Source organism: Callionymus lyra, chromosome 3, assembly GCF_982586985.1.
Source record: "Callionymus lyra chromosome 3, fCalLyr1.hap1.1, whole genome shotgun sequence".
Lineage (NCBI taxonomy): Eukaryota > Metazoa > Chordata > Actinopteri > Syngnathiformes > Callionymidae > Callionymus > Callionymus lyra.
The window spans coordinates 18,061,250-18,133,338 of NC_141820.1; the positions used below are offsets into that span (position 1 = coordinate 18,061,250).

The 72,089-nt window shown below is 41.7% G+C and overlaps 2 protein-coding genes and 3 long non-coding RNA genes across 6 annotated transcripts; 3 read left to right on the forward strand and 2 right to left on the reverse strand.

Annotated features, from left to right (window-relative positions):
- The first annotated feature begins 17,472 nt into the window (after positions 1-17,472).
- On the forward strand, positions 17,473-20,256 carry dnajc19 (DnaJ (Hsp40) homolog, subfamily C, member 19). Its single transcript, XM_087786768.1, has 6 exons — positions 17,473-17,558; positions 17,712-17,763; positions 17,833-17,906; positions 19,821-19,903; positions 19,963-20,033; positions 20,100-20,256. The coding sequence occupies exons 1-6, from the start codon at positions 17,556-17,558 to the stop codon at positions 20,168-20,170; spliced, it is 354 nt and encodes a 117-aa protein (XP_087642894.1). The 5' UTR covers positions 17,473-17,555; the 3' UTR covers positions 20,171-20,256.
- A 3,357-nt stretch (positions 20,257-23,613) lies between these two features.
- Positions 23,614-30,636, reverse strand: ttc14 (tetratricopeptide repeat domain 14). Of its 2 annotated transcripts, none has more exons than XM_087786770.1 (12): positions 29,502-30,636; positions 29,273-29,397; positions 29,001-29,197; positions 28,702-28,786; positions 28,489-28,618; positions 27,039-27,188; positions 25,696-25,767; positions 25,514-25,633; positions 25,308-25,430; positions 25,103-25,220; positions 24,363-24,472; positions 23,614-24,302 (listed from the first exon to the last, which is right to left on the reverse strand). In XM_087786770.1, exons 1-12 carry the CDS (start codon positions 29,627-29,629, stop codon positions 23,708-23,710), a joined length of 1,953 nt encoding a protein of 650 aa, XP_087642896.1. In that variant the 5' UTR covers positions 29,630-30,636; the 3' UTR covers positions 23,614-23,707. The 2 variants fall into 2 exon arrangements, with proteins under 2 accessions (XP_087642896.1, XP_087642895.1); XM_087786769.1 differs by having other exon boundaries at positions 29,001-29,200; positions 29,502-30,634.
- Positions 30,637-30,748: 112 nt separating this feature from the next.
- On the reverse strand, positions 30,749-41,956 carry LOC148083659 (uncharacterized). Its single transcript, XR_015710745.1, has 3 exons — positions 41,845-41,956; positions 40,185-40,426; positions 30,749-31,293 (listed from the first exon to the last, which is right to left on the reverse strand). It is a non-coding gene; the product is annotated as an uncharacterized LOC148083659 (long non-coding RNA).
- Positions 41,957-49,392: 7,436 nt separating this feature from the next.
- LOC148083660 (uncharacterized) lies at positions 49,393-52,266 on the forward strand. Its single transcript, XR_015710746.1, has 4 exons — positions 49,393-49,550; positions 50,583-51,848; positions 51,909-51,997; positions 52,078-52,266. It is a non-coding gene; the product is annotated as an uncharacterized LOC148083660 (long non-coding RNA).
- A 12,424-nt stretch (positions 52,267-64,690) lies between these two features.
- On the forward strand, positions 64,691-65,754 carry LOC148083661 (uncharacterized). Its single transcript, XR_015710689.1, has 2 exons — positions 64,691-65,063; positions 65,323-65,754. It is a non-coding gene; the product is annotated as an uncharacterized LOC148083661 (long non-coding RNA).
- The last annotated feature ends 6,335 nt before the right edge of the window (positions 65,755-72,089 follow it).

Below are 72,089 nucleotides of genomic sequence, written 5' to 3' on the forward strand. Positions count from 1 at the left end.
AGAACCTGGGAGCACGAGAGGGAGGAAGTCAGGGAGGAGAACCAGGTGGAGCAGGATGAGCAGGAGCAGCAGAAGGAGAAGCAACGGCTGGGACGGGAGAGAACATGCTGGAGGAGAACCTCACAGATGAGAACAGAAGGGGGTGAAGGAAGAACGGTCGTGGTCTGGCGACGCCATCACAGCAGACGTTGCAGATCAGAGCCGATAAGAGAGAGTGGGCGGGTCAAAGGTCAAGTTCGCACTGACACTAATGCTTATTTATGCTTTTATAATTGAGAGCCACACACTCACGGGTGAGCGTCGACACACACACACACACACATGCGCTTCAAGTGTGTGTGATAAATCGGTGCAGCTGCCGGTGAAGTTGCAGATTCTTGGACAATCGTCTTCAGGCCAATCAGTCGTCTTTTAAGCAGAGAATCTTCCAATCAGCAGACTCATTGTCCCCCACCCCCACACACACTCGTTAAGACCCCCGTCATTAAGCTTTTCACACACATCCCCGTGTCATCGATGCTGCTGCGCTGAAAAGCTCTCCACTTTATTGGACGCAGCTGTTGATGTGGATCCAAGTTCCGTGTGTCAGGTGGCGACCATGAATGGGCCTGATGGAGCCGCCATGTTGGGAACTTCATCATCGCGGAGGGAACGCAGTCGCCGCCTTGTGTTCGGCGCGAGGCGCTAAGAGCCATTAATTGTCTGTGAAAAAAAAAAGATGAAAAGACTTGCAGGTGTGCGACACACTTTGTCATGAAACTGTGGATCTTCTGCTGCCAACGCCAAGAGTCCTACAAGAGTCTGAACGACCCTGAAACGGTTTACAACCACTGCTGGATCATCAGTGTGAGGACATCCACTACTACGACAACAGCCTCTCCTGCTTCGTCACCTGGATGCTCATCCTGGTCACTAATCTGTGGAAACAATTCCACAACATCTTGGCGGCACCAGAACCGTTGGTGTCTTTGTGGCAGCATCAGAAACATAAGCGTCCTTTTGGTAGCACCAGAACCACAGCGTTATTGTGGCAGCACCCAGACTACTATTTATGGTTGTACCAGAAATACGGTTGTGTCCATTGCAGCAACAGAACCACCATGAGGTCTTTGTAGAAACATCAGAACCATTGGTGTCTTTGTGGCAGCACCAACTTCTTCCCGGAAGCACAAGACCCATCAACGTATTTGAGGAGGCACCAGAACCAACCATGAGTATTTCCATGGTAGTACCAGAACAACCAGCATCTTTGTAAAAGCATCAGTGTCTTTAAGCAGTATCAGAACCACCGTTTAAAAGAGGTAGACCACAGACATGATCTCAGTGAAGGTCTCCAAAGTTGGTTCAACCAAGTTGCTGGATAAAGACACACACACACAGACGCACACAAGTCCACAAGTCAATAGTCATAGCACAGCGAAACAGAAGCGTTGAAGGTGAGCAGCTTAATAAAAGCTTCTTAGTGATTCTGGCTCAGTGGGGGAATCAATGCCGTGGTAATTACCGAGCGACGGGCCGAGTCCGGACGCAGAAGATCTATAATACGTTTGATAAAGAGACTGTTGATGATGATGATGATGACGCAGGTGATGGAGATGATCACAGTGGGTTAGTCCTGGTGATGAAGATGAAGAAGACGACGAGGGGAAAGACGATGAAACAGACTGACAGTCAGACGTCGTTCCCGGGAGAAAAGATGAAACTGAATTTAAAAGATTTGGAGGTCAGAGGTCACACGCAGGTGCGCGGCTACAACTAAAAGCAGAAAAATTAATTTCACTTCTTAATTTTCAGAGTAAACCTACAAGTCATTCCAGGTCAATTAATTGTTTGAGGCGACGATTTTATCATTAATCCGACAGCAGCTGGGGAGCGAGGGTCAGCCAGGGGTTGATGAGGTACGCGGCGACACAAAGAGCTCGCCAGTCGACGGCAGCGAAGAGCAGCGAGTCATTTAGATTGTGAGTCGCCGCCGCTCACTCCATTACAGAGCATTTTCAATTTCAGCCTGACAATAAACATCCTTGGACGTCTCAGGTGAGACCCAACACGACAGGTGACGGACACATGACATGTGGCAGGAGGAAGGTCTGGAGTGGGAGGACGGCACTGCTTTTATCTTTAACGGCAGAAGAGAAAAAACACAATAGTGTGTGGTTAACTGATGGTTAACTGATGGTTTACTGATGGTTAACTGCCAGTTTATAAGTTAATATGAGTGTACAACTAAACCTGTGTCTCGTACCCACAAGAGTGAGACACACATCAGAAAAAATTAATGTGAGACAAGTATAAGGGTGGAGAGTCAAATGAGTAACAAAAAACTGTGAGACACATGGACACGACCAGGAACCTGAGACACGTTAGATAAAGAGTGTGAGACCCGGCAGACAACAAAAGTGTGAGACAGGTGAGTAACAATGAGTGTGAGACATGTGAGATTCTAAGAGTGTAGAAAAAAAGCTATACCATGAGTCTGATACATGTGAGATACTAAAAGTGTGAAACATCTGAGGAGCAAGAGTGTGAGACATGTGAGATACTAAGAGTGTGAGACTCGGCAGATACCAAAAGTGTGAGACAGGCGAGGTACCATGAGTGTGAGAAATGTGAGATACTTAGAGTGTGATACATGTGAAATACCAAGAGTGTAGGATACAAGTTATACCATGAGTCTGATACATGTGAGATATCTAAAGTGTGAGACATTTGAGTAGCAAGAGTGTAAAATAGGTGAGTAACCAAGAGAGTGAGACATGTGAAATACCAAGAGGGTGAGACAAGATAATAAAAGAGTGAGACGTGTGAGATACCAAGAGTATGAGACATATGAGCTATCTAGAGTGTGAGACAAGCTAACAAGAAAGTGAAACATGTGAGATACCAAGAGTATGAGACATGTGAGATATCAAGAGTGTGAGACAAGCTAACAAGAAAGTGAAACATGTGAGATACCAAGAGTAAGAGACATGCGAGATATCTAGAGTGTGAGACAAGCTAACAAGAAAGTGAAACATGTGAGATACCAAGAGTAAGAGACATGCGAGATATCTAGAGTGTGAGACAAGCTAACAAGAAAGTGAGACATGTGAGATACCAAGAGTGTGAGACAAGATAATAAGAGAGTGAGACATGCGAGATATCTAGAGTGTGAGACAAGCTAACAAGAAAGTGAGACATGTGAGATACCAAAAGTAAGAGACATGAGATATAAAGAGTGTGAGACAAGATAACAAGAGAGTGAGACATGTGAGATACCAAGAGTGTGAGACAAGATAATAAGAGAGTGAAACATTTGAGATACCAAGAGTATGAGACATGAGATATCAAGAGTGTGAGACAAGATAAAAAGACAGTGAGACATGTGAGATACCAAGAGTGTGAGACAAGATAATAAGAGAGTGAGACATGTGAGATACCAAGAGTATGAGGCATGAGATATCAAGAGTGTGAGACAAGATAACAAATATGTGAGACATGTGAGATACCAAGAATGTGAGCTAAGACAATAAGAAAGTGAGACATGTGAGATACCAAGAGTATGAGACATATGAGATATCAAGAGTGTGAGACAAGCTAACAAGAGAGTGAGACATGTGAGATACTAAGATGGTAAAATAGGTGAGCTACCAAGAGTGTGAGACAAGATAATAAGAGTGTGAGACAAGATAATAAGAGTGTGAGACATGTGAGATACCACGAGTGTGAGACAAGATAATAAGAGTGTGAGACATGTGAGATACCACGAGTGTGAGACAAGATAATAAGAGTGTGAGACAAGATAATAAGAGTGTGAGACATGTGAGATACTAAGAGTGTGAGACAAGCTGACAAGAGAGTGAGACACGTGAGATACCAAGAGTGTGAGACAAGATAAGAGAGTGGGACAGGCGAGATACTAAGATGGTAAAATAGGTGAGATACCAAGAGAGTGAGACACACATGATAGTTGCCTCACTATGGCTGTTAATAGTTTGATTTGTTCATGTTGATGTTAACATGTTTATCAACTTAGTTCATTTTGTGAACTCAGATGTTGCGATGACTGCACTGATGTGTTTGTCGTCAGAAGCACCTGCAGAGTGTGTGTCTGATGCGCCGACATGTTCAGAACAAAACCATCCTTCTGCTGCCACTTCTAGAGCGAGACGTCACACAAACCACAACATCTCTCCTTCATTAGAACAAATTCCTCAAACTCAATTCTGCCGTCCGCCACTAGGTGTCCAAATATAGCATGTTTATATAACACCCGTTGATATAATGTGCTGCTGTTGAAAAACTTCCTCACACAAACTACATCAAACATCGTAGTTTTTTGGCTTTGGTTGTTTCTATGAAATAGTATTTCATGAAAAACAACTTTTCAATTAGATCTTGTTGTCACTCGCACCCGGTGTTTGTCACAGTCTTGTATCATCATGTCCTGCTGCCACATCCATGTGAGCCACAGACACAAGTCCAGAGGTCTAAAGACAGGCTGCTGGCGGGTGACCGGGGTCACATGACAGTGGCGGAGGTATAAACAAACATGGTTCTGGAGACAGACGGAAGCCACAGGGTCGAATGTGCGCCGCTTCGGATGGAGAAGAGTCGCCTCCTCTTGATCACAGCGTCGTCTTCATCTGCTGCAGAAAATCGATGGTCGCGGCGGCGAGGACACCCTCGCTCTCATTTCCCCCAAATTTTCACTGCAGGCTAATCCTAGCGGGCCTGAAGCTCGCAAAGCGCCAGAAGAAGAAAAGCGGTAAGATTTACCTCCGGAGGAGAGTTTGATCTGCATGAAAACAAAGTGACACCTGAACCAAGTGATTTGAGCCGCGGAAGCTTCTGTCTCTGTGACGCCCCGACAGTCGGGCCTCCTCTCAGCCACTGTTGAACTCAACCTTCTCTCCATCTGGTCGTTTCATCTGACGCTGCTGATTCTCAGACAAAGTTGTCACGTGTGGTTCGTGACGTTCCAGCTGAGGAATCCTAAAGGTACTCGGCTCTGCTCTGCCCCCCCCCCCCCAGCCCCAGACGGTCCGAAAACAACGTGACGAGTCAGCAGATGCTCCTTCGGAATGAGCTCCGGGATCGATCTTGTTCTCGGCTCCTGAAACACGGATGCTTCTGCTCGCCTCGCTGCCCGACACGTCAGTTCATTAGAGAAACATCCAGGTGTGTGACCCGGCCCGGGCCAGTGTGTGTGCGTGCGGTGGCGGCGGTAGGGCTGGGGGTCTTTCTTTTCTCTATTTTTTAACAAGCAGCAGATCGTTCGGTGCTTTTTCACGGCTGACGGGTTTTATGGTAATCCAGCAGGAGCAGCGGCCCGGAAACTAATGAACTGGGAGTGGAGGTGGCGCCGGATCAGAACCCGTCGTTGTCACTGAAGATCCATTCTGGTCACAGATGGAACCAATCTGAGTTTAATTAACGCGACTTCAGTGACTGACACGTCGCGTCAATACGCTGAAATTAGATTCTTTATCGCGGGCAGATATCAAAGTTCTGAATATTCCATCACAACATGGCTGCTGCGCTCGCGCCGACGTCTGCAACAAGTTAACTCGGAACAGGAGGACGATTAAAAACAGAAGTTGGTCAGAAGGTGCTTTGTTTGTCCCGGACCAGTGCGACGTTGTTCCTGTTGTTATGGTGTTTATGACCTTTGACCCGGAGGTTACAGCGAAGAGCAGATCACAGAAATGTCGAGACGAGAATCAACCTTCAACACTCACTACATGCACCTTTTCTCTCAAATATACGGTAAAAAAAAAAACACACACAGTCTCACACACATCAACCCTAACTCAAACATTATCACTCTCTCACACAAACAAACGCACAAAGACTCACTCATGTGTGGATACACACAAAAACTATCACACAAGCACACACACACACTCCAAGTCTGACACAAACCCACAAATGTAACACACAAACACCAACTCAAAATTACTCATTCATACACACACACACAAACAATCAAAGTAAGTACAACTCACACACACATCTCGCTCAAGCGCGTTGTCGCACACACATAATAAACACTAACAAGAATGCTCATAAAAAAACACACACACACACAAAAGACTCACACATGCCCCAACATACACGTATTCTCACAAGAGCACCGGTTGCACACACTCACAAAAATGCACGGACTCACACACAATTGACTCAAACGCACATAAATGCAAGGACAAACAAACACACACACACACGCAGACGCACACACACACACACACACACACACACACACACACACACACACACACACACACACACACACACACACACACACACACACACACACACACACACACACACACACACACACACACACACACACACACACACACACACACACACACACACACACACACACACACACACACACACACACACGCCTCTTTGGGCCCAGAGAAGCTGTCTGGTCACAATATTGAAATTGGGGTTTTGGCAAGACCACATTCACACTCACAATTACACACACACACTTACACCTACATTCTCACTGTCACCCACACACACACACACACGCACACAAACACACACTCAGAGAGAGAGAGGCCCTGAAGCAGATGGTCGGGGATGTTCGTTTACGGAGGACGATTGATTTTATGAAACAGATATTCAGCCTCGTTAAGCAAAAAGCACCGCTGGGACTCGGGGGCCACTGTGTGTGTGTCCGCGCGCGTGTGTGTGAGCGACAGTGTGCGGAGGGGTTAAAGCCGGGGTTAATAAACACCGTGACGCTTCAGCTACTTTACCAGATTTGTTAAATAAAAAAACGCCCTGAGACGCTCACAGAAGAGCATCACCTGCTGGAGTAAACCAGCGACGTTCAACAGGTGCGACTGAAAGAGTGTGGACGCGCTTTGTTGTCGTCACAAACCGACACTTCTTAACTGTGTCATTTGTTTGATTGACAGCATTCGGTGAGTCGTTGTTTTAGTTCGGTCTGAAACAAGTGCACAACTTCCAGCTCGTGCGCTCGTAACACGGTTCTTATGGTGAAACGTGAATCTGCAGCGCCCCCTGCTGGTGTCTCGCTGGCTGGCTGATTGAATGACGGGTCGCAGGAGGAACATGAGGTACATTCTGGAGCTTTTCCTGCGTTCTGTCGTTACAGACCTGCGAAGATGTCGCCGTGACGTCAGAAGGGGCGCACGTAGAATCAGGAAGCACTTTAATGGGTGAAGATACACAACACCATGAAACATCGCTGCAACACAATTGTCTAACCCTCGCACATGTGTGTTGTTTGTTTTTGGTTACCTCCAACTGTCACTCAGATCTTTTAAGGTTAGACTATCATTGAGGAGTCCATAGAGGGTCCACAGGTCTGGTCATCCGGGATCTACAGGTCTGGTGTGTACATCCAGGGTCTATAGGTCTGGTCTGGACATACAGAGACCACAGGGTTGTTATGAACATACAGGGTTCATAGTTCTGGTCTGAAACCAACACTGTCCACAGGTCTGGTCTAGGAATTGAGGGTCTACAGGTCTTGTATGGAATATCCAGGGTCTACAGTTCCCCTCTGAAAATCCAGGGTCCATGGTTCTTGTCCACAGATTTATTCCAGATCTTCATGGTCCACACATCTAGATCTTCATGGTCCAAAGGTTACATCTAGATCTTTAAGGTCCACAGGTTACATCTAGATCTTCATGGTCCACCGATTTTGTTTAGATCTTCATGGTCCAAAGGTTACTTCTAGATCACTAAGGTCCATAGGTTATGTCTAGATCTTCAGGGTCTACAGGTAACACCTATATATTCAAGGTCCACAGATGTAGTCTAGATCTTCAGGGTCCATAGGTTACGTTTTGATCTTCAGGTTCCATAGGTTAAGTCTAGATCTTCAGGTTCCACAGGTTTAGTCTAGTTCCCCAAGGTCCATATGTCTGGTCTATACCTACTGGGTCCAAATGTTTAGTCTAGAACTAAAGGGTCCACAGGCCAAAAAAATGTCTGGGATGGTCCAGGTCTTGTTAAACAACCGGTTCAATTATATGTGCCTGACTGGTTGGATCCAAAACCTGCACTACCTTGGTGAGGTTTGAGACCTCCTGGTCTAGATCTTCAGGCTCCACATATTTAGTCTAGATTTTCAGGGTCCACAGGTTTAGTCTAGATTTTCAGGGTCCTGAGGTTAAGTCTAGTTCTACAGGGTTCACAGGTTTAGTCAAGATCTACAGAGTCCATGGGTTTAGTCTATATCTTCAGGGTCCACAGGTTTGGTCTTGATCAGGGGTGGGCAAATAGTTCCACAAAGGGCCACAGTGGGTGCAGATTGTTCAGATCAGTTGACTGTCAGTCTAGTGCTGATTGTTTCAGCTCAAACCTCCCTGGGTAAATATTGCCTGCTTGATCTATTGAAACAAAAACCTGCATCCACTGCAGCCCTTGAGGCCCAAATTGCCCACCCCTGGTCTACATCTTCAAGGTCCACCGGTTTAGTCTGGTTCCCCAAAGTCCATAGGTCTGATCTATACATACAGGGTCCAAAGGTTTAGTCTAGGTCTACAAGGTTCAAAGGTCTAGTCTAGATCTACAGGGTCCACAGGTTTGGTCTACATCTCCAGGGTCCACAGGTTTAGTCTACATCTTCAGGGTCCACAGGTTTAGTCTACATCTTCAGGTTCCACGGGTTAAGTCTACATCTTCAGGGTCCACAGGTTTAGTCTACATCTTCAGGGTCCACAGGTTTAGTCTACATCTTCAGGTTCCACAGGTTTAGTCTACATCTTCAGGGTCCACAGGTTTAGTCTAGATCTTTAGGGTCCACACTTTAGTCTACATCTTCAGGGTCCACAGGTTTAGTCTAGATCTTCAGGGTCCAGACTTTAGTCTACATCTTCAGGGTCCACAGGTTTAGTCTAGATTTTCAGGGTCCACAGGTGTAGTCTAGATCTTCAGGGTCCAGACTTTAGTCTACATCTTCAGGGTCCACAGGTTTAGTCTAGATTTTCAGGGTCCGGACTTTAGTCTACATCTTTAGGGTCCACACTTTAGTCCACAACTTCAGGGCCCACAGGTTTAGTCTACATCTCCAGGGTCCACATGTTTAGTCTACATCTCCAGGTTCCACGGGTTGAGTCTACATCTTTAGGGTCCACAGGTTTAGTCTACATCTTCAGGTTCCACAGGTTTAGTCTACATCTTCAGGGTCCACAGGTTTAGTCTAGATCTTTAGGGTCCACACTTTAGTCTACATCTTCAGGGTCCACAGGTTTAGTCTAGATCTCCAGGGTCCAGACTTTAGTCTACATATTCAGGGTCCACAGGTTTAGTCTACATCTCCAGGGTCCCCAGGTTTGGTCTACATCTTCAGGGTCCACAGGTTTAGTCTACATCTTCAGGGTCCGCACGTTTAGTCTACATCTTCAGGGTCCACAGGTTTAGTCTACAACTTCAGGGTCCCCAGGTTTAGTCTAGATCTTTAGGGTCCACATGTTCGGTCTACATCTCCAGGGTCCCCAGGTTTAGTCTAGATCTTCAGGGTCCACACTTTAGTTTACATCTTCAGAGTCCACAGGTTTAGTCTACATCTCCAGGGTCCCCAGGTTTATTTTAGATCTTCAGGGTCCACAGGTTTAGTCTACATCTTCAGGTTCCACAGGTTTAGTCTACATCTTCAGGGTCCACAGGTGTAGTCTACATATTCAGGGTCCACAGGTTTAGTCTACATCTTCAGAGTCCACAGGTTTCGTCTACATCTTCAGAGTCCACAGGTTTAGTCTACATCTCCAGGGTCCCCAGGTTTATTTTAGATCTTCAGGGTCCACAGGTTTAGTCTACATCTTCAGTGTCCACAGGTGTAGTCTACATATTCAGAGTCCACAGGTTTAGTCTACATCTCCAGGGTCCCCAGGTTTATTTTAGATCTTCAGGGTCCACAGGTTTAGTCTACATCTTCAGGTTCCACAGGTTTAGTCTACATCTTCAGGGTCCACAGGTGTAGTCTACATCTTCAGGGTCCACAGGTGTAGTCTACATCTTCAGGGTCCACAGGTTTAGTCTAGATCTTTAGGGTCCACACTTTAGTCTACATCTTCAGAGTCCACAGGTTTAGTCTAGATCTTCAGGGTCCAGAATTTAGTCTACATCTTCAGGATCCAGACGTTAGAATACATCTTCAGGGTCCACGGGTTTAGTCTAGATCTTTAGGGTCCACACTTTAGTCTACATCTTAAGGGTCCACAGGTTTAGTCTAGCTCTTCAGAGTCCACAGGTTTAGTTTACATCTCCAGGGTCCGCAGGTTCAGTCTACATCTTCAGGGTCCACAGGTTTAATCTACATATCCAGGGTCCACAGGTTTAGTCTAGATCTTTAGGATCCATAGGTTTAGTTTAGAGCCCGAGGGTCCACAGGTCCGGTGTGGACCTTGGGGATCCTTCAGAGAGGACTGGTCTACTAATCACCTGAGTCTCAAAGCTCATTAGCTTATCAGAACAAGACAAAGGTTCTGAGAGTCTGGTGTCAGTAAGCTGCTCAGGCTCTTATCTGCAGAGACAATACAACCTTGATTCTCCCTGCAGCAGATTTAGAGACAGCGGTCATCGTCGCCCCCTGCAGGATCCTCATTAGCTTATCTGGAGAAGACGACGGCAGCTTTAGCCGGCTGCAGGTTCCCTGATCAACCTGTTGGGATTAACCTCTCACGTGAGCGCACCATCACCGCTGCCTCACACCTGCCAGCAGGCGGCCTCCTCAGAAACCCACCAGTTTTCAGGACCTCCACAGTGCTGCCGCTCGCCGCTGGAGGCCCCGGATCAGTTCACACAGGTGAGAAACGGACCATCAGAACTCACCCATGATGCAGGAGGCCAGACTCCTGTCCCAAAACCGGTTGATCCACATTAATCCTCCTCAGAGTATCCACAGGTGAACACAGGCTGGCGTTGAGGTCCCAGGTCATGGCAGCAGAGACCGGACTCCTCACAACGCTAGAACCGAGGAGGAACACGTCTGTTCAGAAACACATCTGACTGATCCTCACAGCATCTCTGCTGAGAGTGGACTCAAGAGTTCTCTTCTGCTTCAGTGTGTGGAAACACACACACACACACACACACACACACACACACACACTTGTAACCCTGATCTCTTTTATCCCACAAACACACACGACTTTCATTATCTTGGAGAGCTGAGATTCTAAAAACGACTTTATTCTTCACAAAGAAAGAACGGTTTGTAAATCATTTCTCTTTTCAAGGGAACAAAAGACACAAATGCACACAGGCAGACACACGCAGGCACGCACACACATTCGCACACACTATCTGATTTAGCTCAGATTTGATTATCAGTCTTAAAGGGGACGTTGTGGTTATTAATAAATATCATATAGTTATTTTCAAACAAGAACATTTTTTTTGCTTTAATTTAGTACACACATGCAAGCACACGCGAACACACACCTATGCAAAAGGCACATACACACACCTACACACTAACACCCACAAAAACATCTGCACGTACACACACGCAAAGGAACATACACACACATATACAGCATGCACACACACAAACAGGAACACACAACACCACACACACAGAAACACATCACCACAAGCATCCACACACACGCACACACACGCACACACACACACACAGTTTTGATCAGCAGAAATGATGAAGATTAAAATGCCGAGTGATGCAGAATTGAGCAAATAAATGAGGAGAAGCTGAATATTATTTCCGTGGGTTCTGGTTCAGTCCAACATTGGCAGGATTGATAAAAGGATTAAATGAGGGACTTTATGCAGCTGGAGTCAAATCTGGACGCTGAAGGAGACTTTGTAACGGACTAATTCTTGTTTTCGTTCTGCAAGGCAGCAGGAAAAGGTGGGAACTGCTTGGGAAGCTGGAAAAGTAGGAAAAGTAGGAAATCAGCGTTAAAGCAGATTTAAACATTCGCTGCTCAGGCGCTCTATCGCTCGTCCGTCTCCACGTGTCCAGGTGAGAGAACGCCTGAGCACAGATGACATCTGAGAGCTTCTTGACGGAGCTCCTCCTGGAGCTCTGCAGTCAGGAGTGTGACGTCACTGGAGTCTGGACTCAGTCGACATCAAGATTCGCAGCAAACACACAACACACATCAACACACAGACGCACTGTCGGATGTTTCATCATGTCTGAATGAGCAGTGACATCACTGTTCCCTTCTGCGCAACTATTGGTTACATTCCTCCACGGAACATCCTGTTGACGAGGCTCATTACAACAAAGATTCCCTGTATAGTAGAGCGGCAGCTTGATTCATGACTTACTCCACCTCATGACCACAATATTACTCCACCTCATGACCACAATATTACTCCACCTCATGACCACAATATTACTCCACCTCATGACCACAATATTACTCCATCTCATGACCACAATATTACTCCACCTCATGACCACAATATTACTCCACCTCATGACCACAATATTACTCCATCTCATGACCACAATATTACTCCACCTCATGACCACAATATTACTCCACCTCATGACCACAATATTACTCCACCTCATGACCACAATATTACTCCACCTCATGACCACAATATTACTCCACCTCATGACCACAATATTACTCTACCTCATGACCACAATATTACTCCACCTCATGACCACAATATTACTCCATCTCATGACCACAATATTACTCCATCTCATGACCACAATATTACTCCACCTCATGACCACAATATTACTCCACCTCATGACCACAATATTACTCCACCTCATGACCACAATATTACTCCACCTCACTACCACAATATTACTCCACCTCACGACCACAATATTACTCCACCTCATGACCACAATATTACTCCACCTCACTACCACAATATTACTCCACCTCACGACCACAATATTACTCCACCTCACGACCACAATATTACTCCACCTCACGACCACAATATTACTCCACCTCATGACCACAATATTACTCCATCTCATGACCACAATATTACTCCATCTCATGACCACAATATTACTCCACCTCATGACCACAATATTACTCCACCTCATGACCACAATATTACTCCACCTCACTACCACAATATTACTCCACCTCACGACCACAATATTACTCCACCTCATGACCACAATATTACTCCACCTCACTACCACAATATTACTCCACCTCATGACCACAATATTACTCCATCTCATGACCACAATATTACTCCACCTCATGACCACAATATTACTCCACCACACTACCACAATATTACTCCACCTCATGACCACAATATTACTCCACCTCATGACCACAATATTACTCCACCTCATGACCACAATATTACTCCACCTCATGACCACAATATTACTCCACCATTACTCCACCACACTACCACAATATTACTCCACCTCATGACCACAATATTACTCCACCTCATGACCACCATATTACTCCACCTCATGACCACAATATTACTCCACCACACTACCACAATATTACTCCACCTCATGACCACAATATTACTCCACCTCATGACCACAATATTACTCCACCTCATGACCACAATATTACTCCATCTCATGACCACAATATTACTCCACCTCATGACCACAATATTACTCCACCACACTACCACAATATTACTCCACCTCATGACCACAATATTACTCCACCTCATGACCACAATATTACTCCACCTCATGACCACAATATTACTCCACCTCATGACCACAATATTACTCCACCATTACTCCACCACACTACCACAATATTACTCCACCTCATGACCACAATATTACTCCACCTCATGACCACCATATTACTCCACCTCATGACCACAATATTACTCCACCACACTACCACAATATTACTCCACCTCATGACCACAATATTACTCCACCTCATGACCACAATATTACTCCACCTCATGACCACAATATTACCCCACCACACTACCACAATATTACTCCACCTCATGACCACAATATTACTCCACCCCATGACCACAATATTACTCCACCTCATGACCACAATATTACTCCACCTCATGACCACAATATTACCCCACCACACTACCACAATATTACTCCACCTCATGGCCACAATATTACTCCACCACACTACCACAATATTACTCCACCTCATGACCACAATATTACCCCACAACCACAATATTACTCCACTCCATGAACACAATATCACGACACCACACTACCATAATATTACTCCGAAACACGACCACAATATTACTCCACCACACAACACAATATTACTCCTCAACACAACCACAATATTACTCAACCACACAACCACAATATTACTCCACCACACAACCACAATATTACTCCTCAACACGACCACAATATTACTCCACCACACAACCACAATATTACTACACCACATGACCACAGTATTACTCCATCACACAGCCAAAATATTACTCCACCACACAACCACAATAATACTACACCACAATATTACACCTAAATCGTCAACAATATTATTCCACGACACAACCACAATATTACTTCACCACAAGACCACAATATTACTCCACGACACAACCAAAATATTACTCCACCACAAGACCACAATATTACAACACGACAACAAGATTATTCCACAATATTACATCACCATATGATAACCACAATCACACAACGACAATATTGCTTCACCACAAGACCACAATATTAATCCACCACACAACCACAATATTACTCCACCACACTACCACGATATTACTCCTCAACACGACCACAATATTACTCCACCACACAACAACAATATTACTACAACACATGACCACAATATTACTCCATCACACAGCCACAATATTACTCCACCACACAGCCACACTATAACTCCACCAAACAACCACAATATTACTCCACCACACTACCACAATATTACTCCTCAACACGACCACAATATTACTCCAACACACAACCACAATATTACTCTACCACACTACCACAATATTACTCCTCAATACGACCACAATATTACTCCACCACACAACAACAATATTACTACACCACATGACCACAATATTACTCCATCACACAGCCACAATATTACTCCACCACACAACCACAATAGTACTCCAAGACACAACAACAATATTACTACACCACAATACCACAATATTACACCTAAATCGTCAACAATATTATTCCACGACACAACCACAATATTACTCCACGACACAACCAAAATATTACTCCACCACAAGACCACACTATTACAACACAATAACAATATTATTCCACAATATAACACCCCACACGACCACAATATTACTTCACCACAAGACCACGAAATATATCTCCACCACATGACCGAAATTTTACTCCCTCACACAACTACAATATTGTTCCACCATATCACCACAATGTTACACTACCACACGACCACAACATTAATCCACCACACAACCACAATATTACTCCACTTCATGATGACAATATTACTCCACCACAAGACCAAAATATTACTCCACCACACAACCACAATATTATTCCACCATACCACCACAATATACAATACAGAAACATGTGAATGAGGAGTAAACATGTGAATGAGAAGTAGACAGGTGAATGAGGAGTAAACATGTGAAAGAGGAGTAAACAGGTGAAAGAGGTGTAAACAGGTGAATGAGGAGTAAACATTTGAATGAGAAGTAAACACGTGAATGAGAAGTAGACAGGTGAATGAGGAGTAAACATGTGAAAGAGGAGTAAACAGGTGAATGAGGAGTAAACAGGTGAATGAGGAGTAAACATGTGAAAGAGGAGTAAACATGTGAAAGAGGAGTAAACATGTGAATGAGGAGTAGACAGGTGAATGAGGAGTAAACATGTGAATGAGGAGTAGACAGGTGAATGAGGAGTAAACATGAATGAGGAGTAGACTTGGAGCAGGTCCAGGAGCAGCTGTTGGGTCAGTAGCAGAGTTTTGCTGCAGTGTCATCAGCTCTTCTTCACCTGTGTCTGGACGGCGTGTCGTGGCTGATCTGCTCCTGGCTCCAGACAAAGGTTAGAGCTCCTGCTCAGTAATCCGCTGTGAAGGTTCGACATGTCGTCTCCTCCGCGAAGCTGCGAATACATTCCTGCTCTGTAAATCAACGAAGTAGAACCCCTGAACAAAAGGTCAAAATTGCTCTGCGGTTAATGAAACAGAGACTGAGTCTCTCCTAGTTCTGTGTCCTCACCGTCTCCTTCACAGATGAGTTCAGAGCAAAAGTCATTTCTGCTTCGTGGCAGTTTCTTTAATTGAGATTGTTCCGGACTGGGCTGCAGGAACGTTGGATTGGAGAACATCATTTCATTTATTATTTTACCTCGCCGAGGGACGAAGGCAGCTTTCGCTGACCTAACATGACCCTGAAGAGCAGTAGAATGCTACTTGTTCACCAGTCTGAGCTAGCCGAAGTCAAGTCCAGAGGATATCTCTACATCTCCCCAACAACTACTTACTCTTTCATCCTGTCTTTACTGTTTCAACAGAGACACAAAGAAAACCATGCCTGACCCTAGGAAAACGTTGTCACAACATGTTCTTGTAATCCATGCGTTTGTGTCTTCTCGTCTGGACAGTTTGTTTCCATGTCTTAACAAGAAGGATCTGTCTCGTCTGCAGTTGATACAAAACTCTGCAGCAAGAATTCTGACCCGCTCCAGTAGAAGAACTCACAATTCTCCGATCCTTAAAACTCTTTACTGGCTTACAGTTTCTTTCAGGATCAACTTTAAAATTCTGGTTCTTACTTTCAGATCTATTCATGGTCAGACTCCTCCTTACATTAGTGATCTGATCCAGCCTTACACCCCAGCTCGGGCTCTGAGGTCTGTGGATCAGAATCTACTGATGGTTCCTGAACACGGTTCAGGACCAGAGGAGAGAAATCCTTCCAGACTGTTGCTCCTAAACTTTGGAACGATCTTCCTCTCCTTTTGTGTTTGATCTTTGTCTACTGACTCCTTCATGAAACATCTTAAGACGTTTTTATTTGTGCAGGTTTTTCCTTCGTTTTCTGGAACTCCTGTGTTGTTATCAGTGTTATCTTGACCTTTTAAGTATATATTTTATTGAGTATTGTTTTGATTGTTGAAGCACTTTGTGACCCTGGTCTGGAAAAGCGCTCTATAAATATAAAATACTTACTTACTTACCCTCAGTCTGTCCTGTTTGATCTTCTTCTATTTGCTCTTCTATCTTTAAACATGTCCTGTTACACAAAAGTAAATTTCGAGGAGAGAAAAAAAACACCTAAAACAAACAACACATTATGAAAGAAATCATAACTTTAGCGACTTTAGCACAATAATATAGTCGTTTTTAAACGTTTAACTTTAAAGTTACTCTTCAATCTATGGGAAGTAACAAATAAAATAGTTAGAGACACTCGTTTAATAGTATTTTATCTAATATTTAACTTTTATAAACAATTTTAAATTAAAGACTATCACGGACTCGCATACTTCCGGTGTGTGACGTCGACGTCTGATGATGTCATTTCCGATGAGGAAGCGTGAGTCGCGGAGCGGTCAAGGTGTCGCGCGAGTGTTCTGGACGGTACCGAGCCCCTGAAACAACATGGTGCGTTCTGGTTTGACTGGTGTCTATGTCGCGTCACCGCGATGCAGCTCCTCCAGGCTTCGGTTCGGCTGACTGGATGTGGTCGCCAGCCGAACCGGAGCCGGACCTCCACCTGGGATCATCGGTCTCACGTTACTGGTTCTGTGTCCTCAGGCGACGTCGGTGGCGGCGGCGGGGCTGGTTCTGGCTGCGGCCGGGTTCGCCGGTAAGTGTTTTGAAAGATGCATCGACTGGTCCGGGTCTGACCCAGTCATTGACGACTGTTTGTTTCCAGGTCGGTTTGTCATTCAGGCCATGAAGCAAATGGATCCTCAAGCCAAGCAAAGTCTGATGAACTTCCCAAAGACGGTACATGTCCATCTGCAACACGTCACTATGGCAACCCTTAGCAAAAACAAGTATATTCAAGTGTACTATGAGTATAGTTATTTTATACTAAAGTAAAAGTTGTATAAATAATGTTTACCTTTGACATACTATACATAATATACTTTACTATACACCGATGTATAGTTTACTACTCTTCAAGTAAAGTTTTTTTTTTTTTAAACTGTATTATTGTGATTATCTAGAAGTAAACAGTGCAAAGGATTGGGTGGTAGGTGGCAGAAAACCACACCGCTAGATACACACTTATTATCGTCTTTATAAATCTGTGTGAGTTCAGGTTTATAGTGAATAGTGTGTGTTAATTTGCATTACCATTGACTAACCTTTAATCCCTTTCTTAAGAGTTTCACATACAAATGACAACTTTTGGAAAAGCGTTAATCTTACCTGTGTCGCTTGATGCATGTATTATGACACAAATATGTTACGTGTAGGCTTTTACTTGATTCTCTGAGACTCCTGTGTTTGTCTCGATGGTGTCGTCACCTTTTAAGAATATATTTTATAGGGTTTTATTTTGATTGTTTAAGCGCTTTGTGACCCTGGTCTAGAAAAACGCTCAACAAATATTACTTGATTACTTACTTGCATAACATATTCTTCCGACAACTTCATTACTTACATCAGTGATCTGATCCAGCCTTACACCCCAGCTCGGGCTCTGAGGTCTGTGGATCAGAATCCACTGATGGTTCCTGAACACGGTTCAGGACCAGAGGAGAGAAATCCTTCCAGGCTGTTTTGGACTGAAGCTTTGGAACGATCTTCCTCTGTGTTTGATGATCTACTGACTCCTTCAAGAAACATCTTAAGACATTTTTAAGATGTTTCAGGCTTTTCCTTGATTTTCTGGAACACCTGTTGTGTTATCAGTTTTATCTTGATCTTTAAAGTATGTACTTTATTGAGTATTGTTTTGATTGTTTGAGCGCTTTGTGACCCTGGTCTGGAAAAGCGCTATATAAATAAAAATTACTTACTTACTTACTGTGAAGTTGTCGGAGTGTATGGCTGGTTGCCAGTATGCTTCCACTTGACTCTAAAATATAGTAGATTGGACTAAAATACGTTTTATATGTGTATATATTTAGTACATTGGGAGTGTAGAGAATAGTGTACTTTGAGGATTTTAGGCAAGTATACTTCTGTAAACTTGAAACGTTCCAATAAAGGCTGAAGAAGTATGAAATTAGAATAGTTTTAAAAGACTACAAGTACATATACCTTGGTATACTTATTATACTTATGCTCAAGTATATGTAAACAACTCAATAAATTGTGAATACAAATATTAATATTCATTTAAATTTCAGAGGTGCACTTTTTAATTTTTAATGAAAGAGTATTATTTTTTTTAAATGTAATCGTCTGTTGTAATTAAGACTTGGTTTAAGCTAAACATTGTTGAGTTGAGTTTTAAAGTACAAAGTGGATACAATATAGGAAAGTGTTGGTACTCTGCTGCATAGCACTTAAAGACGACATCAAATACTATATGATGTCTTTGAATACAAATGTTTTATTCACAGTAGGATTGATTTCTTTGCCACAACACAACTTTAAAATGTAGTTTCAGTCTTGCTAAGAAACTAAAAGTCTTTATATTTGTTAGTTTTGATTTAATAAACTTGGTTTACTTTTTCTTTTGTTGTTTTTATTGGTTTGCTTTTCAACATGATTGTGTGTAAAGGCTTCATTAATAATTTGATATGGTGTTTACATGGTTCCCAGGTGCTAATGATAGAGTTGAGGGACATATTTGACTGTACAGTTGGATTCATTTGGGGCTTAGATTTGTGTGTAAAGTTCTGCTTCAGTTCAGTGAGCATGAAAGACGCATAAATTAAGTGAATGTCACGGCCTCGTTTTCAGGCTTTTGGTGGCTCCAGTTACTATCGTGGAGGCTTTGAACCCAAGATGACGAAAAGGGAAGCTGCTCTGGTTCTGGGCATCAGGTATGACATCATCATCATCATCATCTCCGTGCACACATTAATGACGGCTTGTGTTTCAGTCCCACCGCCAACAGGATGAAGATCAGGGAAGCTCACAGGAAGCTGATGATCCTGAACCATCCCGACAGAGGTAATGGATCTGAACCATTGTAATTCTGGGTCTGGACTAACGGCGTGGTTTTTCCCCCTGTCTCAGGTGGGTCGCCGTACCTGGCTGCCAAGATCAACGAGGCCAAAGATCTGATCGAAGTACAGACGAAGAAGTAATCGACGCCCCCTTTCATGTGACCGCTCATTATTTTTACCTGTAATTGAATAAAAAAGGACTTTCACCTGTGGTGTGAACTCTGACAGTACTGACTTGGGTCCGCTTTCTTCCTTGACAATTGGATCATGCAGTGAATTTATTTTTATATATTGCTGCAGATGGAAGGTTTAACTTCAGGACTGAGGTCCGGGAACTTAAAACTGCTTAAGTGTGAAGGAAAAAAACTCGCGCGCACACACATCGTCTCTGGATATCCGTGGTCGGTGTCCATCTCTAAATACTGTGTTTTACACAACAGTTTTTCATCCGGGGGGAAGCTATGCCGTTACCGTGGCAACCACAGCATCTGCATAGTGAGATGACAGGATTTTGTTTATTTCTTGTGCTGATGAGTGACGGCTTCTCTCGACGACTCTTCCGGAGAGCGAAAATTCTCCAGACGTGCATTTTCGCTGCAAGTGACTGTTGTTCTTTGTCACATGGCCAACTTCCTTTCTCACAGGAAAAAAAAAAAAAAAGGTTCTAGTTTTTAAAAGGCAACAGCAGCCGGTTTCTGCTGAGAGGAGATTTGAGTACCGCGGTTCCACGAATTCAGAGCTCATTCCTGCTGGCTTATGCTAAGCTTGTTAGCATGTGTGATGGCGCCATCGATAGGAAGCCGGACCAGAACGCAGCGGAATTAAGTGTGATCTCGGGCTGCAGCAAGTTTGTGCAGGATATTATAATAACTGTTCTAATCTACTTAGTGGAGGAGCAGAGTTCAAATGTGTTTCTAAATTCAGCTGCTGTGGAAATGAGAAAATATAAGATGTTTATGCAGCAGAATTCACCTCAGCACTCAAGTGGAGCAAATAAAAAAGTGTTGAACCCAATAAATGATTAGAAGGTAAAAGATACGGCGGCGAAGACGAGCGGCGGCTCACATGGCGGCACTTCTTGCTCACATGGATGCGTCTGACATGTTTTCCCTTCACACGTTCGATCACCGGGGCCTATATCTGCCCTTTGATCATCCGCAGAGGAAGCTCGATTCACACGGAGCAGATTAACCGGCGAGCTGGAATCGGCAGACAAAGCAGCTGCAGCGCACACACACAAGCTAAGAACCTTAGCCGGGATCAGTGGAACACACCGGCGAACAATAGCTCTCGCCGCAGTCATCGTCGGAGCCCCCTTTTTTTTCGCCCATCTCCTCACCCCCACCTTGACCCTTGACCTTCACGTCAAACTCCAAATACCTGTGAACCAGCAGATAGTCTGGAGCGTGTGTGTGTGAAAACGTGCCGAAAGAAGGCGTCGTCGCGGAGAAATTAGCAATCACAGCTGTAATTTAAAAGAGACGCTTAATCCTGAAACTAAGGCCACTCCAGAACTCCGCTCGAAATGAAACATTTCTATTCCAATATTTTGATAGCATCTGAATCAGGCAGTCAAATTTATTCCAGTTGTATTATTGAGCCAATAATGAGTGCAGATTGTTTAATGCCAGTTAAAAGAGGAGAGGGGCTTCTGGGGGGCTCGGAGGGGGCGACACTAATGATATAAGAGCAGCATCTGCAGATCTGCTCAAATCCTAATGTCGCTCCTGTCCCTCTTTAATGCAAACCAAATGAGCTGCTGCCGGAATAAGAAGCTTCCAGAATTAGTTTCCGTTTGCAGAAAATTGCTGGAAAAAAAAACACGAGTAGTTTTATCTTTAAATTTCACTCCAGAAGCAGAAGAAGAGGCGGACCCTCCCCGACATTATTTAGAGCGCGTTCCATCAGTAGCAGCAGCCAGAAATAACATTGTGCAAATTCTATGCATGTTAATGATAAATAAGAATCCACCTGCTCTCAGATAAAATGAGTTTAATTCCCCCCCCCAACCCACCACCTCCAAACCCCTCCCCCACGTACCCCTCCTCGCCCTCCCCCTGCATCGGCCCGGCCTTTTAGAAATTACTTATGCGCGCCTATTATTAAAAAAGGAGCCGAGCAAATGAGAAAGAAGCGCTATCTCTGCAGAGAGGAGCTGCTGCTGCGACTCAGTCAGCGTTTGTCACACACACGCTCACGCAAGCACACACACGGTCGAGGGGGGGGGAAATCATGTTTGGTGTGCGGGTCAGCATCTCCAGAACATCACTGTTCCTCGCAACAAACTTACTCATTCAGCAGATAAGTCCCCACATTTTTTTTAAGCTAGTCAGAACCCCCCCCCACCCCAGACCCCCCTGTTCCTGTACCAATGCTTCTTAGTCCAGCTAGAGTTGTTGTTGACAATCTTGTGTATAATACACAAAATACTTCAAACTACACTTTGTCATCCAGGTGTTCTAGACCAGATCAGGCCCGCTATATGGTTCACATGAGGGGAAGACTACTAATCCTGACGCATTGATGCAGAATCCCAAACTCATTAAAGTCTATGAACTAGATTTGGAAAAAATATATATATTAAATTTTTTTTTAAGTATCTTAAAACAACCCATTTTAAAACTTCAATAAAGTCATATATAATTGTGCTATGGAGGGTCAAAAACAATTGTAGGCGGAGGGATGCGGAGACAACATCCACATCCTCTCCTCATCAACAAAGATGAAAACGTGTCAACATCGTTCATCTTCGCAGTGCGACGTCCATCAAACACTTGTCGTGGCGCTCTGGTGCTATACTGCCCTCTGGTGGTGGGTGGAGGGAGTACTTTAAAGTGATCGTTAGAGGAAAAGTAAACTCAATTTAATAAAAAAAACTCACTAAAGGATATATTACGGTAATTTTACACAAGATCGACGATTGAAAAAAATTGAACTAAAAGCACTGAATAAATAAAAGCTTTTTGTGCAACACAGTTAGCAGTTTGAAGGAAGTGCGCTCAGCATGGGTGTTATTTCAGAGTAAAAATATAGAGCCAGTGAAGCAACGATAAATGCACTGTCTAAGGACTGCCTTGTGTCATTTACGGTTAAGATAAATTAATACAATCACTTGATGTTTGCCATTTCTGCCTTGTTTATTTGCCTTTTCTTCCAAAATGGTTTATGTATAAAAAAAATAAATTGTCTAAAGTAAACTTAAAACCTACTTAAAAACTTTTTTTTTTAATGTTGTTACTCTCCACCTCTAGGGACAACAGGCTCACGAAAGATTATTTGGGATTTTCAATTTCAAATAAAGAAAAACAACAGCAACCAACCAATTTGATTTTGTCCCTTTTTTTGGCTTCCAGGTTAACTTGACCCAGTTTGTGGTATCACCTGTGTTGTCTCCGAGTCAAGGTGAAAGACCACCCTGCCTTCCAGAAATGCATATGCAGTGAAGGAGGTTGTTGGGTCACCTTGACCCAGAGACAACAAAGGGTTAAAAATTTAAATTTTCTCCCGCCAGACGGGAAACAAGCTCAGACGGAGTGCTGTGACGCAGGGAGAGGACGGCTCAGTTGACAGATGACAACATAAAACAGAGTCTCAAAAGAATCTTTATTGGCGAGATGACAAACATCAGACAGACTAAAGACGGGACGTTTACCAAACCTCCCTCCAGCAGGGACCGGGTCACTTCCTGTCTCCTGACCCACCACCCACTTTTTTGGAACTCTCAAACTGAGCAATCTTGTCAAATATCTGGGCCAGGTCAGCCGGAAGCTTCTTCTGAGGCCTGGCTGTCGATGTGCCATTTCCAAGTTCCTGACTGCTCTGGGACCCTCGATCAGAATCGGGGGCTGGTCTTGGACCAGAACCACCGACGCCATCAGCAGTCGACCTGTGACTAGAGTGGGAGGAGCTGCTCCTTCTCTGCACCTCAACTCCTCCCTCCCTCCTCCCCCCACTACCACTCACACCAGAAGGTTGTGACTTTCCAACAGACTCAGAAGAGTGTGTTGTGGTGGTGAGGAGCTGAGGGGGGCTCCATGCTCCTCCTCTCTGCTCCTCCCCTTCTACAGACCCCTCCTGCCAGAGGAAAGAGGCAGAGGCGTTGGCCGGAGCAGGTGACCACTCGTCCTCCTCGCTCGCCTCCCCCCTCGAGCTCTTACGTTTGTTTTCCCGCTCAGACTTTCTCCTCTTCTTCTTCTTCTTCTTCTTGGCACGTCTTCGGGAGGAAGAGGAGCTTCCGGAAGACGACGACGACCTTTTCCTCTTCTTTTTCAACCTAAAAGAGACAAGAGAAAGTTGACCTCCAGGCTGAGCAGACAACCTTCACAGAACTCACCTCTTCTCTTCTTTTAGGATCTTACGGAGCTTCTGCGCGCTGTTGCGACTGCTGCTCGCCTCCTGCTCCTCCTTCTCGTCCTTTGCTTCTTCGCGTAGTTTTATTGACTTCTATTTAAGTGCCGGTTCAATCACCCAATAATCACGCCCGAGGTTACGCGACAACCACCAGAGACGATCAGCGCCGGCAACAGTAACAATCGACGGGTTCATTCAGTCGCGTTTGTTTGTTTTATATTAATTGTTTTATGTAGATATGTAGATATATATTTTATGTATCCCACCACATTTGTTGCGATAAATGTCGTCACGTTCATGGATTGATTTGATTCAACGACGTCATCGTTTGTGTGTGTGTGTGTGTATGAATTCAGTCAGCAGTTGACGCACACAAGCAAACATCGGTTTTACCGTTTTTTTGGAGCAAAACAGCATTCGGGTGATGTCATCAGCAAGTTCCCAACGAGTCACATGATCAGGACATGGAAGTCACAAGGTCAAAGGGGGCAGGGTCGGAAAACACGCAAAGAAATCCTCGTCAGTATTACACGTGTGTGCGAGTGCATTTGTTTGTGTGTGCGTAAGCATGTGTGGTGGTATTGTATGTGTCCGAATGTGTGGTGCTTATTTGTTTGTGCACGATGTGTCGGTTTGTGTGTGTATGCTTCTGCGGTATGCAAGCGTGCATCTATGATATATGCTTCTGTGTCGTGTGTGTGATATACATGTGTGTGTGTTCACCTTTATCGTGTCTGTGATTTTGTTCAGGGCAGCTTCAGCCTCACTGTTGGCGTTATCAAGTTCCAGAGCTCTTCTGTACAAACCCTCTGCTGTGACCAGTTGTTCCTGCTCTTCCAGCCTGCACACACACACACACACACACACACACACACAACAGCTGGGTCATACACACTTGTGCGTTACAAGGTCACAAACAGAGATATACCGTTTTCCTCGCTCCACTAGCGTCTGGCTGAGGTATTTCCCAGCATTCCTGTGATCCGGACACAATTGAAGGGCCAATTCAAAGTCACTGATGGACTTCAGGAAACCTCCTTTGTTGGCATAACTGAAGAGAGAAGCAGATTGATTGATTGATTGACAAGACATAGCGAGAAGTTCAGCGACGGTTGAAAAAGAAAAAACACTCACAGAGCTCCTCGAGCCACCAGCGCTTCAATGTTGTTGTTGTCGATGTCCAGAGCTTTGTTGTATTCGTTCATGGCTTCCACAGGTCGACCGTGTTTGAAATGCTCCACTCCGGCTCGCACGCTGGAGAAGAGTCAATGAAAGACTCGATCTATGATGTAGAAGTGCGTCGTCGGGAGACTCACCACTTCAGTGCCCACGACGTCGACTGCTTCTTCCTGATGGCCACAGCAAAATCTTCTCCCAGGAAAAGTTCACTAAAGAAGGGAAAAGCAGAATTTAAGAAAATCTATAACGTTGAGATGATAGAAAAAGGTTTTTATTATTGTGCCTTCGACATTTGTTTTAGAAGTAAACATGCATTTAGTGTAAGCATTAGGGCTGCACGATATTAGAAATATGTACGATATTCGATATTGGTGCCTTGAATTGCGATATCGGTATTAATGCAATATTTTTTCCTTCTCCTAAAAATGTAGCAGAGCGCAGGAGCGAGTACTGTAGCGTAGGTCCGGTGGTTTAGATAAGGAAAACGATGCTATATTTCCCTTTTGTTTATTTCCGCGCTTCAGTGTCGAGATGATCAGATAAAAATATCACTTATAACGCTCCGTTTCGCAGGACTTGCATCGGTTTCCTGCGAAACGGAGCGACATCAGAGAGGAGCCGCCGGCACATCTCGATATCACCAAATCAATAATTAATCCCACCTCCTTTTACACGCACACATAACAGTTTTAAAATAACCTGACAATAACAACATAGCTCATAAGCATACGGCGAAGACGGACAGGTTTAAACTTGTTTGGAAGTTCAGTGATCTTATAAGAAAAAAACTGAGGCGAGATGAAAAGTTCTTACAATATGTTGCTTTAGCAAAGGAGATTGAAAGAGATGAGTGACCGTTTGAGTAGCTCATAAGTTAGTCTTACTTCCGTGTTTATACTGAGCCGCGCTAAGTCAGCGTGCCGGCAAGACGCAGCACTATAGAAACTGAGCCTAACAAGCTGCACAGCTCACAGGCAGACGGAGACGTAAACGACAACGGGACATAGAAGTACAAATTGACAACTTTTCAGAACGTGACACTGATTGGTCAAAGTGTGCATTTATAATATTATATTATAATAAATGCTTGATTTGACTGATTAATTGATCAAAATAAAAATTATAAATTATCGCACATGTTTGATATGCATATCGCACGTACCAATATCGCGATATCAATATTTTTTTGACATATCGTGCAGCCCTAGCAAGCATGGTTAGTGACATCGTTTATTTGTAAATCATTCAATTTATACTAGAGGTTGAGATGAGAATATAAAATAGTGTATTTTTTCTAGTTGATAGAAACAAGTTAATAACCGCACTGAACACATTTTGTCTTGTTCCAGCATCGTCCCTCAGAATACACAGCGCTACTATAGTATAGGAATGTATTTAAACATGAAATAACCAAATGCTAAAAGTTTGGCATGTGTTAGCATGACACAAGGTGATGTCTCGCAAAAAAAAAAAAAATTACCTCTGAAGTCCACGCATCAGAGATGGAGGTCGGTTGTCACTCACTCCAATGTGACGGAGAAGGTAATCCACCACGGAGGGATTGTGATAACCATGGCAACACTCTAGCATATCTCTGTACGAGTCACCAGAGTCGAGGCCTGCTGAGGGTCTGAGGACAGGAGAGATGGAAAACAGAACGGAAAAATCAATGTAAAGAAGAAAATAATACAAAAACACACAAACCCAGAAAAAAACAGTCACAGATCAATAGAACTAGAAAAACAAGAATAAAAAACATGAATATAATAAGGAGCAATTACTTTTAATTTCATCTGGCAGAGATTTCAGAATTTAGCTTTCAAAGAGTCGTTAGCAATCCAGGGCTGTGTACCAAATTGTGCACTTCTGCCCTTAAACTTTAAATGAGCACTCAATCGGCACACTCAAATAGCCAGAAAATTGAGTGTGGATTGATGGACACTTTCCACACTTAACGACCGCCATCCTAGTGACGTAGATAACGCTAAAAGGAAGTTACGCCACTGAAAAGTCCTGTGTCGACGATAGTGTTCCAACTTCCAGTTGCGATCAGCGTTAATTTAGTGTACGTGTAGCCACAGTGTACGTGTAGCCTCAGTGTACGTGTAGCCTCAGTGTACGTGTAGCCTCAGTGTACGTGTAGCCTCAGTGTACGTGTAGCCTCAGTGTACGTGTAGCCTCAGTGTACGTGTAGCCACAGTGTACGTGTAGCCTCAGTGTACGTGTAGCCTCAGTGTACGTGTAGCCTCAGTGTACGTGTAGCCTCAGTGTACGTGTAGCCTCAGTGTACGTGTAGCCTCAGTGTACGTGTAGCCTCAGTGTACGTGTAGCCTCAGTGTACGTGTAGCCTCAGTGTACGTGTAGCCTCAGTGTACGTGTAGCCTCAGTGTACGTGTAGCCTCAGTGTACTTGTGGCCTCAGTGTACTTGAGGCCTCAGTGTACTTGAGGCCTCAGTGTACTTGAGGCCTCAGTGTACTTGTGGCCTCAGTGTACTTGTGGCCTCAGTGTACTTGTGGCCTCAGCGTACTTGTGGCCTCAGCGTACTTGTGGCCTCAGTGTACTTGAGGCCTCAGTGTACTTGTGGCCTCAGTGTACTTGAGGCCTCAGTGTACGTGTAGCCTCAGTGTACGTGTAGCCTCAGTGTACGTGTAGCCTCAGTGTACGTGTAGCCTCAGTGTACGTGTAGCCTCAGTGTACGTGTAGCCTCAGTGTACGTGTAGCCTCAGTGTACGTGTAGCCTCAGTGTACTTGTGGCCTCAGTGTACTTGAGGCCTCAGTGTACTTGAGGCCTCAGTGTACTTGTGGCCTCAGTGTACTTGTGGCCTCAGTGTACTTGTGGCCTCAGCGTACTTGTGGCCTCAGCGTACTTGTGGCCTCAGTGTACTTGTGGCCTCAGTGTACTTGTGGCCTCAGTGTTGTGTGTTCTCACCTGCAGTGAGACAGCAGCTCCTCCTGACTAATGACTCCCAGTTTGACGGAGTTCGATCTTCGTGTTAAGGAGCCCTGGAGAAGCGAGATGGTGATCTTCTCTTGAAATCTGTCGATGTCCTTCACTACAGCTGCACAAACAAACAGTACCATGCGTCAACATTAGACTCCAGGCCCCGGCTTCTTATGCAAGGTGTAGTAGTCCAGGACTGACCTCTGATCGGGTCTCCAGTCTGGTAGTAGGACAGCGGGTCGTCGTGGCTGCCGCTGGAGGGGATTTCTCTGACGTGACAAAGAGCCTGAAGGATGACGGTCAGATGATCAACGTCACTTTTTCCACACTCGGGTTCATAAGTACAGCATGGTTCTGATAAATCTAACTTTATGATTAGATGCTGAACTACACCGGGTGTCACCAGCCGGAGTGAGACGGTAAGCAAGGACTTGACAAGGCAGAAAACACAACATATATATATATAATATATACATGACCCCGGAGCTAAAGGGACTCACGGTCAGTTGCAAGTCCTCGATGAATCGGTTCAGGTCTCCGGCCGTACACAGCAGCGTCAGGAAGAAGCCGTATTCCCTTATGTTGTTGATCTTGCCCACCAGCACGTCTCCTCGCTCCAGGTCCCGGAACAACATGGACCTCCTCTCTTCGTGTGGGACACCGACGAAGCCATCCAGCGGTGGCATGACTGCGAAGGCTTCTGTGAACAAAGTTGTGTATGAATCAAGCTGGTGTGTCAACAAAAGGAAACTACATAACGTCATCCACACACCTGTGTCTGAACCGTCATAGGCGTCGTCATCTTTGGGAGCTGCAGTTTTCCAGGCAGGACTGAAGAGGATGTCAGCTTTTCTGGCTACAAACTGCTCCACCAAAGGACATCCGCCACCTTCGCCGCTGCAGAGAGACGCGCCTGAACATGAACTTCTGACCAGGTGAAAGGTCACGCGCACATGGGCGAAACGTTGTATTAGAAACATTGGCAGAAACAAGAAAATCACCTGTTGTGTTTGTCCAGGTCCGGTAACACCGACTGAAAGTCCGGGTTCTCCTTCTGTTCACACTGCAACCTCTGGAACAAGGAGTCCCCGAGGAGGTTCAGACTCTGCCTCAGAAGGTCCAGGTCCATGTCCGGTCGAGATCAGATCATCCTGTTGAAAAACAGGCGGACCAAGTTCGGGTTGTTGCTTTTCTGACGGTCTAACACAATAATGTTCACCACCGCCTCAGTTAGTTCGAGTCTGGATTGAATAAACCAGAGTCTATTTAGTAAAACAAAGGAAAACTCTACTGAAACAGCAAACACGAGGGCGCGTGCGCAGTGTCGAGTGTTCACCCACAAACTGTCCGTGGAAACAAGAACGCCTTCATAGGTGCCTACTTGGAAGAACAACAACAATCATAAATCTTTGAAATACATCATGTCTTTTAGTAATAAATTATGTTTACGATGACAATATGAACATTTCAATTGCTCCAAAATATATCTGAATATATTCGTTTATCCAGATCCCGAAGAAGTTTTTTTTGTTCCAAAAATTCCTCACAAACCTTTAAAAACAAATGCATTCAAAAGTTAATGGAAGAAGCTTCGGTTCGTTAAGGAACTTTTTAGTGATTCAAGTTCAGCAGAGGTAAACCAACACAGCGTAGATAGCGCAGCAAACTCACGCAGCAAAAATGTTCTTATATTTTGCAAGTAAGACGTTAATCCATGCTGCCATCTAGCGGTCAGATTATTTATTTTTCTCATTTAAAAATAAGCACTATTTTCCTTTCTTTCCCACATTGCTCGGGTCACTTTGTTTTTCTACCTGTATTTTTTACATATGTATTAAAGATTTTTATGTTTTTCGTAAGAGGTAAGGTTTTTTTCTTAAATCTAGAACTGATGATGGTTTTTGCTGGTCATCTGTTGAGGTTCTTTTTAGTTTTAGGCACTTAAACAACCTTCTCTGATTGAAATTGTGAGTGAGAGGGAATCTTTGCCATGCAGGCCTATAATACTGAGGTATCTGGGCAACTCGTGCCACTTGCATTGATAATCACCAATCTGACCTCAGAGATTGGAATTATTTCTTATTTTTTATATTTGTCCCCCTTCAACAAACATTCAAAGCAAATTCAAGCTAATTCTTTCATTCATGTCGTACTCTAATTGGACGTCTTTGTACAATTGTTGACATCAATAATATTTGTTTATTAACTTATCATAAAAATAAATATCACAAAGACTGTTTTGATATTTCTCTCTTTTTTAACTCTGCGGAATGACAAGGAAACATGCAGCAGTTTTGTAATTTCCAGCTCTCAGTCTTTGGGCAGGAGCAGTAACAGCAGAAGGCACAAGCACACATCTAAATGTTCCGGGTATCGAATGACACCCAATTGTTCAGTCTATCAAGAAGTCTATCAAAACAGAAACTCACTGGGCAACATTGTCAAGGTACGATCTCATCACAACTACCAATTACCCTGATGTTGTTCACAGGCTGGTTATCAGTTCCTTGATGGGAAATGATGCATAAGCACTAAAAGTTTGTTCATGTCAGAAAGTAGGATGTGTTGTGAAGCGACAGTGGGCAGTGGAAACATACTGGTGGATGATCAGTATGTGTTTAGTCAACACTGTACCTGTAAATAACCTGGTTTTTCAGGTTATATGAAATCCAGCGTCACCTAGCTGCCCTTCCCATTTGTTGGTGTGGAATAAGCATTTTTCCGATGCCTGAGGCAAGATGGAGATGACAATCTTTTTCGGTATTCTCTTGTTTGGATTCACGTTGCTTGCACCTGGTGAGAAAATGTTTTGATGAGAGTATGAGATTGAAACCTATCAAGTAAAGCAGACATCTTTGAAATACACAGTTAGTGTGATGGTTTAAGAATCATAAATGTCACTGAGTAAACCATTAAATTTTGGTTCAGTTTATTGGTTCCAGTAACGTCATCACGACTGACATTTGAAGGCACTGGCAAACCTTTGCCAATGTTTAATTTTTTTGTTCTGCAAAATCCAGGGTTTGCTATAATTTGTGATACGTGAATAATTAAACACAACTCCTATTAGAATTGTTAAATAACAAGGTTTTACAACAGACAATGATTCACTTGAACCATCTCTACAGCCTCAGAGTTTTTATAATCTCTTGCTGATCATTCTGTAACGACTGATTTAAGGCATATCGTCGACATGGAAACACACCTTTTTCTCTTGTGGTGTTAGTATTTCTGATTTGTCTGTTAACGCATCAGCTGAAAACAATTGAAAACCTTATAGTTTACATGCTCAGTCTGCGGGAGGCTTCAAATAACTAACGAAGATGACCCAGTGGTGAACAAGCAGCAAGTACAATGAAGACCTGAACGTAAAAGCCACTTTATGCAAGATTAAAAAAAGGGTTTTGTGTCACAACATCTCACCCTTGTCAATTTACTTGAAACACTGGTGCTCACTCACGGTTGTGAAGCAGTTTGGTGGTCGCTTGTCACTCACAGTCTGTCCTAGCTGCACGTTACGTAAGAATCTATACATTTTGTCTTGTCCTGCTGATGAATAATTTAGTATCAAAGTATTTTGGTGAAATAATTTTCTTTCTGTTATGTGCTGTGGCTTGATCATTATGGTTTTTGTATATAATGTGGCCCACAACTGTAGTGTCTGTATGTCCAGTGAACTCAACAGCTGCTGCAAAACTTAACAAGAACCGGAAGCACATTTCTAAGGAAACTTCCTAGCCATTAAACAAACCAACTCTCAATTTAATCTGTCTTAATTTTGTATATATACTCCTTCAAAAAATTCTTAAGACCTATTTATTTTTTGTCTTTTAAAGTTTTTAAATCGGTATGTGTGTAAACATTGTATTTTTCTGTTGTTTAAGCCCTTCCTGACAATTGCCTGCGGAAGACTCTTTATAAATATAAATGACTTACTTACTTACCTTAAAGGTGAGTTCTACATGCTGACAGTTTTAATCTAACCTTTTTCCTTTTTATAAAGCAAAAAGTGTAAAAATAATAATTCAAATCTTTTTTTCAGGATCAACCTTCACTACTGTGTCAACTATGACCCCTAGAACAACTACAGGTCATACTTCAACCATGACCCCTAGAACAAACAAAGATGTTACTTCAACTATGACCCCTAGAACAGCTACAGGTCATACTTCAACTATGAACCCTAGAACAAACACAGGTGTTACTTCAACTATGACCCCTGGAACAGCTACAGGTCATACTTCAACTATGACCCCAAGAACAAACACAGATGTTACTTCAACTATGACCCCTGGAACAACCACAGATGTTACTTCAACTATGACCCCTGGAACAACCAAAGATGTTACTTCAACTATGACCCCTGGAACAACCAAAGATGTTACTTCAACTATGACCCCTGGAACAACCAAAGATGTTACTTCAACTATGACCCCTGGAACAACCACAGACATTACTTCAACTACGACCCCTGGAACAACCACAGATGTTACTTCAACTATGACCCCTGGAACAACCACAGACATTACTTCAACTATGACCCCTGGAACAACCACAGATGTTACTTCAACTATGACCACTGGAACAACCACAGATGTTACTTCGACTATGACCCCTGGAACAACCACAGATGTTACTTCAACTATGACCGCTGGAACAACCACAGATGTTACTTCAACTATGACCCCTGGAACAACCACAGTTCATACTTCAACTATGACCCCTGGAACAACCCCAGATGTTACTTCAACTATGACCACTGGAACAACCACAGATGTTACTTCAACTATGACCCCTGGAACAACCAAAGATGTCACTTCAACTATGACCCCTGGAACAACCACAGATGTTACTTCAACTATGACCACTGGAACAACATCTGATGTTACTTCGACTATGACCCCAAGAACAACCAAAGATGTTACTTCAACTATGACCACTGGAACAACCACAGATGTTACTTCAACTATGACCCCTGGAACAACCAAAGATGTTACTTCAACTATGACCCCTGGAACAACTACAGATGTTACTTCAACTATGACCCCTGGAACAACCAAAGATGTTACTTCAACTATGACCCCTGGAACAACCACAGATGTTACTTCAACTATGACCTCTGGAACAACCACAGATGTTACTTCAACTATGACCCCTGGAACAACCACAGATGTTACTTCAACTATGACCCCTGGAACAACCACAGTTCATACTTCAACTATGACCCCTACAACAACCACAGATGTTACTTCAACTATGACCCCTGGAACAACCAAAGTTGTTACTTCAACTATGACCCCTGGAACAACCAAAGTTGTTACTTCAACTATGACCCCAAGAACAAACACAGATGTTACTTCAACTATGACGCCTACAACAACCACAGATATTACTTCGACTATGACCCCTGGAACAACCAAAGATGTTACTTCAACTATGACCACTGGAACAACCACAGATGTTACTTCAACTATGACGCCTGGAACAACCACAGATGTTACTTCGACTATGACCCCTGGAACAACCAAAGATGTTACTTCAACTATGACCACTGGAACAACCACAGATGTTACTTCAACTATGACGCCTGGAACAACCACAGATGTTACTTCAACTATGACCCCTGGAACAACCACAGATATTACTTCAACTATGACCCCTACAACAACCACAGATATTACTTCGACTATGACCCCTGGAACAACCAAAGATGTTACTTCAACTATGACCACTGGAACAACCACAGATGTTACTTCAACTATGACGCCTGGAACAACCACAGATGTTACTTCAACTATGACCCCTGGAACAACCACAGATATTACTTCAACTATGACCCCTGGAACAACCACAGATGTTACTTCAACTATGACCCCTGGAACAACCACAGATGATACTTCAACTATGACCCCTGGAACAACCACAGATATTACTTCAACTATGACACCTGGAACAACCACAGATGTTACTTCAACTATGACCCCTGGAACAACCACAGATGTTACTTCAACTATGACCCCTGGAACAACCACAGTTCATACTTCAACTATGACCCCTACAACAACCACAGATGTTACTTCAACTATGACCCCTGGAACAACCAAAGTTGTTACTTCAACTATGACCCCTGGAACAACCAAAGTTGTTACTTCAACTATGACCCCAAGAACAAACACAGATGTTACTTCAACTATGACCCCTACAACAACCACAGATATTACTTCGACTATGACCCCTGGAACAACCAAAGATGTTACTTCAACTATGACCACTGGAACAACCACAGATGTTACTTCAACTATGACGCCTGGAACAACCACAGAAGCTACTTCAACTATGACCCCTGGAACAACCACAGATGTTACTTCAACTATGACCACTGGAACAACCACAGATGTTACTTCGACTATGACCCCAAGAACAACCAAAGATGTTACTTCAACTATGACCACTGGAACAACCACAGATGTTACTTCAACTATGACCACTGGAACAACCACAGATGTTACTTCGACTATGACCCCTGGAACAACCACAGATGTTACTTCAACTATGACCTCTGGAACAACCGCAGATGTTACTTCAACTATGACCCCTGGAACAACCACAGATGTTACTTCAACTATGACCTCTGGAACAACCACAGATGTTACTTCAACTATGACCACTGGAACAACCACAGATGTTACTTCAACTATGACCTCTGGAACAACCACAGATGTTACTTCAACTATGACCCCTGGAACAACCACAGATGTTACTTCAACTATGACCACTGGAACAACCACAGATGTTACTTCAACTATGACCCCTGGAACAACCACAGATGTTACTTCAACTATGACCCCTGGAACAACCACAGATGTTACTTTAACTATGACCCCTGGAACAACCACAGATATTACTTCAACTATGACCCCTGGAACAACCACAGATGTTACTTCAACTATGACCCCTGGAACAACCACAGATGTTACTTCAACTATGACCCCTGGAACAACCACAGATGTTACTTCAACTATGACCACTGGAACAACCACAGATGTTACTTCAGCTATGACCCCTGGAACAACCACAGTTCATACTTCAACTATGACCCCTACAACAACCACAGATGTTACTTCAACTATGACCCCTGGAACAACCACAGATATTACTTCAACTATGACCCCTGGAACAACCACAGATGTTACTTCAACTATGACCCCTGGAACAACAACAGATGTTACCTCAACTATGACTCCTGGAACAACCACATATGTTACTTCAACTATGACCCCTGGAACAACCACAGATGTTACCTCAACTATGACTCCTGGAACAACCAAAGATGTTACTTCAGCTATGGCCGCTGGAAAAATAACAGACATTACTTCAACCATGACCCCTGGAACAACCACAGAAGTTACTTCAACTATGACCCCTACAACAAACACATACTTTACTTCAACTATGACCCCTGGAACAACCACAGATGTTACCTCAACTATGACTCCTGGAACAACCACATATGTTACTTCAACTATGACCACTGGAACAACCACAGATGTTACTTCAACTATGACCCCTGGAACAACCACAGTTCATACTTCAACTATGACCCCTGGAACAACCACAGAAGTTACTTCAACTATGACCCCTACAACAAACACATACTTTACTTCAACTATGACCCCTGGAACAACAACAGATGTTACCTCAACTATGACTCCTGGAACAACCACATATGTTACTTCAACTATGACCACTGGAACAACCACAGATGTTACTTCAACTATGACCCCTGGAACAACCACAGTTCATACTTCAACTATGACCCCTACAACAAACACAGATGATACTTCAACTATGACCCCTGGAACAACCAAAGATGTTACTTCAACTATGACCCCAAGAACAAACACAGATGTTACTTCAACTATGACCCCTACAACAACCACAGATGTTACTTCGACTATGACCCCTGGAACAACCACAGATGTTACTTCAACTATGACGCCCGGAACAACCAAAGATGTTACTTCAACTATGACCCCTGGAACAACCACAGATGTTACTTCAACTATGACCACTGGAACAACCACAGATGTTACTTCAACTATGACCCCTGGAACAACCACAGACATTACTTCAACCATGACCCCTGGAACAAACACAGAAGTTACTTCAACTATGACCCCTACAATTAACACAGACTTTACTTCAACTATGACCCCAAGAACAACCACAGATGTTACTTCAACTATGACCCCTGGAACAACAACAGATGTTACCTCAGCTATGACCCCTGGATCAACCACAGATGTTACTTCAACTATGACCCCTGAAACAACAACATATGTTACCTCAACTATGACCCCTGGAACAACCACAGATGTAACTTCAACTATGACCCCTGGAACAACCAAATATGTTACTTCAACTATGACCCCAAGAACAAACACAGATGTTACTTCACCTATGACCCCAAGAACAAACACAGATGTTACTTCAACTATGACCCCTACAACAAACACAGATGTTACCTCAACTATGACGCCTGGAACAACCAAAGATGTTACTTCAACTATGACCCCTGGAACAACCACAGTTGTTACTTCAACTATGACCACTGGAACAACCACAGATGTTACTTCAACTATGACCCCTGGAACAACCACAGACATTACTTCAACCATGACCCCTGGAACAACCACAGAAGTTACTTCAACTATGACCCCTACAATTAACACAGACATTACTTCAACTATGACCCCTGGAACAACCACAGACATTACTTTAACTATGACCCCTACAACAACCACAGTTAACACTTCAACTATGACCCCTACAACAACCACAGATGTTACTTCAACTATTACCCCTACAACAACCACAGATGTTACTTCAACTATGACCCCAAGAACAAACACAGATGTTACTTCAACTATGACCCCTACAACAAACACAGATGTTACCTCAACTATGACCCCTACAACAACCACAGATGTTACTTCAACTATGACCCCTACAACAACCACAGAAGTTACTTCAACTATGACCCCTGGATCAACCACAGATGTTACCTCAACTATGACCCCAAGAACAACCACAGATATTACTTCAACTATGACCCCTGGAACAACCACAGATGTTACCTCAACTATGACTCCTGGAACAACCAAATATGTTACTTTAACTATGACCCCTACAACAAACACAGATGTCACTTCAACTATGACCCCTACAACAACCACAGTTCATACTTCAACTATGACCCCTACAACAAACACAGGTGTTACTTCAACTATGACCCCTACAACAACCACAGATGTTACCTCAACTGTAACCCCTACAATAACCACAGTTCATACTTTAACTATGACCCCTACAACAAACACAGATGTTACTTCAACTATGACCCCTGAAACAACCACAGATGTTACTTCAACGATGACCCCTGGAACAACCGCATATGTTACTTCAACTATGACCCCTACAACAACCACAGATGTTTCTCCAACTATGACCTTTACATCAACCAGAGTTCATACTTCAACGATGACCCCTACAACAACAACAGATGTTACTTCAACTATGACCCCAACAACAGCCACGGATGTTACTTCAACTATGACCCCTACAACAAACACAGATGTTATTTCAACTATGACCCCTACAACAAACACAGTTCATACTTCAACTATGACCCGTACAACAAACACAGATGTTACTTCAACTATGACCCCTACAACAACCACAGATGTTACTTCAACTATGACCCCTACAACAACCACAGATTTTACTTCAACTATGACCCCAACATCACCAACAATTAAACAGTTTTATAATACAACATCATCACCTTTGAATCCCGTGTTTACAACAAGTATGTAAATGCTCCAAAAAAATGTGATCATAAAATAATTGGCTATTTCCCTTTTCAGCTGGCCTTCAATTGCTGACTCATTTACGAATAAAGCTAACCTCTGATGGGGAATTAAACAATGCCACCATCCTGGACCTTATGAAGCAGGTAAATATATTCCCTTAAAAGTTTCCTGTGGTTTAATTTCAAAGATTAGTTCTTTAAAAGGTTTGTATTATCATTTCCAGTTTTTTCAGGATCAACTGAGTGGAAGTTCCTATAGAATCACTGTGCGGAGCATCCAGGAAATTCCATGAGATAATATGTGAATGATGGAGAAAAATAAAATATGTTATTGCTTTATTTTGAGTAAAAGTGATGCCTTTTACATCTGTTTTGCTGTCCAGAAAATAAAAAAAATGTTGATTGGATTGTAAAAGTCTATTGGAGTCTTTTGTTGGCTTTTGTCATACTGATTTCGAACTGGTCCTTCCTTCTAAATCTAAATGACTCTTCAGGATATTTAACTAATCACACAGGATATTTAACTAAGTTAGGAACATGTAAAAAAAACTCCACACAACCCCCAAAACCCTTAAATGTCAACCCCAGCCCATGCAAGGATGTTTTCTTTTAAGAAATGTTCACCTTGAAGGATTTGAATTTTGGGTGAACTACCATTTTAACAGGATAATTAGTGCCTTTAGAAACAAAATCACCATTCTTTCAGGAAGGCTGAAGCTTTGGTGGTTTTATTTCAGCCTACTACCATGTCTTGTGGATGGAGAATAAGAGTAAGGGTTGATAAAGAAGGATACACATAGAGAAAGCTTGGTGTCTAAAGCTGCTCATCCAACAGTCTAAGCCTAAAGCAACATATCAAAAAGGGCTGGTTCAGGTAGAGCCTGATCCATCCTAACTATAAGCTTCATCAAAAATTAAAGTTTTAAGATCAATCTTAAACATAGAGACAGTGTCTGCCTTCCAGATTGAAGCCGGTAGTTGGTTCCGCAGAAGAGGGGCTTGATAACATCAGGCCCTGGCTCCATATCTACATTTAAATATGGAGCCAGGGCAAGGTTGGTATGTTCGGATTAGATCTGTGATGCATGTTGGTGCTAGACCATGTAAAGCTTTGTAGGCTAAAAGAAGGTGTCACAAATTTAAATATGATTTGAATATGTAAATTAGGGCAAACAAGTCTGCGATTTATTCCACGTTGATCGGGATGTACAAAGGAAAGGGGCTTTTATTTGTGTGCACATGCAGATTCATACATCTGAATATTTTTTTACGTGCCCAATTTTCTGTGTGCTGTAGCCACAAACTTTTTTGTACATGAGGCCCCTGGGGTTATTCTTATTTTCTTCTATAAATGATGAGTAATAGCTGGCTCTGGGTTTCCCAAGAACTTATCTTGCCAGGACTGGTAAAATTCATCGTTTTTCTTGAACGTCATTTCTTCTCTAGTTGTTTAGAATTCTGTTTTAGCTTACGCGTTTCCCAAGTATACCAGGGAGCAGAACTTCTGTAGTAATGTTATATATATTTTTTAAAAAGGTTCACTTTCAGAGCATCTAAGTTCTGGTCAATTTAACTTTAAAATTGCCTATTGGTAAAATTACCTGAAGTTGGAGCACCACCTTTTCATCTTAGTTCAAAGGAAACTTTTATATTTACATGGATAATAATTTAATTAATTGGCTATTATAATAATAGCTTTGATAATTGTCAACTTCTGGAAAAGCTTTACGACGTATCTTATGCTACCTCTGATCACTTTGAAAAATCCCAACACATCAATCAATGCAAGAGTGACAATGTTACAGTTTCTTACGTCGTCGAAAGGAGAGAGGAAGGCTTGATGATGACGAGGCGGTTGAGGTGAGGAGGATGAGGAGGGTGAGGAGGAGCAGGAAGAGCACGAATGAAGGCCCTCGATGTCGAGTCTTCTTGGGTCCGGGCCTAGTTCTTTATTTCAGGCTGGCAAAGATCTTCCTTGAGAGAGTTGGTGTAACCAACTAGAGACGTATCTATACTCGGCTCAAGGGTTCACAAGTCTTTGAAGCACGGATCTTTCTGGAATAGCAAACAGTAGTATCAACAATCAAACTATGAAATAGAAGACAGCACGTCTAAAAGCTTTGTGAGACCCACAGTACATGTTTGAACTTTAAAATATACATATTTATGTTATTGATAGGTGACCCAAGATTGCTGTTATACTATCAGAAAACTACACATACCAACAACAACAAATACTGAACGACTAACAGGGTTCATGAAATGATTTATTTGTTTGTAGTGGCCTGTGCTACATCAAAGGGTTAATTCTCTATCTTCAGGAGGCATGAAGGCCCTTGTAATGCTGATATTTACATGACACATTTAGATGGTCTCCTACTATCATGTGAGAAGTTTGGTGTCAATGAGTCCAAAAATGAGAGAGAGGTTGTCATTCTTCTGTCAAGATGGTCTCTGAGTGTAACAGAATGACCAGATCTGATCTTCCAGGACTGGACTTAGGCAACTTTTTTTCTACTTGGACCTCAGAGCTGATATTTGGATATGCTATTCTAGACTCCATTCTGAGTTGAACTGTGGTGGTTTGATGTTGCTATGAACTTCCTGTGCCCCATGGTATCATGGCAAACTTGGAGAAATCTGCACTTTGAAGCTCTATAAATCGACCATTGTTAATTTAAATGATCTGAAACTTTTAGAGGTTCTTCATGTTCCATTTGTACACATACGTTTTCAAGGGCGTTTTTCTAGGTGCTTCCTGAAGCTACTTCCGGTTTGGGAGGAGTTATCATTATGGTTCCACCAGCATATGATTTTAGAGTTGTCAGAGGTCACACAGACCAGGTTTCATATGTCTGAGGGTCACAGAGATGAAATAAGAGCAAAAGAGCAACAGTCATGAAAAACACGTTTTTGGCCCCGGTTCATTCCCAAACATGATATACATGTAATAAATAAATAAATACAAGCAAGTATACTTGATCATTCAGAGATAAGCTCTCCATGTTTCCTTCATCCATTGTTTGATGGTGTTTCCATCTGGTTTACCTCTTTATGCTGGAATTTAAAATACTTTTCATTACTATTTTATATATACTAATTAATTGAAAGAAAACTGCAACAGATCAAATCCCTCATCCAAAAGGGTTAAAATAAACGTATACTTATATAATTAAATACGATAAATATGTTATCTGTATTAATATGCGGAAGGGATAAATGAAATCAATATCTTGAATTTTAATAAAATAAATCGCCTACCATGACCTACCAATATAGCAAACTTTTTATTGGAATATAAATATATTTTCGCCCTTTCAAAATAACAAACAAAATACGTGTGTGAGTTACATTATAATTTAAAAAGCTAAGTTTTAGCGAACTAGCTCTCGTGTTAACGCACCACAGAAAGTTACATTACACGCAATGAAACCTTATTTCTGAGTCAACTTAAAGCAATTATTATATCTTACCTCAATAGACGAGTGACGCGCACCTGGTTCCGTCAAGTTACTGCACAAACGTGGGCAACAAAAACGCATGTTCTGGGACGAGTAACAACAAGTCTGACGTCAACATCCGAAGGTTTGGTGGAAGTTGCGTGTGCGGCAGTTTGAAAACTTTTTAGCTGACGCTGAAACTACAAAACTTAACTCGGTCTTTATACAAGCACACATCTACAATTGTATTCCATAGCGCTTTAAACAAACAAGCACAATATCTAATTTTATTCCTGTGGTGTGACGGCTCTACATTCCTGCATGATCAGTTTATTAGCATGTGTGACGTCACCTCTGCAGGATCGCGATTAATGTTGACAAACGTCACGTAGACGCTCATAATCGCAGCTAAATAAAAAGAAAAAATATGTCCATAAACGCAATCTCAATGAAAGATTCTATTTTCATAGAAAAGCGCACCGGACTATAAAGAGGATCAAGCGAAATAGGACATCCAGTCTTTATTTTACTCATTCATAAAACAATGTCATTATTATGGAGTTGTAACACCTAAAAATATACAATATAGTCACTTTTACAGGACCTTTTAAGCATGTATTACTCCGCGAGAGCCTCTTGACTTCCGCGATGCGTGAACAATCAAAGCTTCAAAAAATAAAAATTAAGCATTTTTTACCAATTTATGGTCGTCGTGTATGACCTCAAAGTGGTTTGAGGTCGTTAAGCACAATCGGGGGTAGAATCGCAGTGTTGACATTAAACATTTCAAGTGCGCCTCATAGTCTTAGAATTACGGTAACCAAATGACAACAGCAACACAGCACGTCACATTAGCATGGCAACGACGAGTAAGGCGACACGTCAAATGTAACCCAGGTCGTTTGAATCCGACGTCGGGGAGTGCTCTGTATATTACTGGGGGACCCGGGTAGGCTAAAACCGATGTTTTTGTCCCCCCTGTAACGTCACCTTAGGGACGCGAGGGGGAAATTGCACGGCGTAGGACGGTATGACGCCTTGGGTGTGAGGACGTGTTGAATAAACCTAAATGTGTTGCAATCAAAATCAATGATGTCACACCAGTGTCATTAAAAATAAATCCCACTTTTCTTTTAACTTTTAATGATCAGGTTGATCAGGAGAGCTGGCTCAGTGGCTGAAGCTGGACTCACTGGTGACAGTTGCAGAGATCACTCGACAAACTGCTGTCCATCATGGCAGATGAAAGTAAAGTAATTTCTATTTGTAGAGCGCCTTTGTTGACCAGGGTCACAAAGCACTTAAACCATCAAAACAATACTTAATAAAATATATACTTAAAAGGTCAAGATAGGGGCGGAGCTTGGCCGTGTAATGGAGTAGACGTGTTAGCCTTGTGCTCCGTGAAGAAGTTATACTTTTACAAAAAAAACTTTCTGGCACCAAAGAAATCCCAACTTTATTCGTCTGGAATACATAATTTAAACAGGATGCCCAAGAAGGACGATAGCGAGAAAAACTCCAGAGCGGCAAATGCCAGTACACGAGTCTGTGTTAGCAACAAGGACATACTAGCTGCTATCGCTAAACAAGGTGACGAACTGGCCAAAGTGTGTGAATTGGTGAATTCCCTTAAAACTTCTATTGAGGGTCGTTTGGACACCATCGAAGGTAACCTTTCGGCCCTTCAGAAGGATAACCTGGACGTACACCAGCGCCTGGACGGCGCGGAAGAGGCCTTATCGGCGTCCGATTGGAGTCCGTTTGTGAAGGCCTAAAGTCGGCTAACGGTATGCTAAAAGCTAAGCTAAACGACTTGGAGGGGCGCTCCCGACGACTCAACATCCGGATTGTGGGCATCGCGGAGGGCGAAGAGGCAGGTAACCCCACCCGGTTCGTCTCCCAGCTCATCCCCGAACTACTGGGCAAAGAACACTTTGAGAAGCCTCTCAAGGTCGACAGAGCTCACAGGATCCATCGAGCTAAACCGCAGGCCTCGGAGCGGCCCCGAGTCTTCATGGCGAAGCTACACAACGACAGCGACGTGGGAAAGATCTTTCGCCTGAACCGACAACACGGCCCTTTACACCATAATGGAAAGAGGATCTACATCTTTCCGGATTATACCGCTGAGGTGCTGGCACAACGTCAGTCTTTCAACATCGTGAGGAAGAACCTGGATGAAGCTGGTGCAAAGTGCTCTCTGCGCTTCCCTGCCATACTGCACGTTGTTTACAACAACACCACCTCGGTGTTCAACACGGCTGAAGATGCTGAACGGTTTGCCAAATCCTTGCCAAACAAGTCATAAACTTATTGTGGTAACACTGTTCGCACAGCGTTTAAATGTTTAACAGTCCCTGTTAAGTTTGATCAATGCGTTATTGCATTAATTTGTTTATTGTCACTATGGTAACGTTCAATCTCTTTTTTTATTATATACGTTTTCAACTGTTCAATTGTTCTTGGTATTCCATTTTTTTTTTACAATATGCAGACATGCTGATAAGCAGTGTGCTGCTCAGTATTGTACATTTGGGATTTCTTTAAAATAATTATTCATTTATTTGTTTCCAATTATTTTTCTGGTGCTCTGTATTATATTCCACGGACTCAAGAGTTGGGTTAGTGTTTGTTCTATTACCAAAAGCTTGCTTGAATTTGGGATATGTGGGGTTTTGTTGTTTTTACACAACAAGTGGGTTTGAGTTTTTTATATAATTTTCACTTTTTTTTTTTTTTTTATCATTACTTTTGACAGCTGTCAGGTTTCTTTCTGTGCATATGCAAAAAATGTGACACTATTCGATAATGGTTAATAATTGTAGTGCGGGTTCAGGATCTGTTCCAATTACATTTACATCTTGGAACTGTAGAGGTTTGGGTAGCGCCATTAAAAAAGCAAAGGTATTTTCACATCTTAAGTCTCTTAATTCTGATATAATCTACTTACAGGAAACTCACATTCGACCTTCTGAGCAGAGACGATTGAGGGCTAACTGGGTCTCGCATGTATATCAGTCTTCATTTTCCTCCAGGGCCAGAGGTGTTGCCATTCTTATCCGCAAAACCGTCCCATTCGAGCTCCATTCCATAACCACAGACCCAGGTGGGAGATTTATTGTTGTTACCGGCTCCATCAACTCATTTAATTTAACTCTACTAAATGTTTATGCGCCTAATTTTGATTCACCTGACTTTTTCAAGAACATTTTTGATGTGGCTGCACAGTATAGTAATCGCAGCTTAATAATTGGGGGAGATCTAAACTCTAACCTAGATCCTGTACTAGACCGATCATCTTTGAAAACAGCTTCATCCTTGAGATCAGTTCCTGTTATAAATAACTTAATCAAACAAATGGACCTAGTAGATATATGGCTCCTTCAGCACCCATCTAATAGACAATATTCTTTTTTTCCCCCGTACATCATACCTTTACTAGGATTGATTACTTTATTTTGGACTCAAAGCTAATTTCAAATGTTACTCACTCGACCTACCATAATATTATTGTATCAGACCATGCCCCCATCTCAATGAAAATAAATTTTAACATCCCCACCCGGCCATATAATTGGAAGTATAACCCTTATCTGTGCCAAGATCATACGTTCACACAATATATCACAAATAAGATAACAGACTTCACTCTGTGCAATGACAATGGGACCGTTTCAGACAATACACTATGGGAGACACTAAAAGTGGTGATCAGAGGTTACATTATATCACACCAATCACGGCAAAAAAAGCTCAGACGCCAGAGATTCCAGGAGATTGAAACAGAATTAACGAAACTAGAAACTGACTACCAAAATACAAATTCGGATGATACACTACAGTCCATGCTAAAGCTTAAATATGAATACAACCACTTGCTCTGCGATCAGGTAAAAAACTACATAATGCGATTAAAACAAAAACATTTTGAGTTAGGAGATAAACCACACACACTACTTGCCACTCAGCTTAAGGGCATCAGATCCGCCACCGCTATCAACAAGATACTCTCTCCAGATGGACAGTTGATAACAGATCCCAAATCGATCAATGGTAGATTTTTGGATTTCTATACTGATGTGTACGCCTCAAAATCCAAAGCGACAGAAGCAGACATAAAGACATTTCTTAATATGATCAATTCACCCACTCTTCCAGCTAAAGCCAGAGACGAAATAGATGCAGAGATCACCTTGGATGAGATCAAATTAGCTATTCGGCAATTCCCTAGCGGTAAAGCTTGTGGCCCAGACGGATACGGTATAGAATTTTATAAATCACATATTGACTTACTTTCCCCTTTATTACTTCGCATGATAATCTGCTCATTAAAAGAAAATTCACTTCCCAATACGTTATACGAAGCTAATGTCTGTCTGCTTTTGAAAAAAGAACGTGATGGTGCAGAAGTTACATCATACCGACCCTTAAGCCTTCTAAATTGTGATCAGAAAATAATAGCTAAAGTTCTTACAAACAGACTGTCCAAACATATACATAGTTTAATCCACTCTGATCAAACAGGTTTCATACCAAACAGGTTTCCACTTTCAAATACACGACGTATTCTAAACATTGTTAATTCCACAACGCATCCTCATTCTGCAATTATATCTTTAGATGCGCAACAAGCATTTGACCAAGTCGAATGGAAATTTATGTTTTTAGCTCTCCGTAGGTTTGGTTTTGGCGACACATTTATTTCATTTGTTAAAATTCTTTATAGGGATCCTAAATCCTCTATACTAACAAACTTTGACAAATCCCCCCCTCTTAGCTTGAACAGAGGCACTCGACAGGGCTGTTGTTTGTCACCAATGCTTTTTGCTTTGGTGATTGAGCCTCTCGCCATTGCAATTCGGGACAATGTAAATATTGAGGGCATCAAATGTGGCATGATTACCTCTAAGATCAGTCTGTATGCAGATGACCTGATTCTTACTCTATCAAACATTCAAAGCTCCCTTCCACCACTCCTTGAATTTATGAAAACATTCGGCCAACTTTCTGGTTTTACTATAAACTGGAACAAAAGTGTCCTCATGCCGCTAAACAATGACCTTGACCAAAACTTCCTTTCAAATCTTCCCTTTAAGCTTTCAATCGATTACTTTACTTACCTGGGCATAAATATCACTAGAAATCCCAAATACCTATTTAAGAAAAACTACTTGATCATCACTGATAAAATTAAAACACTGGTTGAGAGATGGAAGTTATTACCTCTTTCTCTTGTTGGACGTATCAATGCTGTTAAGATGACGATACTTCCTAAACTAACTTATCTGTTTCAAAATCTCCCTATATTATTAAAAACATCATTTTTCAAAAACATTGACTCAATTATCATGCCCTTTATTTGGTCCTACAAGCACCCCCGAATATCCAAGGATCACCTACAAAAATCGAAAGTTGATGGGGGCTTTGGTCTCCCTGTCTTCCGTCATTATTATTGGTCATGTAATGCGAGAAATTTTATTTTTTGGAATCCACTAAAACATGTAAAAACTGAATCTGACTCTCTTTCCCCACTTTGGCCTGTAATTGAGACCAACAAATTAATAACAAGTCAGGGTTTGTCGCCATCTGCTGTCTTACTCTCAAACGTTAAGCTTCAAACAAAAAATATCCACGATTTCGTACTTCAAAATTCCTTTAAAATCTTGGCACAGATAAAGAAGACGCTCAACATAACAGAGCAATCAGTCTTAAGTCCGTTATGTAACAATCCTGCCTTGAAACCAGGCCAAACAGACCCGGTGTTCATCGACTGGGCTAAGAGAGGCCTTACAACAATTAAAGACCTGTATATAGATGGCACCTTTGCTTCATTCGGGCAGTTAAAGGAAAAATTTGAGTTGCCAAACAACCATCTTTTTAGGTATTTTCAAGTGAGGAACTTTGTCAGTAAGTCTTTTCTTAATTTTGAATCGCTCCCGATAGACCACAACTTTTTTACCATTGTCTCGAAGTCTCCCACCTGTAAACATCTTATCAGCCATCTTGTCAAACTATTTGAAACTAAGCCGTCGTCAAATCACATTCACGATGCATGGGAAAGGGATCTGAATGTGAGCATTCCTGAGGAGGTGTGGAACGACTCTTTGTCCACAATAACATCTTGTTCCATAGATGTACGACTACAGCTCATTCAGTTTAAGGTTGTTCATCGGCTCCATTACTCTAAGACAAAATTGAATCGAATTTTCCCAAATGTTTCGTCAATATGTGATAAATGTAAACAATGTGATGGTACTCTTGCACACCTGTTCTGGTCCTGTCCAAGTCTCACTTCTTTCTGGTCCAATGTTTTTAATAGTCTTTGTGTTGCATACAATCAGACTCTTGTACCAGATGGATCATTGGTTATTATGGGTTGTACCAACGATACAAAAAAGCTTCCCAAAGCATTTCAGCAGGCCCTCGCCTTCGGTTTGGTTGTGGCAAAGAAGACTATTCTTCGGGAGTGGAAGTCAGCTTCTCCTCCATCATACAAAGTCTGGATGAACGACATGGCCTCATGCCTCTATCTGGAGGAGATTCGATTTTCCCTTTCTGGGAATGCAGGAAAGTACAGAAAAATCTGGGATCCTTTCATTCAATTCATTAAGAGAGACGCATAGACATTTATAAATTATCCTTGAGCTGGACTTTTCTCCTGGACACCGAGGTCCTTTGAACCCCTTGATGTACTACAAGAGTGTTTATTATCATTAAGCTTTTGCCTGACAGTTGTTTTATTTTATTTTATTTATTTTCTTTTTTCTTTTTAGTATTTTTTATTTATTTTTTCTCTTATATTTCTACTCTTGTCTACTTTATTCGGTACAGTGTATTCTTGTTTCTTGTTATTTTAATTGTCTTTGTTTCCTGTGCTTTAATAACCTGGTTTTCTTTTGTACTCTTGAACATGTTTGCACTTTGTTATAAAAATTGTATAAATAAAATATATTAAAAAAAAAAGAAAAAGAAAAAAAAAAAAGGTCAAGATAACACAGAGACGAAACACAGGAGTTACAGAAAATCAAGGAAAAGTCTGCACAAATAAAAATGTCTTGAGATGTTTCTTGAAGGAGTCAGTAGATCCATCAAACACAGAGGGAGAGGAAGATCGTTCCAAAGCTTAGGAGCAACAGCCTGGAGGGATTTCTCTCCTCTGGTCCTGAACCGCGTGCGTGGAACCATCAGTAGATTCTAATCCACAGACCTCAGAGACCGAGCTGGGTTGTAAGTCTGGATCAGATCAGTGATGTAAGGTCTGACCATGAATAAATCTGAAAGTAAGAACCAGAGTTTTAAAATTGATCCTAAAAGAAACTGAAAGACAGTGAAGAGATTTAAGGATCAGAGAAATGTGAGTTTTTAAGTCTATCAAAACAGAAACTCACTGGGCAACATTGTCAAGTTACGATATCATCAAAACTACAGATTACACTGATATTGTTCACAGGCTGGCATTTGCTGGTTATCAGTTCCTTGATGGGAAATGATGCAGAAGCACTAAAAGTTTGTTGTTGTCAGAAAGTAGGATGGGTTGTGGGTGGTTTGTATGTGTTTAGTCAACACTGAACCTGTAAATAACCTGTTAGTGAAATCCAGCGTCACGTAGCTGCCCGTCCCATTTGTTGGTGTGGAGGAAGCTGTTCTTTTTATTCTCCCTTCCAATGCCTGAGGCAAGATGGACACGACAATCTTTTTCGGTATTCTCTTGTTTGGATTGACGTTGCTTGCACCTGGTGAGAAAAAGTTTTGATAACTAATGAGATTGAAACCTATCAGGTAAAGCAGTCACCTTTGAAATACACAGTTAGTGTGATGGTTTAAGAATCATTCATGTCAATGAGTAAACCATTAAACTTTGGTTCAGTTTATTGGTTCCAGTAATGTCATCGCGACTGACATTTGAAGGCACTCTTTGCTACACTTTGCCAATGTTTAATTTTTTTCTTGGGCAAAATCCAGGTTTTGCTATCATTTGTGATATGTGAATAATTCAACACAACTCCTATTAGAACTGTTAAATAACTAGGTTTGACAACAGACAATGATTCACTTGAACAATCTCTAGAGCCTCAGAGTTTTCATAATCTCTTGCTGATTATTCTGTACCGTTTGATTAAAGGCATATCGTTGACATGGAAACACACATTTTCCCTTTTGTGGTGTGAAGTTATTTCTAATTTTTCTGTTCACACATCAGCTGAAAACGATTGAAAAATTCTCACCCTTGTCAATTTACTTACGTACATTTGTTTACAAAACAACTGTGGTGTCAGTTTCTAGTTTTTATCTAACACAAACATCAAACATCATAAAAAACACTGGTGCTCACTCACCGTTGTGAAGCAGTTTGGTGGTCGCGTGTCACTCACAGTCTGTCTTAGCTTCACGTACGTTACGTAACAAGCTATACATTGTCTTGCCCTGCTGATGAATAATTTAATATGGATTTTTCTTAAAATATTGAAAATAAATACTTTGATGAAATATTCCTTCTATATTATGTCTTGTGGCTTAATCATTAAGGTTATTGTATATAATCTGGCCAAAAAATGTACTTTCTGTGTTTCCAGTGAACTCAACAGATGTTGCAAAATTTAATTTTGTGCTTGGTGACCATTGCCTGTGAAAGACACTTTACTAATATAAATTACTTACTTACTTACCTTATAAGTGAGTTCTAGATGCTGAAAGTTTTAATCCCACATTTTCCTTTTTATACAACAAAAAGTGTTGAAAAAATTAATTAATTGTAATCATTTTTTCAGCATCAACCTTCAGTACTGTGACCCCTGGAACAACCAGAGATGTTACTTCAACTATGACCCCTACAACAATCATAGATGTTACTTCAACTATGACCCCTACAACAATCATAGATGTTACTTCAACTATGACCCCTACAACAATCATAGATGTTACTTCAACTATGACCACTGGAACAACAAAAGCTTTTACTTCAACTATGACCTCTGGAAGAACCATGGATGTTACTTCAACTATGACCCCTGGAACAAGCACAGCTCATACTTCAACTATGACCCCTGGAAGAACCACAGATGTTACTTCAACTATGACCCCGGGAACAACAAAAGCTTTTACTTCAACTATGACCTCTGGAAGAACCATGGATGTTACTTCAACTATGACCCCTGGAACAAGCACAGCTCATACTTCAACTATGACCCCTGGAAGAACCACAGATGTTACTTCAACTATGACCCCTGGAAGAACCACGGATGTTACTTCAACTATGACCCCTGGAACAACCACAGCTCATACTTCAACTATGACCCATGGAAGAACCACAGATGTTACTTTTGCTATGACACCAACAACAACCACAGATTTTACTTCAACTAAGACCCCTACAACAACCACAGATGTTACTTCAACTATGACCCCCACAACAACCACAGAAGTTACTTCAACTATGACCCCTACAACAACCACAGATGTTACTTCAACTATGACCCTGACAACAACCACAGATGTTACTTCAACTATGACCCCCATAACAACCACAGAAGTTACTTCAACTATGACCCCTACAACAACCACGGATGTTACTTCAACTATGACCCCCACAATAACCACAGATGTTACCTCAACGATGACCCCTGAACCAACCACAGATGTTACTTCAACTTTGACCCCTACAACAAACACAGATGTTACTTCAACTATGACCCCTACAACAAACACAGATGTTACTTCAACTTTGACCCCTACAACAACCACAGATGTTACCTCAACTATGACCCCTACAACAACCACAGATGTTACTTCAACTTTGACCCCTACAACAAACACAGATGTTACTTCAACTTTGACCCCTACAACAACCACAGATGTTACCTCAACTATGACCCCTACAACAACCACAGATGTTACTTCAACTTTGACCCCTACAACAAACACAGATGTTACTTCAACTATGACCCCTGAACCAACCACAGTTCTTACAACGTCACCAACAATTAAACAGTTTCATAATACAACATCATCACCTTTGAATCCGGTCTTTACCACAAGTATGTAAAGGCTTATAAAAAAGGTTTGATAATAAATTAATTGTGTATTTACCTTTTCAGCTGGCCTTCAATTCCTGACTCATTTACGAATAAAGCTAACCTATGATGGGGAATTAAACAATGCCGCCCTCCTGGACCTTATGCAGCAGGTAAATATATTCTCTTAAAAGTTTCCTGTGGTTTAATTTCACAGATTAGTTCTTTAAAAGGTTTGTATTATCATTTCCAGTTTTTTCAGGATCAACTGAGTGGAAGTTTCTATAGAATCACTGTGCGGAGCATCCAGGAAGTTCCATGAGATAATATGTGTCCTGGATGAATGATGGAGAAAATCAAACATGTTATTTCTTTAGTTTGAGTAAAAGTGGTGCTTTTACATCTGTTTTGCTGTCCAGAAAATACAAAAATGTTGATTGGATTGTAAAAGTCTATTGGAGTTTTTTGTTGGGTTCTGTCATACTGATTTCTAACTGGTCCTTCCTTCTAAATCTAAATGACTCTTCAGCATTTTCATCACACGGGATATTTAACTAAGTTAGAAACATGTAAAAATGTTAAAAACTCCACACAACCCCCAAAACCCTTAAATGTCAACCCCAACCAATGCAATCATCTTCTCTTTTAAGAGATGGTCACCTTAAAGGATTTGATTGTGGGTGAACCACCATTTTAACAGGATAATTAGTGCCTTTAGAAACAAAATCACCATTCTTTCAGGAAGGCTGAAGCTTTGGTGGTTTTATTTCAGCCTACTACCACGTCTTGTGGATGGAGAATAAGAGTAAGGGATGATACAGAAGGATACACATAGAGAAAGGTTGGTGTCTAAAACTGCTCCTCCAACAGTCTAAGCCTAAAGCAGAATATCAAAAAGGGCTGGTTCAGGTCGAGCCTGATCCATCCTAACTATAAGCTTTATCAAAAATTAAAGATTTAAGATCACTCATAGAGAAGGTGTCTGCCCTCCAGACTGAAGTCGGTAATTGGTTCTGCAGCAGAGGGACTAGATAATATCAGGCCCTGGCTCCAAATATACATTTAAATATGATTTGAATATGTAAATGAGGGCGTGGAAAGGGACGAACAAGTCTGCAATTAATTCCAAGTTGATCCAGATGTGCAGACGAAAATTCATACATCTGCATATTTTTGTACGTTCCTCATTTTCTGTGTGCGGACATTTTTAGTAGAAGATCCAGGGTTTTTCTTATTTTCTTCTATAAATTATGAGTAATAGCTGGCTCTGGGTTTCCGTATAAATTATCTTGCCAGGACTGTTAAAATTCATCGTTTTTTGTTCGTCATTTCTTCTCTAGTTCGTTATGCGTTTCCTGAGTATACCAGGGAGCAGAACTTCTTCTGTTTACAGTCTTTTGAGTTAACAGTGCAATTAAGTTAAGCGTCTTATGTAGCAAGCCTGCCATGGTGACTGCTGAGAGAGAGAAGGAGAGAAGAGAGACATTTTGGCCAAATGATGGACCTTTCAATTGCCAGGGAAGCTGACATTCTCGTGTACATTTAATTAAAATTGGACACACTTTAGTTTTTGTCATCTGGCTCTTATTGTCACCTCACAATTCACAACCGGAAATTCGGGAAATCTCACTTACTTAACATGTAATAAATATGGTTTAAATTTTAATCGTGGGAGGGTTTTGCACCCCTTTACCTGGTCCTAGCCCTTTGTCCACAAGGACATTTGAAAAAGCGCTTTCCTGGTCCCCTTCATCTTCTCCTCCATCTGCTCCTTCTTCACCAGAACATCAAAATAGCGTTCCTGCAGCTGATACTCTGCCTGAGTCGACGAACAAGCTCAGGTTTGACTCTTTCCAGTTTGGTAAAAATCATGTTAAATCGCCTCCTTGGTTCAGGTCTATGCAGTGTCATTATATTTAGATGAAAAAATACGTAAAACATTTGTACAGCTGACAACAGTATTCATCTCACCGCCTGCAGCACAAGTGTGTGTCAAGATTTGGCATTAAGGATCTTCTGGAACTCCTCTGACTGGATAAAGTCAAGTTGTTCTCGCTTCTTCTTCTGTGCCGGCAGTAGTCGTGCCTTTTGTTCCTTCTGTTTCTACATCTTCGTCCTCAATGTCATCAATATCTTCAAAGACATCCGAAGCAGCTGCCTTAGTATTCTGTTCCTGGACCTCTGCCTCCTCCTTGTACTCTTCTTCGCCATCATCCTCCTGGTCAAACAGGTCGTTGAAATCATCTTCCAGCTGCAGGACCAGCCTGCTCGTCATCGACACCTTCACTCTCAGCCAGAAGCGTCGTCAAAATGTCCAGATCGTCATCACCTGGACAGAATCACATTCAAATGTTAAATGAATATAGTGAGAAACGTCAGACACGAAAACAAAACTCCACAGTATCTACAGTTGTACTCACCATCCATAATGAAGACTTCGGTGGAACTAGACTACAACTGTAGTGACAGAAGCTGTTGTTAGTGACACCAAAACAATCATTTTGTTCCTAACCAGAGAAACTATTAAAATGAAAAAATTTCCAACAACAGTTTGCATTCTTTGGCGTACTTTCAGTGTTGAATTCAGACTGCGGTCAAGTGAGCCGCGATTCAGCCGCACCTTAAAAAATACTTTACTGAATGTGTTACGTTAGCAAGAGAAGCCACAAGAGGAAGTATCTACAACACTATCACTCATAGATTCTCAAAAATACTCTGATATGTTGACACAAGTCCTGTTCAGCCGGTCTAGAACTGTAGGTGAACAAAGTTTCATGTATTTTTACACTGGAAAGATTGATTTACTGTCATCTAAGTACAGTGTATTTATTTTACAGTTAATCAAGCACAATATAATTGAATTCATATTAAATAAACCTTCATAGTTGACAAAGATCTGACTTTCATGTTCAACAAGTCAAGAACAATAAGTGAACAAAGGTTCATGTATTTTTACTGTGGTCACAGTGTACCACATCCTTTTTTATCCACAGTACTGACTATTGTAACATTCGTGGCCCAACTGTTCTCTCTGTGTATCCAAATCAGTCTGGCCTCCCTTATTATTAGCAAACACATGAACATACACTCGTTTATCCTGACCATCCTGTATGACCTATACCACTTGCATTTGATAGCTTTTAGAGAAATGTAAATATATTCACGTGTTTATGACCGTGAGAGTTCAGTATCATGTAACAATGTAATACTTCGTTATCATGTTATAACATAATAATTCAGTATCATGTGATGACGTAATTCTTCAGTATCATGTAATAACGTAATACTTTGGTATCATGTTATAACGTAATAATTCAGTATCATGTGATTACGTAATATTTCAGTATCATGTAATAACATAATACTTTAGTATCATGTTATAATGTAATAATTCAGTATCATGTTTGAACTGTAATACTGTAGTATCACCTGATAACTTTATACTTCAGTATAATGTAATAACTAAATCTTCGGTATCATGTTATAATGAAATACATCAGTATATCACGTAATGATGTTATAGTCAAGTATCATGTAATTACATGATAGTTGAGTATCACTTCACTTATAGTTCTAAACCTGATAAACATGAAAATAAAGTCAGATCTTTGTCAACTACTTCGTTTTTTTTTATATGAATACAATTATATTGTGTATCTTTGTGTTCTTTTTTCCTGCTTCAGAATAACTGATGTTGTTGACATCACTTGTTAGCTCCTTATGTTCGCTTACACGGGAGAATTTCTGTTCATTGGCCCCACAGTCGTATTTTTCATTTTGCATCCGAATATTTCCCTCTTTTACTTTCCGAGTTAACAAAGTCCTACTGTTTATTCCTGCCACATCATTCTTCCATCTTTCCCGAAGTCCACTCATCGACATCATCTCTTACCTGTGTTGACCTGATCCTTTCACAAATCAACTAATGTTAACTCTGACGTTTTCATACTGAGCGACCGTCGCTTTTTTTGTCACTTTCGGGCTCCAACCTTCACCGCCCGTCGCTCACTTGCAGCAACAAACTTCCAGTGATCACAGCCGAAATGCAAGTTGGTGCCAAACTAAGTACATTATTGTGTGGACAAAGTTCTTATAGGTGGCTTAACGATTGCACGAATAAAAACACAAACTTATCACAGAGCAGTAATTAATTCTTGATTCTGATTTAGTTGTTATTCTTGTCAATGAATATATATTTTGATGTTAACACATATTTATAATTGCACATTTATAATTGAGCTAAAGACTCAGAAATACTTTTTGATTAATTAACCTCCACAAATTAAGCATATACTGAATTAACATAACATTGTGTTGCAAAGTTAAAATGATGTCACACCAGTGTCAGTAAAAAATGCATCCCACTTTTCTTTTAACTTTTAATGATTGATTGATCCAACAAGCAGGTGGTGGCACTAACACCAGTGCAGAACGGTCGCACCAACATTAGAAAATAACCTGGTTCCACAAGGACTACAGAGGAAACGGTGAAGTTAAACAGGGGATGCAGACAACAGTAGCCCAAAGGACAGGTAACATAAACAAGATGTTAGGTGTCCTCTAGGGGAGGTTGATGTATGAATGGAATGAATGGAATGAGCAATAAATGATGTATCGGTGACAGTTAATGAGTAAAATACATGTGTGGGTCTTAATCATTAAAGGGGATATTCTTTAATTTATTCATACAAATGTGTTATACGTGCTATGCTTATATAACTGCAATACTATGCAATATTCTGTTTGTGGAAAACTACTGAGGTGAACACACAAATTATAATTGCGACTCAGCCCCGACACTGCACCGAAGGATCCGAGGTCAGCGAGAGGAACCTCCCGGTTTCATAACCATCGGCATGCCAGTTGATAACGGTACCCTGGTAACCATCAGAACAGGAACATGACAATTAGACTTGGGGCTTGACACCGAGAGACACCGATGGACCCATTCCATCCGTAAGGGGGAGCAACGGCGAAGGAAGGATCCAAGTGCTCCAACCAGGCCGCGTATCGCTAAGCAACGCCCGCCTGCATCTTTGATTTTGACCAATGTTAATCTCAAGATTCTCTTACAAACGAGTCTGCGCACTCTGCTTAGGTATCCTTTTCAGAACATCAACTCACCTGAGAGGTTGTTCCGTTTAGGTCCGTGCACGTTGGACTGCCGGCATATATCTGCTCTTAAGCTTGAAATAAAGCATTTTGTTTTTAAACTTTTAAAAGTTCTCCGACTGCCTGATTTCCAAATTCACAACACAGTGATGTTCTTAATTTGGGGATTCCTGGCTTTATTTCCTGTAGTAAGAATGGGGGACATCCCGGTAAATCAACATGGATGGATAACGAAAAAGTTGTTGTTCAAGTTGTTGGTAAGGAAGTCCAGCAGCCAGTTGCACAGGGGGGTGTTGAGGCCCAAAGGGCTCTTTGTACAGCAGTGGTTTCCTGAGCCTGAGTAATAATTAAAAATTAATGGCAGAAGCTTCAGTTCATTAAGTAACTTTTAAGTGAGTCAAGTTCAGCAGAGGTAAACCAACACAGCGTAGATAGCGCAGCAAACTCAGGCAGCAAAAATGTTCTTATCGTTTGCAAGTAAGACGTTAATCCATGCTGCCATCTAGCGGTCAGATTATTTATTTTTCTCATTTAAAAAATAAGCACTATTTTCCTTTTCCACAATGCTCGGGTCACTTTGTTTTTCTACCTTTATTTTTTATAAATGTATGTATTGAATATTTTTATGTTTTTCGTAAGAGGTTAGGTTTTTTTCTTAAATCTAGAACTGATGATGTTTTTTTCTGGTCATCTGTTGAGGTTCTTAGTTTTAGGCACGAAAACAACCTCCTCTGATAGTGAGTGAGAGGGAACGTTTGCCATGCAGGCCTATGCTACTGAGGTATCTGGGCGACTCGTGCTACTTCCTTGCATTGATAATCACCAATCTGACCTCAGAGATTGGAAATGACCACATGATGCATGAAACTAGGCCAAAAACAAAGACATGTGGTACGAGTCTAGTGCTATACCAACCAAGTTCTACAATTCTCCACAGTCCTGGTACTGGATAAGGTCTTCATTGATGTTACATATTTTCTTGGTAGGTTCACACTTGATGATGGAGATACTGTGAGATTTAGTAGATTTAATCTCAATGTGTGCCCATCCAGTGTCTCCTTAGACCACACTACGCCCAGGGGCCAATGTTGGCTCCAAATCAAAGGAGATACATTTTCACGTTGATATCGTGACCTATGAAGATGCCATTGTTAAATATAAGAAACACATTATAAAGATACTTCAACAACACTAAAATGATTCATTATTAAGGAATTTGATGGGAGTGTTCGGTGAAGGAGGACACAAAGAGAAATAATTCAACTCAATCGAACTTTCAGAAATGAAAAGAACAATTTTCAACAGACTCTGTTTTTTAAAACGTGTTTAAGTAAGTGTTTGTCCAGCAGGCATCTTGTTAGGAGATGTTATAGATGTTATATATATATATGTTATATATATATATAGTCATATCATCCAATAAAACCTCAACTGACAGCTGTCAATCACACAAGGGGCCAAATCATTTAGCACAGGGACTAACAAAATGTATATTTAACAAACGGTCTTCAATAGAAGTAGGAGTCTTATTTTCTTATTCTTTGAGGCTCAAAGGCTTTCTTATTTTTATATATTTGTCCCCCTTTAAGAAACATTCCAAGCAAATTCTTTCATTCCTGTCGTACTATAATTGGAGATCTTTGTATAATTAATGACATCAATAATATATGTTCATTATCTTATCATAAAAAGAAATGTCACTTGTTGTTTCTCTCTTTTTTAACTCAGCAGAACGACAAGTAAACATGAAGCAATTTTTAAATGTCCAGCTCTCAGTCTTTGGGCAGCAGCAGCAACAGCTGAATGTTATGTTCCAGGTATGGAATGAAACTCAAGTGTTCTTTGTTAAATCTATCAATACAGAAACTCACTGGGCAACACTGTCAAGGTTCCAATTAGACATCTAGTAACTAACCTGTTTTTTCAGGTTATATGAAATCCAGTGTCACCTAGCTGCCCGTCCCATTTGTTGGTGTGGAGGAAGTTGTTTTTTATTTTAGCTTCCGATGCCTGATGGACACGACAATCTTTTTCGGTATTCTCTTCTTTGGATTCACGTTGCTTGCACCTGGTGAGAAAAAGTTTTGATAACTAATGAGATTGAAACCTATCAGGTAAAGCAGTCACCTTTGAAATACACAGTTAGTGTGATGGTTTAAGAATCATTCATGTCAATGAGTAAACCATTAAACTTTGGTTCAGTTTATTGGTTCCAGTAATGTCATCGCGACTGACATTTGAAGGCACTCTTTGCTACACTTTGCCAATGTTTAATTTTTTTTCTTGGGCAAAATCCAGGTTTTGCTATCATTTGTGATATGTGAATAATTCAACACAACTCCTATTAGAACTGTTAAATAACTAGGTTTGACAACAGACAATGATTCACTTGAACAATCTCTAGAGCCTCAGAGTTTTCATAATCTCTTGCTGATTATTCTGTACCGTTTGATTAAAGGCATATCGTTGACATGGAAACACACATTTTCCCTTTTGTGGTGTGAAGTTATTTCTAATTTTTCTGTTCACACATCAGCTGAAAACGATTGAAAAATTCTCACCCTTGTCAATTTACTTACGTACATTTGTTTACAAAACAACTGTGGTGTCAGTTTCTAGTTTTTATCTAACACAAACATCAAACATCATAAAAAACACTGGTGCTCACTCACCGTTGTGAAGCAGTTTGGTGGTCGCGTGTCACTCACAGTCTGTCTTAGCTTCACGTACGTTACGTAACAAGCTATACATTGTCTTGCCCTGCTGATGAATAATTTAATATGGATTTTTCTTAACATATTGAAAATAAATACTTTGATGAAATATTCCTTCTATATTATGTCTTGTGGCTTAATCATTAAGGTTATTGTATATAATCTGGCCAAAAAATGTACTTTCTGTGTTTCCAGTGAACTCAACAGATGTTGCAAAATTTAATTTTGTGCTTGGTGACCATTGCCTGTGAAAGACACTTTACTAATATAAATTACTTACTTACTTTTTCCTTGCACTTTATTTTTTAAACTGCGCTGTTGTGAAAGTGTGTTTCCCCTCTGGGGATGAATAAAGCTTTTCTATTCTATTCTATTCTTACCTTATAAGTGAGTTCTACATGCTGAAAGTTTTAATCCCACATTTTCCTTTTTATACAACAAAAAGTGTTGAAAAAATAATTAATTTTAATCATTTTTTCAGCATCAACCTTCAGTACTGTGACCCCTGGAACAACCAGAGATGTTACTTCAACTATGGCCCCTGGAATAATCATAGATGTTACTTCAACTATGACCCCTACAACAATCATAGATGTTACTTCAACTATGACCCCTACAACAATCATAGGTGTTACTTCAACTATGACCCCTACAACAATCATAGATGTTACTTCAACTATGACCCCTACAACAATCATAGATGTTACTTCAACTATGACCACTGGAACAACCACAGCTCATACTTCAACTATGACGCCTACAACAATCATAGATGTTACTTCAACTATGACCCCTACAACAATCATAGGTGTTACTTCAACTATGACCCCTACAACAATCATAGATGTTACTTCAACTATGACCACTGGAACAACCACAGCTCATACTTCAACTATGACCCCTGGAGTCTTTTCCACAAGTATGTAAAGGCTTAAAAAAAGTTTTGATAATAAATTAATTGTGTATTTACCTTTTCAGCTGGCCTTCAATTCCTGACTTATTTACGAATAAAGCTAACCTATGATGGGGAATTAAACAATGCCGCCCTCCTGGACCTTATGCAGCAGGTGAATATATTCTCTTAAAAGTTTCCTGTGGTTTAATTTCACAGATTAGTTCTTTAAAAGGTTTGTATTATCATTTCCAGTTTTTTCAGGATCAACTGAGTGGAAGTTTCCATAGAATCACTGTGCGGAGCATCCAGGAAGTTCCATGAGATAATATGTGTCCTGGATGAATGATGGAGAAAATCAAACATGTTATTGCTTTAGTTTGAGTAAAAGTGGTGCTTTTACATCTGTTTTGCTGTCCAGAAAATACAAAAATGTTGATTGGATTGTAAAAGTCTATTGGAGTTTTTTGTTGGCTTCGGTCATACTGATTTCTAACTGGTCCTTCCTTCTAAATCTAAATGACTCTTCAGCATTTTCATCACACGGGATATTTAACTAGGTTAGAAACATGTAAAAATGTTAAAAACTCCACACAACCCCCAAAACCCTTAAATGTCAACCCCAACCAATGCAATCATGTTCTCTTTTAAGAGATGGTCACCTTAAAGGATTTGATTGTGGGTGAACCACCATTTTAACAGGATAATTAGTGCCTTTAGAAACAAAATCACCATTCTTTCAGGAAGGCTGAAGCTTTGGTGGTTTTATTTCAGCCTACTACCACGTCTTGTGGATGGAGAATAAGAGTAAGGGATGATACAGAAGGATACACATAGAGAAAGGTTGGTGTCTAAAACTGCTCCTCCAACAGTCTAAGCCTAAAGCAGAATATCAAAAAGGGCTGGTTCAGGTCGAGCCTGATCCATCCTAACTATAAGCTTTATCAAAAATTAAAGATTTAAGATCACTCATAGAGAAGGTGTCTGCCCTCCAGACTGAAGTCGGTAATTGGTTCTGCAGCAGAGGGACTAGATAATATCAGGCCCTGGCTCCAAATATACATTTAAATATGATTTGAATATGTAAATGAGGGCGTGGAAAGGGATGAACAAGTCTGCAATTAATTCCAAGTTGATCCAGATGTGCAGACGAAGATTCATACATCTGCATATTTTTGTACGTTCCTCATTTTCTGTGTGCGGACATTTTTAGTAGAAGATCCAGGGTTTTTCTTATTTTCTTCTATAAATTATGAGTAATAGCTGGCTCTGGGTTTCCCTATAAATTATCTTGCCAGGACTCTTAAAATTCATAGTTTTTTATTCGTCATTTCTTCTCTAGTTCGTTACGCGTTTCCTGAGTATACCAGGGAGCAGAACTTCTTCTGTTTACAGTCTTTTGAGTTAACAGTGCAATTAAGTTAAGCGTCTTATGTAGCAAGCCTGCCTGCTGAGAGAGAGAAGGAGAGAAGAGAGACATTTTGGCCAAATGATGGACCTTTCAATTGCCAGGGAAGCTGACATTCTCGTGTACATTTAATTAAAATTGGACACACTTTAGTTTTTGTCATCTGGCTCTTATTGTCACCTCACAATTCACAACCGGAAATTCGGGAAATCTCACTTACTTAACATGTAATAAATATGGTTTAAATTTTAATCGTGGGAGGGTTTTGCACCCCTTCACCTGGTCCTAGCCCTTTGTCCACAAGGACATTTGAAAAAGCGCTTTCCTGGTCCCCTTCATCTTCTCCTCCATCTGCTCCTTCTTCACCAGAACATCAAAATAGCATTCCTGCAGCTGATACTCTGCCTGAGTCGACGAACAAGCTCAGGTTTGACTCTTTCCAGTTTGGTAAAAATCATGTTAAATCGCCTCCTTGGTTCAGGTCTATGCAGTGTCATTATATTTAGATGAAAAAATACGTAAAACATTTGTACAGCTGACAACAGTATTCATCTCACCGCCTGCAGCACAAGTGTGTGTCAAGATTTGGCATTAAGGATCTTCTGGAACTCCTCTGACTGGATAAAGTCAAGTTGTTCTCGCTTCTTCTTCTGTGCCGGCAGTAGTCGTGCCTTTTGTTCCTTCTGTTTCTACATCTTCGTCCTCAATGCCATCAATATCTTCAAAGACATCCGAAGCAGCTGCCTTAGTATTCTGTTCCTGGACCTCTGCCTCCTCCTTGTACTCTTCTTCGCCATCATCCTCCTGGTCAAACAGGTCGTTGAAATCATCTTCCAGCTGCTGCTGGTCCTGCTCGTCATCGACACCTTCACTCTCAGCCAGAAGCGCCGTCAAAATGTCCAGATCGTCATCACCTGGACAGAATCACATTCAAATGTTAAATGAATATAGTGAGAAACGTCAGACACGAAAACAAAACTCCACAGTATCTACAGTTGTACTCACCATCCATAATGAAGACTTCGGTGGAACTAGACTACAACTGTAGTGACAGAAGCTGTTGTTAGTGACACCAAAACAATCATTTTGTTCCTAACCAGAGAAACTATTAAAATGAAAAAATTTCCAACAACAGTTTGCATTCTTTGGCGTACTTTCAGTGTTGAATTCAGACTGCGATCAAGTGAGCCGCGATTCAGCCGCACCTTAAAAAATACTTTAGTGAATGTGTTACGTTAGCAAGAGAAGCCACAAGAGGAAGTATCTACAACACTATCACTCATAGATTCTCAAAAATACTCTGATATGTTGACACAAGTCCTGTTCAGCCGGTCTAGAACTGTAGGTGAACAAAGTTTCATGTATTTTTACACTGGAAAGATTGATTTACTGTCATCTAAGTACAGTGTATTTATTTTACAGTTAATCAAGCACAATATAATTGAATTCATATTAAATAAACCTTCATAGTTGACAAAGATCTGACTTTCATGTTCAACAAGTCAAGAACAATAAGTGAACAAAGGTTCATGTATTTTTACTGTGGTCACAGTGTACCACATCCTTTTTTATCCACAGTACTGACTATTGTAACATTCGTGGCCCAACTGTTTTCTCTGTGTATCCAAATCAGTCTGGCCTCCCTTATTATTAGCAAACACATGAACATACACTCGTTTATCCTGACCATCCTGTATGACCTATACCACTTGCATTTGATAGCTTTTGGAGAAATGTAAATATATTCACGTGTTTATGACCGTGAGAGTTCAGTATCATGTAACAATGTAATACTTCGTTATCATGTTATAACATAATAATTCAGTATCATGTGATGACGTAATACTTCAGTATCATGTAATAACGTAATACTTTGGTATCATGTTATAACGTAATAATTCAGTATCATGTGATTACGTAATATTTCAGTATCATGTAATAACATAATACTTTAGTATCATGTTATAATGTAATAATTCAGTATCATGTTTGAACTGTAATACTGTAGTATCACCTGATAACTTTATACTTCAGTATAATGTAATAACTAAATCTTCGGTATCATGTTATAACGAAATACATCAGTATATAACGTAATGATGTTATAGTCAAGTATCATGTAATTACATGATAGTTGAGTATCACTTCACTTATAGTTCTAAACCTGATAAACATGAAAATAAAGTCAGATCTTTGTCAACTACTTCGTTTTTTTTATATGAATACAATTATATTGTGTATCTTTGTGTTCTTTTTTCCTGCTTCAGAATAACTGATGTTGACATCACTTGTTAGCTCCTTATGTTCGCTTACACGGGAGAATTTCTGTTCATTGGCCCCACAGTCGTATTTTTCATTTTGCATCCGAATATTTCCCTCTTTTACTTTCCGAGTTAACAAAGTCCTACTGTTTATTCCTGCCACATCATTCTTCCATCTTTCCCGAAGTCCACTCATCGACATCATCTCTTACCTGTGTTGACCTGATCCTTTCACAAATCAACTAATGTTAACTCTGACGTTTTCATACTGAGCGACCGTCGCTTTTTTTGTCACTTTCGGGCTCCAACCTTCACCGCCCGTCGCTCACTTGCAGCAACAAACTTCCAGTGATCACAGCCGAAATGCAAGTTGGTGCCAAACTAAGTATATTATTGTGTGGACAAAGTTCTTATAGGTGGCTTAACGATTGCACGAATAAAAACACAAACTTATCACAGAGCATTAATTAATTCTTGATTCTGATTTAGTTGTTATTCTTGTCAATGAATATATATTTTGATGTTAACACATATTTATAATTGCACATTTATAATTGAGCTAAAGACTCAGAAATACTTTTTGATTAATTAACCTCCACAAATTAAGCATATACTGAATTAACATAACATTGTGTTGCAAAGTTAAAATGATGTCACACCAGTGTCAGTAAAAAATGCATCCCACTTTTCTTTTAACTTTTAATGATCGATTGATCCAACAAGCAGGTGGTGGCACTAACACCAGTGCAGAACGGTCGCACCAACATTAGAAAATAACCTGGTTCCACAAGGACTACAGAGGAAACGGTGAAGTTAAACAGGGGATGCAGACAACAGTAGCCCAAAGGACAGGTAACATAAACAAGATGTTAGGTGTCCTCTAGGGGAGGTTGATGTATGAATGGAATGAATGGAATGAGCAATAAATGATGTATCGGTGACAGTTAATGAGTAAAATACATGTGTGGGTCTTAATCATTAAAGGGGATATTCTTTAATTTATTCATACAAATGTGTTATACGTGCTATGCTTATATAACTGCAATACTATGCAATATTCTGTTTGTGGAAAACTACTGAGGTGAACACACAAATTATAATTGCGACTCAGCCCCGACACTGCACCGAAGGATCCGAGGTCAGCGAGAGGAACCTCCCGGTTTCATAACCATCGGCATGCCAGTTGATAACGGTACCCTGGTAACCATCAGAACAGGAACATGACAATTAGACTTGGGGCTTGACACCGAGAGACACCGATGGACCCATTCCATCCGTAAGGGGGAGCAACGGCGAAGGAAGGATCCAAGTGCTCCAACCAGGCCGCGTATCGCTAAGCAACGCCCGCCTGCATCTTTGATTTTGACCAATGTTAATCTCAAGATTCTCTTACAAACGAGTCTGCGCACTCTGCTTAAGTATCCTTTTCAGAACATCAACTCACCTGAGAGGTTGTTCCGTTTAGGTCCGTGCACGTTGGACTGCCGGCATATATCTGCTCTTAAGCTTGAAATAAAGCATTTTGTTTTTAAACTTTTAAAAATTCTCCGACTGCCTGATTTCCAAATTCACAACAAACTTTGGTAGCAGAGGAAGGTTTGATAACGATCGAACGGACCAAGGACTCGACTCAAAGATCGGCGTCCCGTCCAGACGGAGTCGGAACGATCCAGAAGGCCAGCCGAGATCCGGAGAGGATTCTGCCCATACTCGGGAACTTGATCACCAGAGCTCTACTAAAAGAGCTAAGCAGAAACCTGTTATAATCAAAATTCTGTGATTGAATATACCAAATTGTGTGATCAATAGTACTGGGTGTGAGTATGAAGACTTAAGTTAAAAGTTAAACGTTTTAAGGATACATTTTGAGCAGATATATTCTGAATGTCCCGTTTATTTAAGGTTTTATTTTAAGGTTTTAAAGAGAGAATACCGTTAAAAAGAGAATAACGAGGAAAAGAGTGAAAAGAGAAATATCCTACGGGACCTACCGTGGCCTAACTCCGATAGAGGGGCGGTAGGATATAGGATTCCTTCGGGACCAGACGTGGCTGTGGACAAAACAGGGCGCTGGCAGTGGTCGTAATACAATAAGAAACATTTGGTGAATACACAATTCCTTCGGGACCAGGCGTAGTTGTAAGAAAACACAGTAATCGTGTGAACTGTGTAAGAAACAATACGGTGGCAGTGGTTGTGATACAATAGAAATTTAAATTAATTTGATACATTAGAAAATATTTGACGAAGCACAATTCCTTCGGGACTATGCGTAGCTGTAAAGACGCAGTACGATAGCAGTGGTTGTGATACAATAAATCAAAATTCTGAGTTAATGAGTGGACTGGTTCCGTAACAAGTCCAAGAGGCTATAGTTGAATATATTGAGGTTGAGGTTGAAGGAGACGGGAATATCATTGAATTGGGAGTTGACGATTTACTTTTTGACGGAGACATGGGAGAAGCGTGGAATTAGTTTGATTCATCAAAATTTAATATGGCATGGAGTTGTTTGAAATTGAATTAAACCCAGAAATTGAACACATTTCTAGTAAATCAACAAGAATTAAGTTCCGAATCACAAGCTGTTGTTATAGATTCTGATCTAGTAGCAGAAGAAAGATTTGGGAGTATATTTGGTTTGACTGAAGAAGAAGGAAACGTTGAAGTTACACTTGAATTGATTTTTGATCAGATTGAAGGGTTGAAGAAAGATTTGCGGAGTGTGTGGAAAACGAATTTACTAATTTTCATAATATTCATGGTGGCTATTCCAAGCATTCTTATTGGATTAGTGCTGGGATATAACAAAAACTAAATTAACAGTGCGGATTGTGACAAACTGTGCGGATTGTGTGAGTTCAAGAAACAATAATCTGTTTAAAAAAAAAAAAAACAGATTTACTGTTTGCTGAATTTGTGTGTGCGTAGGGTGTTCGGGACACAGCAAGTTACTTAAAAAAATTAAAAAAACACGGTGACTGTGTTGTCCTCCGAGCACACCTAAAATGGCGAATGTGGGGGATCAGTGGGCTAAAAGAATAAAAGCTAAGGTTAAAGTAAGTAAGGATTATGAAAAGGGGGATGGGAAAGTAGCGGATAAACTGATAAATAGATGGACGGTTGAAGGCTGGATAGGAGCCGGAGGGCCCCTCAATCAAAAAGCCCTCGAGATCATAGCTAAAGATCTCAGAGAAAGGCATCTTAAAGCAAAAATAGATGCAATAGAAGAAGGATCTGCTGGTGGAATGATAATAAAAAAGACATCTGCCAGAAAACATTTTGAAATGGTAAAAGCAGAATCAAGAGTAGGAGGAGTAATAATTCAGACGTGCTATGAACAGCGCCACTTACAGCCCAAAGCTAAAACTGCAGACGCACCCTCCCAGAAAAACAAAGAAGCCGGATACGCCCATGCTGGGTTGTACCCCACCCTCGCCACACTAAAGATTTCTACATCTGGACCCGCGCCAACAACCAGTCTTGCTGATTACATCACGCAACCTGATACTTCCGATATTACTCCACCTCCTCCGCCTCCATATGCTACACTTGGCACACCCACTCACCTCTCTCCCCTCAATCCATTTTTTGAGCAGGTCCAGATCCAGTCAACATCGCCATCTGCTGTCCAAGCACCGCTACTACAGTCAACAACTGGAAGCATCACAGTAGATGAGGTCCAGATCCAGCCAACAGCGCCATCTGCTGTCCAAGCACCGCTACTACAGTCAACAACTGGAAGCATCACAGTAGATGAGGTCCAGATCCAGCCAACAGCGCCATCAGCTGTCCAAGCACCGCTACTACAAACAACAACTGGAAGCATCACAGTAGATGAGGTGGTAACTCAGAATGAAATAAGAAAAATTCTTGAAGCCATGACTAAATTCTTGAACAGAGCCGACGGACAAGTATCAAACTTAGAAGGCGTGAGAGGAGGCAGCCTAACCATTAAAGATGTTGATGAATTTATGGCATCTCACCTACAGGATACCATACCAAGTTCTCCCACAGTAGGAGACTACCAGGAACAAGAGGATGACTTCCACCCCAGGCGGAGTCGCCGCACAGGTTATTCTGAAAAGCATTTCACCCGCAGGAACTCTACCCCGGCATCCAAAGATAAAAAACAGGAGGCCTACCCGGGAAGCGGAACAATCCGGAAGACCTCCACACAAGTAAGCCCGATACCAAATGAATCTCCAAGCTCTGCAAATGTCACAGATTCAAGCGAAGATGAGCTGCCTTCCTCCACCGTACGAGTCCGAGGAAACCTGAAGATAACTGAAACTGAACCCGTCAAGAAGACTACAAAAAGAGAAAGAAGCAGGACCAGAAGTGGAGCTGCCTACAATAAAGAGTACACGGTACCTCCTCAAACAGATCAATCCCGTCTGACTCGCTACAACAGTGCCAAGAGGGCCATCCAGACACTGCTTGATGAGAATATGCCCTCAACCCGTGGGCGAGTGGGATTCACCTACCCCACTGAACAACATCAGGAGCCATTGATCATGATGGAAGACGAAGATAACCAAGAGAGATGGTCCATAGGTCGAAATGCTCCATGTCCAGCCACTCAACAGCAAGGTACTTCTAACATATGTCCTCTCAGACCAGTTCCAGGAAACCACCAGATCCTGCAGTTCGTCCCATACACCTTTGGAGACCTGCAGGCGCTGGAGGGCAAGCTTCCCTCCCTCCATGCAGGTGCAGGTCCCTGGATCGATACCTGAAGCCTCCCATCAAGTGCCAAGGAATCTACTGTGGGAAAGAAGGAGTTGCTGCAAAAGTGGTGTTATGTGAGTGGTTAGGATCTTGGTATCAATTAGGTCTTGCTTCTGTACCACACGTTTCCCTGGCAGTAGGATTCGGACAGGAAGCCAGAAGCCTGGGCCCCATGGTCAGACGTGCTTCAACTCTAACCTGGACAGAGACCCCAACTGAAGGCTTGTTTAAGGCACAAGAGGAGGACATGTGGTGGTTCAGAGATGTGTGTACAACTGATGTGTCCCTTCCAGAGCACCTGCCCCTGCCCCGTCACCATGGTCTATCCCAGACGGATCACCCAGGAGCGGCTGCCTGTCTGAGCCCGGACCTAGTGTATTTTACAGTCATTGATCTGGCTAACGCATTCTTCAGCATCCCTTTGGACCCTAGGTCGCAACCTATCTTTGCCTTCACGTTTGTAGGTCAACAGTATACCTACAGTCGACTGCCCCAAGGCTTCAGAGACTCTCCTGGAATCTTCAACAGAGCACTGAAGACACACCTCTTAGAACTGCCCCTCCCTGAAGGTGTCGTTCTGATCCAATATGTCGATGACCTCCTCCTGGCCGGGAGGACGGCTGAACTCTGCCTGTCGGCAACAGAAGATTTGCTTAAGCTTTTGCAGATAAAAGGCTACAAAATCAAGAAAGAAAAAGTCCAGTTATGCCGCTGGGAAGACTCATCTCAGCTGAAGGACTTGGCGTCTCATCAGCACACAGACAATCTATCCTGCACCACCCCAAACCAACTACTGTATCAGGTATGCTCTCGTTCTTTGGCCTTACAGGATACAGCAGGTCCCATATTCCTGACTACTCACCAAGAACTGCCCCGCTGAGAGCTTTGATCAGTGAGGTCGGCGCAAGAAACTTGACTGCAGACCTCAACTGGACAGTTGAGGCGGAAAAGGCCTTTACGAATATCAAACAGGTATTGGCCCAAGCAGCAGCTCTCATGCCCCAGGACTACAAGTTACCATTTCATCTTAATGTTTCTGAACAATACTCTCATCTGCATGGAGTATTGTATCAGAAAAAAGGGGGAGAAAGAAGAGTGTTATTATATCACTCATCAAAACTGGACGCCATCGAAGCAGGCCAGCCGGCCTGTACAAGGTACATTGCAGCACTAGCAAAAACCATTGCTAAAACAGCACATATTGTTATGTGCCACCCTCTTGAGATCAACACTAACCATGGAGTGTCAGCCTTCCTAACAAGCAAAGAGTTTACTTTCTCCACAGCAAGAAAAACAAAAATCCAGCGTACATGCACTCAACCCCACATCACCTATGTCACAGCCGACAGAAACATGGCAGGTAACTTTGGAACAGGTGAACGACATGTCTGTGAAGAACTCGCCATAATGGAAAACAAGATCAGGAGGGACCTCCTAAACACCCCATTAAAGGCACCAGATATGTGGCTTTACACAGATGGATGTTGCTACAGAGGAAGTGATGGCCTGAACAGAGCCTCATATGCAGTAGTTCAACAAATGCCGGACGGCTCGATCCACACTGTCAAAGAAGGAGTTATTCCACAACCAGCATCAGCTCAGTTGGCTGAAATCGAGGCTCTCATTCAAGCACTCACTTATGCAGAAGGACAGACTGCTAATGTTTACACTGACTCAGCCTACGCTCATGGAGCAATTCATGTAGATGCACCAATATGGGAAAGAAGAGGATTCATGACTGCTAACAACACTCCCATTCGCCACCAAGATGCCATTCAAAGACTGGTCAAAGCAGTGTCGCTCCCCAAAGAAGTTGCTGTCATGAAGTGCAAAGGTCATGATCGGTACAGTAACTCCAGAATAGCCAGAGGCAATGACGCTGCGGACGAAGCTGCCAAGAAAGCCGGAGGCTATGGAGCAGGTATTATGATTCTCAAACCAACAGAACCAGACGACAGCAGGCTAACGCTGAAACAATTTAAGGAACTCCAAGAAGCTGCAGGTCCATATGAATGGTCAGAATGGACAAGAAAAGGTGGAACCAAAGACCCCACAGGCTTGTGGAGGTCACATGATGGAAGAATTGTTGCACCTGCCAAACTTGTCCAACTACTCCTACCAGAAGCGCATGGAAAGACCCATGAAGGGCAAAGACAGACATTCTTGCGCATAAGTGCCCTGTGGTTGCACCCACATTTAGAAAGCGTCTCTAAACTGTTCTGTGAAGAATGCACTATTTGTGGTCAACACAACCCAAAGAAACCATTTAAAACACCAATGGGCTCTTATCCAGTACCTACAGCTTGTTTCCAAGATATTAGTATAGACTATACTGATATGGGAATAGAACAAAGGGTGCAGGGTAAGAGATACATGTTGGTAATGGTAGACAGATTTTCTCGATGGGTGGAAGCTATTCCCACCAGACATGAAGATGCCAAAACAGTTGTTAAATGGCTACAAACAGAACTCATCCCCAGATATGGGGTTCCTAGACGCATTCGGTCCGATAATGGAACACATTTTAATAACTCCATGTTGCATGAAATCGAACAAAGCCTAGGGATTACTCACAGTTATGGGTCAGTCTATCATCCTCAATCTCAAGGCCTCGTTGAAAGAGCTAATCAGACACTTAAAGCTAAGATAGCTAAGGTTTGTGCTAGTTCAAAATTGAGTTGGGTTGAGGCTCTCCCTTTGGCCCTCATGGCTATGAGGACCTCCAAAGGGGGTGGCACTCACCTAACACCACATGAGTTGTTGACAGGTCGGCCGATGCCTGGTCCGCCCAGAGAGGGAGGTCACGTGTCCCCTCTGGACGTCAGTTTGATTGAAAAATCAAGCTACATGCAAGAACTAACATCTTTGGTTTCAGCTCTCTCTGCACAGGTTTCCAGAGCCCTGGTGAAGGAACCAGCTGAACCAGAACATCGGGTCAAAATAGGTGACTGGGTCAGGGTCAAGGTCCACAAGAGAAAGTGGTCGGACCCCAGGTGGACTGGACCATTCGAAGTAAAAGAGGTGACATCACACTCGGTCCAGGTCAGAGGTAAATCAGGCGCACCCTGGCACCACCTGACACATTGTGCCCCAGCACCTAACCCAACCAGAACACTTTCAGAAGTAAGAGCCGATTTGGCAAACTTA

What these genes read in the sequence shown, in the direction of transcription:
- ttc14 (XM_087786769.1), bottom strand. Translation starts at nt 29,629, where the DNA reads ATGGACCTGGACCTTCTGAGGCAGAGTCTGAACCTCCTCGGGGACTCC. An exon ending in TCGAGGACTTGCAACTGACC is followed by an intron (nt 28,787 to 29,000) that starts GTGAGTCCCTTT and finishes GTCATCCTTCAG; the next exon opens with GCTCTTTGTCACGTCAGAGA. An exon ending in GAGCTGCTGTCTCACTGCAG is followed by an intron (nt 27,189 to 28,488) that starts GTGAGAACACAC and finishes TCCTGTCCTCAG; the next exon opens with ACCCTCAGCAGGCCTCGACT.
- dnajc19 (XM_087786768.1), top strand. An exon ending in GCTCTGGTTCTGGGCATCAG is followed by an intron (nt 19,904 to 19,962) that starts GTATGACATCAT and finishes CTTGTGTTTCAG; the next exon opens with TCCCACCGCCAACAGGATGA. An exon ending in CCTGAACCATCCCGACAGAG is followed by an intron (nt 20,034 to 20,099) that starts GTAATGGATCTG and finishes CCCCTGTCTCAG; the next exon opens with GTGGGTCGCCGTACCTGGCT.